This window comes from Panthera onca, chromosome A1 (assembly GCF_046562875.1).
Source record: "Panthera onca isolate mPanOnc1 chromosome A1, mPanOnc1 haplotype 2, whole genome shotgun sequence".
NCBI classification, from domain to species: domain Eukaryota; kingdom Metazoa; phylum Chordata; class Mammalia; order Carnivora; family Felidae; genus Panthera; species Panthera onca.
Window position 1 is genome coordinate 154,030,724 of NC_138339.1, and position 72,089 is coordinate 154,102,812.

A 72,089-nucleotide genomic window follows, 5' to 3' on the forward strand; every position below is an offset into this window, starting at 1 on the left:
AAGTAATTAGAGACCTGATTAAAAAAATGCAGGGAATTATTTTGACTAAACATAAAATATGTACTTTCTGGATAGATAAGTTAAAAAGTAAAGGAAAAAAAAAAAACTTTATTTAAATTCCTCATTAAAAGCAGAGCAAAATTTCTAAAAAAAAAAAAACAAAAAAACTTTGCCCTTTATACCAACTTACTTTCAATACTAAAAATTATTCAATTAAATTTACTTAAATTTATTCCATTCTTAGCCAGCTCTATTTTTTTTATTAGTTCTAGTGTTTCAATTACATATATTATAATTTTCCCCCTTAGAATTCTTTAAACTCTAGTCAAAACTAAAGAGTAAGCAATTATGAATTGTCTTTTATATTAGCATTCTGTACATTGGCAAATTTATAAATACTTCTCATAAGTTCTAGAAACATGGGCTTTTTAATGAAAATTTCTCAGCATGGCATAAAATATATTTACTAATAGTCTCCAAATATTTATTTCCTCTGCAATAAGAAGTGAAAACTAGGTAATCCTATGTTCAATAATTAATGTTGCATTGTCTTACATTTTTTGGAAATGATTTAGCTATGTAATGATTATCCAATATTCAGTTTAACTTGGTAAAACTTCAAGGATTCAGTTTACAAAAAAAAAAATTGAGGAAAACCTTTTAAAAATCACCTAAAACTTTTATCTTGTTCTCAACAATTAGTTTTGCATTACTTATGAAATTTCATCATAATATCTTGTTTTTATTGATGACAATTTTTGGGCAGAGGTAACATAAACTTATTTGACAAATAAACTCAAATAAACAAAAAGTACATGTCTGCATTATATTCAATGTTGATAACTCTAGACATTCCATTTTAATTAAACCCACAAGACTAAATTAGCTTTCATATTGAATATTTTCCCATATCATGTCTTTATTACATAATAGTTTTTATTACATTTCTGAGAATTTTAGGGGTATTTAGTTCATATAACAACTTTATTTTTAAGTGAATTAGATACAGCTGTTTTACAAATTAATTTTTGCAATATCATCTAGATGTAGAAAATACCACACATCTACAACATACACACACACACAAATATATATACATACACACACACATACATGAACATATAGGCAGATGCAGACAGCTCATAGTTTATGTGGCTAAAGGTTTTTATTACTAATGTTTTTGGAGAGAACACATAAGATTTGTATATGTTCGGGCTGCCTGAATGGCTCAGTAAATTAAGCATCTGACTTCAGCTCAAGTCATATCATTGTTCATGGGTTTGAGCACCACATTGGGTTCTTGTTGGGTAGGTAAAGGGAGTGTGTACACTCTCTCTCTCAAAAATAAATAAACATTAAAAACTAGTAATTTCTGACAGGAATATGTGAGTCCACTCTAGTCTTTATTTCCAACTTGTCCAAACATGTCCCATCAATCTAATACCGTAGTGTAGTACTTCTCCATATTTAAAAAAAAAAAAAAAAGTTTTGTAAATGTTCTGATAAGTAAATTTATGGAAGTTGTGGAACATATTTTAGTTTTTAAAAACTTCTTTAACCTTTTGTTATTGTTTTTTGTTTCTTTCATCTTAGTAATTGGGGCTGGTCTAGATAAGAATTCCTGAAGGAATCATGTAGAAGGAATACAAGTTTCTCAAATAGAGCTTTGGTCTCCCAATGTCAATATTTACAAGGCTTGTGAGATAAGGAAGGTTTTTAGGAGTGGTAAAAAGGAATAGGTAAAGTTTGAACTGCCTCTAGAGCTGCATTTCTAGTTTTGCAAAGATTTCTAAGCTGTCAATTTCTGAGTACTGAGTTGCAAACTAAAAGGCCTCATAAATGACATCCACACATTCAACTACACTACCTTCAGTTGCTTAAACGAGAAGGTCTAAAACAATGATTACTATCAGGCTCTGAATATGAGCTTCCAATTTGGCCAACCTTTGTTTAGAGAGCAACTTATAAATTTCTTTTAAATATCTTGCTGCTTTTGAGCCAGAACAAATACAGGCAATCTGGGAGGGCTGACTTATAAGAATATTTAGATATTTTTGTCAGTTTGTCAAGAATCTGATCTATAGCTTCTGAGTGGGGTTTGAGTGGAGAATTATAACTTCAATATTTACCAAAATTTGGAAAGGATTTATTAATTTTAAATTTAGTTTCCCAGGGCACCGGGGTGCCTCAGGTTGGTTGAGTACCAGACTTCAGCTCAGGTCATGATTTTACAGTTCATGAGTTCCAGCCCCACACTGGCCTCTGCTTACAGCTCAGAGGTTAGAGCTTAGGATTCTGTGTCTCCCTGTCTCTCTGCCCTTCCCCCGCTTGTGCTCTGTCTCTCTTTCTCAAAAATGAACTTTATTATTATTATTATTTTAATTTAGTTTCCCTCAGCTGTTTAGGGAATGATGTAGCCGTTTATCAGAAAATCCCTCAGAGTCTCATCATCTCTGGAATGAGCCCCCAGGGGCCTCCCTCCAAAGGTAGATATGGGGCTATCTGTAAGGCCATTAACAGACAGACTTCTGTTTATAGACTGGTAGTCTCTTCAGATTGTAAAGACAACTCAATAGAGGGTTATTAAAATGAGTGTTCAAATACAGGAGCAGTAGGAATTACATCAGTTTTACAATATTTTGTATTAGGTACCTCTTGCACTTTTACTTTTTTTTTTTATTAGCCTTTTGTAATAAATCTTTGTAATGAAGCTATTTTGGAATTTTGAAGAATTCTGGAGGCACCCTTACTTTCAATTGCACTTAACTAATCTTATCTAATTGGAATTTTCCTCATAATGGCCCTTATAATTTCCCTGAGGGCCAGCAATAGTTTGGTAGGACCCTTAGCTGTAAATGGAGTTTAACCCACATTTCTGTCCAGTCATACCTGGTTACAAACGGGATGCAAACCACATTTCTGTCCAGCTCTATTTGGAGGCCCACAGCCCGATGCTTACCAAGCCAGTCACATAGGCGACTTCCTGGTAAGGCTGTAAGTCTGTAGAACTCAGCCAATGAGGAATCAGGGGAGGGACTTGCATACTAGGAGATAAGTTGCCTCCCATAACTGCCCCCAGCGTGTCTGTCCATCAGACATCTGCTCTTACAAGAAAGTTGATTAAAGCCTTGCTTCTCTGCGCTCTGAGTCTCCTCATTCCTACTTTGATTGGGTCAGTGGGCTTATTTATCACAGTAACCAAGTGATGTTACTGTCTCCTGACCAAGAGAAGTCCCTGTGTACACAGTCAACAATTCTCAGAATTTGGGACTGGGGAATGGATTGAACAGGCAGAACTTAATAAATAACGACTGCTGACTGAGTCCAAACAAATGAGGAACTGCAGCCAGCAGTTCTCAATGTGGGATAGGGACAGAAGAGAGGGCCGAGGTTTCCAATCAAATGGAGAATTGTGGACTAACCTTTCAGCAGTTCCTAATGTGGAAATAGTGATTTCAAACAAATGGGGAACTTACTGGAAAGCCATTTAAAGAGGTTGATGCAAAAAGAGCAGAATACTGAGAAGAACGTAATTACCTACAGCCCTCAGAAATGGTGAGGAAAACAACTCAAAAGAGTTCCCAGGCACCATGCCTGTGTTTCCCATTGTCCCCAAATGGAAACACTGTGAGAACTTTCCTTTGGATCCCACCATCACTGACCCAAATCTGTTAAATAACAAAAATTCACTGGAGTTTCACGTCTCTCAGAGATCGAAACTTTCACCAGCCAACCAGAAATTGCCTGGTCAGCATTCCTTAGGTGGTCTGCCTGAGAAGCCTCTGCCATCTCTTGAAGGAAAGCAATCTTGCAATAATCAGTTCACTTTTGCCTAGAATGATTTCCCTGTTCCTGTTCTCTTCTGCCTATAAAAGCCTCTTATTTTGCACAGCTCTTTGGAGCACCTTTCTATCTATTAGATTGAATGCTGTCCAATTTACGAGTCACTGAATAAAGCCAATAAGATCCTTAAAATGTATTCAACTGGGTTTTGCTCTTAATAGAGGAAACAACAAAATTACTCACCACAGTGCACAGGACTACTTTTATTTCTTAGAGTTACGCAAACCTTCTTTATTCCCTCTGGTACATTTTTCCAGAGATAGAAACATCGCAACTTCAGAGCCCATGTGGCTGCTCCTCAGGTTCACTCAGGGCATCCAACAAGGTATTGTTTTTACAGGGGGTGGGGTGGCTCAGTTGGTTAAATGTCCAACTCTTGACTTCTCAGGTCATCATTTCACTGTTCATGAGTTCAGGGCACATATCAGACTCTGTGCTGACAGTGGGGAGCCTGCCTGGATTATCTCTCTCCCTCTCTCTCTGCCCCTTCTCTGCTTGCTCTCTCTCTCTCTCTCAAAATAAAAATAAATAAATAAATAAATAAATAAATAAATAAATAAATAAAACTTAAGAAAAGAATATGGGAGGGATGCCTCGGTGGCTCAGTCAGTTAAGTGTCAGACTTCGGCTCAGGTCATGATTTTGTGATTAGTGAGTTCAAGCCCCATGCTGGGCTCTGTGCTGACAGCTCAGAGCCTGGAGCCTGCTTCAGATTCTGTATCTCCCTCTGTTTCTCTGCCCCTCCTCTGCTCATGTGCACACTCTCTCTCTCTTTCTCTCTCTTAGGTAAACATTTAAAAAATTTTTAAGGAAAAAAAAAGAATATGGGTTTGCAGAAGTCCTGGGGCCACTTCTCAATTCTCTATTAAATCACCCCTTAGACTGTGTATCAAGGATGCATTGGGAGGAAACCCTAACTCTCCTACAGATAACTCCCATCAAGCTATTGATACCACTACTTCTTTAAAACAGCAGTTTTGAATATTCAGATAGGGATCCCCTTGAAACATGGTATGCCTTCTTTCAAAAGGCCCTGGATTTTCCACAATTAAATGATCCTCACTAGGGCTGGCACCATTTGAAATGAGATGAGGTGAGAGAATAAAGGATGTTAGAAAGTGAGGGTGGGAATGACAGGTCATTGTGAAATAGGGAAGAATATGAAACTTAGTTACTGAGAATGGAAGTAAGGATATCCCTCAGCCAGGCTCTTTGCCTCATTTCCTCCTCATCTTATCTCCCCTTAGTCTATGAATCCCATCTCAGCTTATTCTAGAATGTGTCTGCTCTCCAAATGCTTGCAAAAAGAGCTGAGGGTGTTCTTTATGCTATGTCCTTAAAGTGTGATCTGAGGGTCAGCTGTGAATAAGAGTATCCCCTGGGAGGTTTGCAGAAATATAGAATCCCAAGCCTGTCCTAGGACCACCTAAATCAGAATCTGCATGTTAGTAAGATTGCAGAGAATTCATTTGCACATTAAGTGGAAGAAGCCCTTGATGGGGTTCAGTACACACTACCTCAAAATATGGCACTTTGGTGTACTGAATGTTTTGAGATAAAGGAATTTGTGAAATGGCTTTGGAGGAAGGACTTTCTGATCTTCTCCCTGAAGCAGGTCAGAAGATCCTCATGTGGGAGCCCTCCCTATTCCTGGAGGAAAGGGACATCTTTATTTCCAAGAGGGAGGGACCCTGAAATGAATCTGAGGACACAGGCATTATTAAGGTTCCCCCTGTTTATTAAATTTTGTTCATATCTCCACTTGTCCTATTGTATTTCTCCATCACTGTCTACTCTTTATCAAATCTAGCATGACAATCATACTTTGGGGTTTTCACCTCCTTATGAAAGCTCCCATGTCATGTAAAACTTACATCAAAGAAATCTGTCTGCTTTTCTCTAATTAATATATCTTTGTCAGTTTAATTTTCAGACCAAGACAGGGACATGAAAAACGTCCAGGAAACTATTTGTCCCCTACACTCTGTATTACATAAGTCATGCTCCTTACACCTACAGGGTTTTTGACAAGTTAAATTCTTAAGGATTTTTGCTCTCTAAATGTTCTTGTAGCAGTAGAAGCAGCAGGAATTGGGGGTCAGACAAAACTTGGAGTAAATCTCTGGTTCATTTCTACTTGAGCAAATGATTTAACCTGAAGTCTCAAGTACCAGATAGGTAAAAATAAAGATAATGATAATCATGCTGATCTCTGACAAATGTGGAGATGATTAGATGAATTAAGAGCACTTGACTCATAGTAGGAACTTAATAAATATCAGGGTTTTCTCACCAATGAAATAAAAACATACTTGAGAAATAATAGTACATTAAGATGTGAATGACCCACATGTTATTTGTACAAGTTAACTTCTTGGTTTATCTAAAATTTAAACCCGACTTGGGGGACAAAGGGTAGAAAAAAATATGATTTGATGAAAGGCTTCAGATGAGAATTTGAAAAAAAAAAAAAAATACTCAATGTGTTAAATTCCCATATTGGATGGCTGTCATGTAAAAGATCAATCTGTGATCATTCTGACAAAAAAAAAAAAAAAAAAAAAAAAAAAAAAAAAAAAAAAAAACCAACCAGAAAGTTAACCAATTAAAAACAAACAACAAAAAAGAAAAAAAAAATCTGATTATGAAAAGTAGTTTTCTATTTGGCACTCTGGTATAAGTTGTGAAAACTCATCTTTATAACTATTGATCACACATTGTTCTTCAGACCTGTTTGATAGATCATTTGGTGGTTTTGGAATGCTATGTGTTGTGCAGTTCACTCATTAAAACATAGTATTGGAACTGAAACAGTTATAGAAGTCTAAGAAAAGTTATATAAGTTGGGAAGAATAGATTAGATTATTGTCTGGTCTGTTCCAATAGTTCCAGATGCCGTCATTGGCCCCTGATGGCGTGACAGCCAGATGGAGATGTTGGTCTTTCATTCTCACTTAATCCTTTCCTACCCCTCTGTTATCCAGCAGCATTCTCCTCAGTGCCCCCTTCACCTCTTTGTTTCGGAGGGTGTAAATCAGGGGGTTCAGGAGTGGTGTGACAATGTTGTAGAAGAGTGTGAGGAATTTGCTCTGGTCCTGGGAAGAGCTGTTTCCAGGTTGCATGTACATGTAAATGATGTTTCCATAGAAAAGGGAGACCACTGTGAGATGGGAGCCACAGGTGTTAAACGCCCTTTGTCTCCCTGACACTGGCTGAATCTGTAACACAGCCCTTACAATGTAGCTGTAGGACACCAGGATAAACACTAGAGGTGACAGCACAATGCCCACTGCCAGGACAAAGACAGTGCCTTCAATGGCAGCTGTATTGACACAGGCCATCCGAATCAGGGCAGGCATCTCACACAGGAAGTGGTCCACACTGTGGCGCCCACAGCGGGGTAACTGCAGGGTGACTGGGGACATGACCAAGGAGTTAGCCACACCACAGCCCCAGGCCACCAACACTAAGCCCATGCAGAGACGTGGATTCATGATTACCAGGTAGTGCAGGGGCTTGCAGACCGCAACAAACCGGTCATATGCCATGACAGCCAGGAGCAAGCACTCCACACCACCCAGACCCAGAAACAGGAAGAGCTGGATGGCACAGCCTGTGTAACTGATGGTCTTGTCACGGCCATTCAGGTTATAGAGCAGCTGAGGAATGGAGCTGGTGGTGAAACTGAGGTCCAGGAAAGATAGGTGGGTGAGGAAGAAGTACATAGGCGTGTGGAGGTGGGGGTCCAGCCGGGACACCAGGATGATGGTGGTGTTGCCCACAAGGGTCAGGAGGTATGCAATCAAGATGACCACAAAGAGGATCCTCTCGAGATGGGGATGGTCAGAAAACCCCAAAAGGATGAAATTTCCCTGGGTGCTGTCATTGGTCCCATCCATCTCTACTGCACCTGAGAGGAATAGTGATACTAATAATACTTATATCCATTATAAGGGAACACTTACAATGAGCCAAACATTCTTCTGTGCTTCTTTACATTTATTTACTCATTTAACCTCCAACTACAATGATTTGCAGTTGGCATTCTTTTTATTCCTGACTTACAGAAGAGGAAACTGACACAGATATGTGTTAAGCAAATTATCATTTTCTAGAAAGGAGCAGAGCTGGTTTGGAACCCAGGGAATGGAACTGAGAACCTTCTTCCTTTACTGCTGGAACTGATTCTAATTCCAGTGACAGGAAAATGTTCCTAAGTTCCTGCTCAAATCTCAAAGGTCCCAGATGGAGCCCCACAATAACCAATTAATAGTATTTACAATATCTCCACTATATGCAGAATACATTATCCACTCTTTATCCAAAAAGCAAATCTCGGGGCACCTGGGTGGCTCAGTTGGAGAAGTGTCCAACTTCAGCTCAGGTCATGATCTCACGGTTTGTGGGCCCGAGCCCCACATTGGGCTCTGTGCTGACAGCTAAGATCCTGGATCCTGCTTCCCATTCTGTGTATCTCCCTCTCTCTCTCTGCCTCTCTCCCGCTCATACTCTGTCTCTCTCAAAAATAAATAGACATTGAAAAAAAAATTCAAAAGGTAAATCTCATTTATTTCAGTATTATTATTGAGGAAATTTTATAGCACCTGAGTAGATAAATAATGTATGATACAATAGAATATTAGTAAAGCAACATCCACATAAAATTATTCCCTCTCTACCCCTCTCCCTCTCTTTCTCTTGCTCTCTCTCATTTGGGTATGGTATTCAAGAAATAGAGTATTTTTTCTTCCACAGTATTATACAGTGTTTGAGGGGAAAAATCACAATATTATGCAACAAATAATAAAACTTTGATGTGATAATCACATATGTGTGTAGAAACATCTACCAAATTGCAATTCCAAGAATGAATCACATTCAAAGCAAAGCATTTTTGAGAACATAAACCACAACTCTTGCAGATCAATATAGAAGAATAGATTTAAAATATCTTGGGCTATAACTCCAATCTCCCATGTTACAATCCTTTAGCCAACAAGAGACAATTATGAAACCTTGGAATGTTCCTTTACCGTTTTATAGTTTTCTCATCTAAAATTGTAATAATCAAACTATCTTATTTATTTTACAGGTAAGTTTTGGGATTTTTTTAATATGAAAAAAATATAGCAAATATGAAAGTTTATATGTATGTCACATAAAGGTTATGTGTTATACAAATAGGGAATGGGAAAATAAGCCCATGAGAAAAGTCAAGGAAATTATGAAGACAAAAAAAAAAAAAAAAAAAAAAAAGTCTAGTGAGAGGAAACTATCCTTAATATACATCCAGACATACTATGGAAATGCAATAATTAAAACATGATCAATGACGAGGAATTTGGAGTGGGTAGACCATAGATCCTTCATTCATTTTTTTTCATAAAAACTTACCATAAAAACTTATTTAGACTTATTTAAAAAGATAAAACTACTATGTAGGAAAGAATCATAGTTGTTCTCTTTTTTTCCTGATTATCTTAGATCTCACTAAACAAGTTGCAACTATCAAAAGGTATGAAGCAAAATACAAATAAAGTTGATTACATATTTTTAAAAAAATCTATAAGGAATCCTACCACAGAAAATACTAATACAAAGCCTAAGGAATAATGATAATACTAGAGCAATTCAATATGACAGCTGAAAGGCTACCTTGTTTAGTAAATTTTTTTCAAGAAATTGGAGAAAAAACATGTAATGAAAAATAGGCAGTGACTTGAAGAAGTTCACAGGAAAACAAATGATTTACAAAACATGATTTAAAAATATTAAAATCATTCTCACTAATGACTAAGAGTATAACATATAAAGTTATTTACTTTTTAGATTGGTAAGTATTTAAAGATGTGATACATACACAGTTGGGAAAGTATGGGGAAATAAACTCATTAACTTTTGATAGGAATAAATTGGAATATTAACTATGGAACAACCTTTATAAAGATCATTAATTAAAAGTACACATATATCTTGAGGTTGTATATGTAATTTTAACAAAAGAAACACCTATTATAAAATTTAAAATTACATGTTATTTTTCTGACTTATTAATTGTGAATCTAGCAATCTATTTTGCATTTATTAACCCACATTATGTAAATAAAAATCAAGAATCTTTATTATAACATTGATTGAAATGGATAATAGAAAAATATGTTTAAAGTTATTGAAAAGATTAAAAATGACAATTTTATGAACTAGAAACAACTACTAAATGAAAATAAGTATAGGTACATAACTTCACCTGCAATTTTTTTCCAAAACCTAGATTAATTTCAAACTAGTGAAAAGTGAAATATAATGTATAATCAGATTATATGTACCTTGATGCCATTTTTTGGTCACAAACTCTATGTATTATATATTTTTCTATGTATAAAATGTACATTAAAATAGAAACAATATCTGGAAGTATGCACTGAATTGTTGAAAAGACCTACTTCTCAAGAGTATGATGCATTTTAAACAAGGCTTTCATTTGTACATGATTCCTTCTTTATTAAATAATCATCAATAATCATGAATTATGAAATTAGATAGAACACATGCCCATGCATGTATTTAGTATAATATAATATTTAGGAAATTCCCCTATGGTTATTTTTCTGAATTTGTTAATAGGTCTTTTTAACTTTGTCATTCCTCCTTTAGAGAGATCATTGTCCCATCTGACTTAAGAAAATCTGATTTTATTAACAAACTAAAAAAGGCATGATGTAGGAAGAAAGGCAGGAACAAATTTTCAATCATTGTAATGGTGTCAGTGTTTTATAACAAACAACTGCACAACTTCATGGTCCTAAAATTATGTTTTCTGTGAAATAAGAGAACAGTAGAAAGAGGAGCAGAAAATGAGCCATATGCTTATGAAAGGGCATGGGTTTGTCTTTCAAAATAACTTGAGTTCTAATCTCCTGAATTGTTTTCACAACTTTGTTTTTAAGTTTATGTATTTATTTTGAGAGAGAGACAGAGACAGGGAGCTCAGGGGAGGGGCAGAGAGAGAGAGAGGCAGAGAGAGAGGGCAGGCAGAGAGTGAGAATCCCAAGGAGGCTTCTTACTGTCTCCTGAAGCCCAGCAAGGTGCTGGATCTCACCAACCACTAGATCATGACTTGAGTCAAAATCAGGAGTTTGTCGCTAACCTACTGAGCCCCCCACTGCACCTGTGTTCACATCTTCTATGGGGAGGCAAGAATGACTTCACAAAAAGACTTGCAACAATGGAAACTCAGAATAAATGTTATTATGTTACACCATTCCAGCTTCTAACCAGGATGCTGCCTCTTTTTGGTTTTTAATATTTTTTAAGTTTATTTATTTTGAGAAAGAGAGACAGAGGGAGTGAGGAAGGGGCAGGGGGTGGGGCAGAATATCGGAAGCGGGCTTTGTGCAGATACCACAGAGTCCAATGTAGGTCTTGAACTCACAAACCATGAGATCATCACCTGAGCTGAAGTCCGACACTTAACAGACTGAGCCGCCCAGGCACCACTCTTTGCTTGTCTTTAGAATGAGACAGAAGTCACTTGTCCTGCCCCTGGGGCTCTGACAGGGAGGGTCCATGAGGCCAGCTGCTAGCACACACTTCTCTCCATGGAAGAAACAGGTCTCTCATGGGGAATATGGAATATGGTCATTTTCTGAATGGTTCTGGGGATGGGACAAATATTTTCTCCCTTTAATTTCAAACTTTGAAAGGAATAGAATCAGTTTTCTTTTCTCTGTGTAGAGATCATTCTCAGCATATTGGTTCTGCATGAACAACCTCCCCACCTTCCCCACCTCCCAATGCAGTTTTCTCTTCATAACTGCCTTCTATAACCACTGTGAATATCTTCATATTTAACCTAATTGTGCACCTGTTCCTGCACATAGCAAATTTTACCGTATGTTACGTGAATTTGTCATTATTCTCCTGGTGAGGAGAGAGATTGGGCAATATCTATCATTTTATCATTTATACATGGACACAGCTCAAAAGAATAAACAATGAATTGCTTAACATGGCCTTTCAGGTTTGCCTTACCCTGGAGAAGCATTTCCTCTTCATTGAACAAAACCAGAGAAACTTAAAGGCTGTATCAAACTCTGAACTGGAGAGAACTGACCTCTCCCCACACACTAATGATTTGGTCTTTCAGACATAATTTTGTGTGGAATTGGAAATAAAAGAGCAGCTCACCTGCACAAAGGGAACTATTACCTTGTAAAACAACCGCTTAACTTGTGTATTTGGCAGTGTGTGTGTACCAAAGGATAAAATACATTTCTCCCTGTAGGTGCTGGTCAAACACTGGAAATACCATTGCATCCAAATGCACCATTCTATGGCAAAAATGCCCACACTGAAACCATAAGTCAAAGAAATTGTACTTTTTTCAGTTCCTGGAAAGTAGATGGTCATATAATCAAAGATTTTAGTTTATTTACAAAGTATTTTTAAAGATTAAAGAGTTTTAAAAATTTTTAACATTTATTAATTTTTGAGAAACAGACAGAGCATGAATGGGGGAGGGGCAGGGAGAGGAAGACACAGAATCTGAGGAAGCAGTCTCCAGGCTCTGAGCTGTCAGCACAGAGCCCAATGTGGGGCTGGAACTCAAGAAAGGTGAAACCATGACCTGAGCCAAGGTCGGAATCTTAACTGACTGAGCCATCCAGGCATCCATAAAGATTAAAGAGTTTTAAGCTCACAAAAAGTAGCTGCAATGGCAGATGATAGGGACTAGGATTGATGTTTTGATGCAGGAACGGTTCAGACTTATATCTTCCCAAGCAAGGGATGACGTTTCCCCATCTCCCTCCTGGAAGCTGAGAACACCCTTTTCAATGTCTTTTTTTTTTCTCCACCAAAATGAAACTCCCATCTCAGATATCATTTTCTCATGTCTGCCTGAGAAATCTATCTTCCTTGACACCAATTCTAACATTAAAAAAAAGTGAATTTGTATATTGTGTTTCTTCATATTTTGTCTCTTTAGCACTTTTACTTGTTTATCTTTTAAAATGATTTTGTATTGGTAGATTATTGCTCTATTATAGCTAAATAACATGAGTTGTGATGTATGTGCTTATGTGTAGCTTTTCTCTTGGTCTTCTGTCATAATCCATAAATTTTCCAAGAGCAAGGAGGATACTCCTCATTTTATATTTTTGTGTTCCGTTGATTCATCTCATACAGCTTTTTTTTAACAAACCAAAGATAACTGTAGATTTATGAGTCGAGTCCCTAAATCCAGAAATCTACTCACCATCTTTATTTGTGTGCACCAGGTTCCACTAAAAGTCAGAAGTCAGAATGTACAGATCTAGGTGGAGGACCTCCATGGATTTTACAATGCCCTTTCCATGACTACTGAGTTCACATGGGTGTTCTAGCCAGGTGTAATTCCAGATGTGGAGGAAATGAAAGCACCTCTCCTTGGCTTGGCTCATTCCTCTTTAAATGCAATTGACCACAATATTTATGCTGAGGGCAATGATAGTATGATGTAGCTCTCCTGAGGAAAGACTGGGGAGGTATTATAATGGTGGTCTTGATTCATCAACAGCCTTAAGCTCTGGGAAAACTTCTGAGCCCACAGGGGTCATTAGTACATACACTGAGGTGTGCTGTAGATATCTATCACATTGTGTTCAATCTCCCATAAGGTCCAGACAAAAAATGAGTACCATGATAATTTGTCCCTTGTATAAAAAAAGATTTATTACTTCATGTAAGTAAAACTAAAGCCTCAATCCATTGTTGTTTTATAAACATAAATCCTGATGGGCCATTTGCTCCCCTGTTACCAAGAATTTTTATGTGCCTGAAAAACAATTGAGGACTAATCAGTTCCATACTACATGGAATAAGATCATGCTTTTTTTTTTTTCCTTTTTTTCCTCCTTAGCAAAAGAATTTTGACTTTTTTTTTTTACTAAAAAATTTTATGTATGATGACAAAGAACTCTTTGTCTTAGTGAAAAATGTCATAAATGCATTAACTAATATACATTTTATTATTAATTTAAGGAGCTAATAGGGTGAACTATTTTGTTTAATTCATTTATTTACTTATTTATTTTTAGATCTGAAAGGAAGATGTCAGCATATATTAATTTATACCTTATAGTTTCAGAAAAAAAAAACACTAGAGGTAATTTGAGCAGTTATTATGAAATTCTAACTTTATTAGATTGTGGATACATGACCATGTTTTTAATGCCCTTATTGAGGCAAATATGACATCATGAGGTTGGACTTTTTTTAATAATACTAAAGTAAATATATAAATAGAAATTGAATCCATGCAATCAGCCAAGAAATATCAGAGAAAAATCAGACGAGTTTGAATCAACTAGTTAGAGAATTTATCAAAAGGATTATTTGGGTACTTTTGAGTACATATGGTTACAGAGTCAGGGAACAAAGAAGATATTTCATATAAATGAATCAATATAACTTGTAGGTTTCTAGAATGTGCCCATACATATTCAGACCACCTCCATTGTTCCTTCTTCCCTGTTGAACAATTCCACAGAGGGACCCAGTAGCGCACAGAAAATGTGCATGGAGGGGTCCATGCTTGAAGAGCAGACAGGTTTAATAAATCCCAGCATTCCCAATTTCTGTGCCCTTTGGGACACTAAGAGTTGAAATTACAACTCTCAATTTGCTAAGTTCTTTCTAACTCCTAATGCAGCTATTTCACTTCCTATGTCCAACCAGCCCCATATATCTCTCTCCTCCCTTTTTTCTTCATTCAGGACCTTCTTAACATGTTAGAATCATTAGCTTATTTGGTTAACTCACTTGACAAACCAGTCACCTGATTGAGGGGGTGGAGTAGGAAATTATCAAATTAGGTATTTGAATAGATTATCCAGTCTTGTTAAACTGTAAACCTAACTCTGAGAGCTGTAGCTTCAGAAAAACTATAATCTAAGGTTTGTAGTTGACTTTTGAATCATTCTTTATGATTTTAGTCATTCCTTAAAGTGACCTGGGCCAGACAAAAAGTCCAATGTATAATAACAGAGACATGCATGATGGTAAGGAGTGATGGGGAGGAGAGGAGACCCAAGACACCCTTTAGCTGTTGGAGTTGGCTCTTCTGTGAACCTCAGATCAAGAGGGTCTCATAAAGCATGAAAGATTCAATTTAAAAAAAGGTTTTAGTCCATATAATTTTACAGAATTCTCCCCACACCCTTAGTGGGTATGAAAGGTGGCATATGGAGTACATATGAAGTAATGCATAATTCAAAAGTGTTGGCATATTGTCATAGGGAATCAAAGCTACCGGAGGCTCAATAAGACCATACCTGGGAATGGCAAGTCATCATGTTCCTAGAATTTATTACCTTCACAAATTGATCCTTCTTTTCAAATTTTCTGTATAACTAAAAATGGATTCTACTCATTTAGCACTTGACATTAAACTTTATTGGACAGTGATTGTGTACTTATAAATAATAGTAATAATAATAAAATACTAATTAAAATAGTATAATATGTTACATTTCAGAAAACACTTTTAGATCTATGATTTAATGCTTCCCCTGAAAGTCAATCATTTATTATTCAACAAATATGAATTGAGTGATAACCATGTACAAACCAGTATCTGAGGTGCTTGAGATATGTTGGGAATACTGTTATCAATAGACCGATATCCCTCCCTTCAGAGTGCTTACATTCTACCAATAAAAGGCAAAACAAACAAACAAAAATAAACACAATAAATAAGATAACAATATAATAGAATACATTTAGAAATTGTTAACTACAATATTGGAAAAAAAGGCTCCATTGGGCCTGGTAAAGGGGACTGGGAGAGTGGGTTCTGGGTGGACTCCAAGGTGATTCAGACAGTTTAGTTGAACTGAGAAGTTGGATTTGAGCAGGATTAATGAAAAAAATGGGATAAGTAAAGGAGATATGTGGGAAAATGGAACCACAGGTAGAGGGCTCATCTGGGAGAAAGACCCATGGTGGGAAGTGCCTTGTCTGATGTAAACCCAGCCCAGGTGCCAGGATAGAGGGAGGAAGATAAAAACAGAAGCATGTGGAGGGACACAAAATCAGAATCAGGTAAGGAGCTGGTGTTCAGATACTCCAGGGTTTGAAGTTTTGCTGTAAAGATTATCTAAGTTGAATGGAAAGTCATTGCAAAGTACTGTCTTGGGAGCTGAAGGATAACCCAGCTGCAGCATCCATAATGGATGCGCAAAGGGCTGGAGTACAGCTAATGTTAGGAACCAAATGTAGCAACTCAGTGGAAGAGGATGGAAGTTCAGACTAGTTATAGCAGCAGAGTGGTTAGGACTGGCTAAGCTTTGTATATGTTCTGAAGGTAGAACCAAGGGTTTGCTGATGGTTTGGATGAGGGCCAAAGAAATCAAGAGAGAAGTCAACCAGATTCTTGGCTTGAGCGACTGAAAGGATGGTGTTGCTTTCCACTGAGATGGAGAAGTCTGTGTGTATGTGTGCATGCATGCGTACATGCACACTCTCACATTCCTATATGTTTCAGGAGAATAGGAAAAATCTTTAAATAGGATTTAAAGAAGTTTGCTGTTAGTGAACCAGAATTCCATAAAGAACAGAAGAAACCTTTAGGAAGACACACAAAACCTTGCAAAGTTTAGGAAACAAGGGATGAAGGCACACTTAAGTTGGCTTAATGATTGACATAAATCATAGTAAGATGCAAAGTAAGATAACAGCATTAGAGAGAAACAGTGGAAACCAGGATGTTTGCTTTCTCATAGGAACTGGTTATTCTCTGTTCACACCCTGACTATGTGGTGTTGTCCTTCTACCCATTAAGCATAAGTGAATGGGTGTTGGAACCCCCAAGGAGGTGAGATCTCAGAAAAGTGACTCTGTTTCTCCTGATGTCTATGTGGAAGGGTCTCTACTGCTCTGAGTGTATTTTCTCTGCATTGACTCCTGTCATGGATCCTGGCCTTACAGTAACATCAACACTCAGGTGTTACAGTAAGTTGCCAGCTCCTGTTTAATCCCTGATGATGGGGAAGCATGAGCTGAAACCCAAGGCATGAGCCTCTTCTCTACTCAAACCATGCATGGAAGAGGCCTAGGGCATTCATGGTCTATAAAATGTCACCAAGATGGAGATAAGAATACATTAATACCCCCATTTGGAAAGGAGGGATGGAGAGAGGAATTGTTTGCTTATGATCAAATATAAACATACCAAACATGAATGTATATAAATCTTTTTTAATGCAAGGATTCATCAATAAAGTTCATAGAGTCATTTGGTAATAGTTTATGAGATCATACCGTTTCTAAAACTATTATATTTCATGATAGTCCTCCAAATGTAAGAAAAATGTCTGGAAAGAAAAATATTGAAAAATTGCAGAAAGAAAACTATGTTAATAATATTATTGGAAAGTAAGTGAAAGATTTTAGTCAAAGAGATCTCTCTGGAAGAGAAAAATACTTTAAAATTCAAGGTAGAATTAAAGTGGAAGATTAAAATGTTGGCAGATTATTATCAAAATACTGTTAACTAAATTTGCCATTCATTAGTAATTGTTTGGCACTTAAACATTTGAATTTTAGCATTTGCCTCACATTTTATTAGACAGATACAGAGAAATATAACAGCAAAGTTAGCCTTCAATGACTTAAGAATTTTGTTAGGAAAGTAGAGAGTATATTTTAAAGATAAGTGAAATATTATTAGCAGATCATCATCATAATCGTCATCATCATCTTTATATTGTATTTAAGTAGAAAGTTTAATTCAAACCAATCATATCAATCATTATCTTAAATATTTGCCATAGAATTCTAAGATTCATATCATTTTTTCCACATATAGGAACCATATTAAGTAGCTGAGACCTAAAGAGAAAGGTGTTGAGGTCTTAAACTAGTAAATGGCTAAGTCAAAGAACTAGTTGCATCAGAATTCTGAGAAATTCCTATTCTAAAACATGTCTCCAAAGATAAAGGGAAAAATGACAGTCTCAGAGGGGTGTGGTGTGGTAATCAGTTATATCAGAATGAAAGAAATGGATTCCAGAATCCAATTAGTCTCAGTACAAAGAGGATTCAAAGAGTAAATGAATGTAGTCATAGGAAAATTGAATAAAAAGAAATGGTCCTGAATTTGTTAATCTAGAAAAAAATGGAAGGCTGAACAAGAAGAGGTAGAGAGAAAAAAAAAAAAAAAAGAGCAAGAAAGAGAAAAAAGTTAGAGACGGAGACAAACACACAGAAAGAATGAGAGAAGAGAAGGGAAATAAGAAGAGGGAGAAACAGAATTATAGATCTGATGCTGTATTGGACTGTTCTCCAATTTAGGAATTGCCATTTCTAAAAAAAAAAAAAATGACATTTCTTATTCTCAATATATCGAAGACTTGGAACAAAAGGATATAAAAATGAATGTGAAATTATAATGAATGAATAGAAATCTTTGTTTAACACCAGGTCCATTCACTTGAAGAAAGCCTCATCAAGAAAAGCTGTAGCACCACCTGGAAAGACTTGAGGAGATTGCTGCATTTCTAAAATTATTATGCTCTGTAATCCTCCTCCAGATGCAAATATTTCATATTTTCTGTTTTGTCCTCAAGGAAAAATGTCCATAGCAATAAGGATTAAAGTGCTGATCTAAATGGGGACATTTTGGGGCTTAGCATATTTGCATCCTCCCGATTCCACTCCAGGAAAACTTGCTAGGCATAAAATTCTCAGGAACAGAATTTTAGGAATGATCATGTCCAACATTAGAAGCAGAGTAAAGATGACCCCTGGATGCCCAATTTTCTGACTCCACATCTGTCATAGGTGGCAAGGTAAGAGGAATCGTGTCACAGATGAAAAAGTAAGGTCGGAGAATACCAGAGAACAGTTGGTTGAATGTGTAGATGTAAGACCCATTTGTTACATTGTAAAAGGAGATTTCACCTGCTTCATAGTCCAAAAAAATCCCAATGCAGTGAGGCCGTTCCAGGTGGAGGAGAGGTACAGATGGGGAGGCAAGGACCATGTACTCATTTCCTTTCAGCAGCCACATGGCCCAGACTCCGTTCTCAGGAGAGGGTGTGGTCTCCCCCTTTCTCAGCACCGTCTCTCGACAGACACCTACACCCCACTCTGCTCTTTCTCCTACCATGACCTCCCAGTAATGCCTTCCTGAGGAGAAGTTCTGCAAACCCAGGACACAGGGCCATGTATCAAATCGCTCCGGGTTGTTGGGGAGATCCCTCCACAGCTCTCCGTCCTGCACACTGCGCAGATCAGCAGTCAAGAGGAGGCTAGGATGCGCTGTGACAGGGTCCAGCTTGACATCAACTGTGGGAAGAATTTTGTGGGACATATGAAACGTCAGAAAAGACAGGTGAAAACTTAGGAAGCCACAATATTATGGATAATAGTCCATAATACTCCCCATTTCTCTCTCTCTCTATTAACTCCTAGAGAAAGCGAAATAAATATTTTACCTTGCAGGTGGCTGACTATTTTCTTCATCACTCACTTGTGTATTCCTCAGTTACCTCTACATGATTCAGAACTCATTATTGCCTCAATAAAAACATAACCATTGATAATATGACAAACCATGTGCATGACCATTTAGATTCCTTTCATCTAAATTCAGAGCACTTGGGTGTTCTTAGGAAGATCTTCCGCATTTATTTATTTTTTCTCAAAATCCATAGGAAAATTTCATTAATTTGAAATCCACTACTTTCAAAGTTATGTTACTGTGGTAGGCAGAATTCTAAGATGAGCTCCATGACCTTCAGACCCTGGTGCTACTCTCAGGATTATGTTATGTTTTTTCAGAAGAGGAAGATTATCTGAGTGGATCTAATATAATCACACGAACTCTTAAAATGGGGATCTCAGCCTTACAACTGTCAGGACTACATTATGCCTATAAACTGAATAAACTTGGGAGTGGATTCTTCCCCACACTCTTCAGAGAAGACCAGCTTGGCCAACACTTTAATGTTGATCTTGTGAAACCATAAGGAGAAAAATTAGCTGATCCCACATGGATGTCTGATCTGTATAATTATGAGCTAATAAGCATGTGAGGTTTTAAGCAGTTAAGTCTGTGGTAATTTGTTATACACCAATAGAAAACCAATATTGATGCTGTGAAGTCCCAGTCAGATTGATGTGAAGTTTTACTTGTGCATGTGTGAAATCTCAGTGAAGAAGGAAGGATGTAAAATATTCAGTGTCGTGTCTTATAAATATTCAAAATAATAAATTTCATCAACATAGTTTTATTTTTAATATCATAATAACAAATACTATTCCAATGACCACTTCTAGTGATCTTGTGTTGAAACCCAAACCTGAGTTGGTCACATAAATAATACCTCATCTCTGCTAATGCATTTACCCACCCACAGGGTGGCCATTATCATCCCCACATTACAGCTGAGGAGACTCAGAATCAGAGCTTATGTGGTCTCTCCATATTCTAGAAGTCATAAATAACAGACTGAGACATGGTTTTCCATGGAATTGTGCTAGGTGTATGTGATGTATGTTATGTCTTTACACATTATTTCCCAGCCACCACACTTCCTTGCTCCATTTATAAGACAATAAATCTGTGACATGGTTTTTAATATGGTCTGTCTCCAATTCTTTCCCCAACACTTCTCTGTTAGATTCAATTGCTCATCATGATATAACAACACTGTAATCAAACTGTCCGTGTCCATCTCCTCAGTGACCTCCACACTGATGAGTTCACCTTAAATTACTTCTCTGTAGCATTAATGCTGTTGAGAATACCCTTGTTCTGAAAAACCTCCTTTCTCTTTCCCAAAGACAGCCATCATCATGCTTTCCTTCCCTCTTTTCTCCTCACTCGTTCTTGATCCCCTTTCCTGTTTTCTCCTCTTCTCCATCACTGCCATTGGAAAAACCAGTGGTCTCAGGACCTGGACCTCTTCTTTCTGACTCAGCACACAATAGTTCTTGGGCTGGTTGGCTCACTGATTTAATTTAATTCCATTCAAATGCTTACTGACTCCAAATGCATATCTCTACCTTAGACCTTTCTCCTGAAACTCCATATTTGCAAAATCATTTGCTTACCTGACATGAAACTTTTGATATTTAATACTCATCACAAGATTGATATGCTCAAAACCCAACTCCCCTCCTTCTGCCTCACCTGCCCTTTTAACCATCAATATAAATGGCAACTTCCTTACACCAGCTCTAGAGATTTAAATCTTTGGGTCATTTCGGACTTTTCTCTTTCTCTGACAACTCACATCTAATCCAACAGCAGATTTTGCCAGCTCTACCTTCAAAATATGCCAAGATTCTGTACACACCTCAGCACCTCCAACAGTACCACTCCGATCCAATCCACAATCATCTCTAATGGAATTATTGCAAAGGCTCCTAATTGCTTTTCCCACCTAAAGCCTTGCCCCTTTGCATTTATTCTCAGTGAAGCATACAGAGTGAGCCTCTCAAAACATTAATATAATCATGCTATTCCTCCATTCACAGCTTTTTATTGACTTCCTGTTTACTCAAAGGTAAAGCATCCTGCTCACAGTGACCTGCCCATACCACCCTGTGCTAATTGGTCTTGTCTTGGCCTCTCTGACTCTCCCCTTGTTAATTCTTCCCCAGCTACAAAGACCTCATAGTTACTGAAACACATCTTCTATATTTCTGTCTCAGGCATGGGCACTCATCATTTCTATTGCCTGGAATGTTTTCTTTCAGATTAGATATCTGCTGAGTTATCCCTGAAGGGGCCCTCCTTTATTGTCAAATTCAAGTTTAGATGCCCTACCCCACGAACTTCTGGCTACCCTTACCTTATATTCTGTATAATGTTCTAACATTCTGTGTATTTTGCATAATTTAAGTAAATATTTACAACACAAAGTTATGGATTTGTAAGATTTTTTGTTATTGTTCAATAATATATTTCAATACTTAGAGTAGTGAGTGGCATAAATTCATTTTATTGAATTGATTCATTAATTATTTAATTCAGTAAAAGAAATGGGAATATTATGACACTGACTATGAGAGTTTAATAAATTGTAACAATTCATGCAGTTGGTATATATTAATTTTCCCATCATTAAGCAGGAGCAGGACTGGTAATATGGGTTTTCTCAATATGGGTCAAAGCTGTCTCCCTGTAAGTAGTGAAACCAGTATTTAGCCACAGTTTGTTTTCATTGCTGCATATAACGTGAATTTTAAAAAATAAATACAGTGGTACCTGGGTGGCTCAGTCAGTTGAGTGTCCGACTTTGACTTAGGTCATGATCTCATAATTTGTGAGTTCGAGCCCTGCATCAGGCTCTGTGCTGACAGCTCAGAGCCTGGAGCCTGTTTCAGATTCTGTGTTTCCCTGTCTCTCTGCACTTCCCCTGTTCGTGCTCTCTCTCTCTCTCAAAAATAAAAATAAGCATAAAAAAAACACAAAATAAAAAATAAATACAAATATTGAATCTATATTGTTTTAAAGAACAGAATAATCAAATCTAACAGACAAATTTATGTCACCACAGTTATTCATACACAAAAGTAATTGATTGAATATCATTGGCTCCTCCTCAGGTGACAGATAATAAATCAAATCCCGGGGCGCCTGGGTGTCTCAATCAGTTGAGCGTCAGACTGCGGCTCAGGTCATGATCTTGCGGTCCATGAGTTCCAGCCCTACATCGGGCTCTGTGCTGACAGCTCAGAGCCTCGAGCCTGTTTCAGATTCTGTGTCTCCTTCTCTCTGACCCTCCCCCATTCATTTTCTGTCTCTCTCTGTCTCAAAAATAAATAAACGTTAAAAAAATTAAAAAAAATTAAATCTCTTATTTGATGTACCTTAAGGCTTTTATATTGGTTATTTTTCTGCTTTCAAATATCATTCATTTAGTTTTCCAAACAATAATACATTTTTCAGCATTTTATAAACAGGGAAATGAATATTCATTGGAACTAATTTTACTCAAATCACAGTTAATAAACTAAGAACCACACTTTCAAGTCTATATTGTTCTAACTAAATGTAGCTAAAATGTGTGTTAGTACCTCTGATATTTTTTATAATTATACACATATCCCAGTTTTCTTTCTTCTGAACAAAGTGTTCTTTCCCACCCACCCTTATAACTTGGCATGGCCATGTGATTCACTTTACTTAATAAAATCTTTAGGGAAGCCAGTGTTCCACTGTAGTGTGGTTGCCTTTACGAGCAGTGCCCAAATCACCATAACCGTGCCCTTTCCCAAAGCTACCAGCAACAGAAAGGAGGTTGGGCTCTTTCTGCATGGCTCCCAGAGGGAGATGAGGTGAAACAAAAGCCTTCACAATCCAGAAAGAAACCAATGACATGATTTAAGAATAGCCCTTTACTGATTTTAGTCAGTAAACTTTGGGTTCTGTTTGTTTCTGCAGACTGACTTCTGCAGTAACACATTACAAAAACAGCCAAACCCTGGGCTCCATAGTTCTCCAAGCTCAAAGATGCAGCCTACCTTGGAACTTTCTCAACATTTCCCTCATCCCAGGGATGTGACACATTGTCTTCAGCTCCATGGGGATGTTCTCCAGTTCCAGCTGCATGACATCCTTACTTCTGAGAAGGACACAGAACCAATAATTCTCAGTAGGACTTATCAACCACCTTCCTTGTCATCTCCAAACCCATTCCCTGATTCAGAAAGTAAACATACCTGCTCAGTGCTTCTCTCACACCCTGAAAGTAAAAGAGAAATACAAGCAGGTGTGAGTCAGCCCTCTGAACTGCTTTTGACAGATTGGAAACAAACTATGAACATCTCTTTAGGAATGATCAGAAATAATTAACTATGAAGACGAAAATAGAGGAGACATGAATCTCTCTTAACCAAATCCAAAACTTGGCTGTTGACTTTTCTCATGAATTTTAACATAATAGAATCAGTTTGCCTCTATTTGAATAGAATCAGACTACACAAAGTTTAGGTTAACTCCTATGATATCAACCAACTTAATTATTTTTTGAATTGATAATTCTGACATTTGGATATTTTAATAGAGAAATACATTCTGGTAACTAATGTGGATGAAATGAAGGTAAAAATAGACCATAAATGTCTCCAGAATTCATTTGAGGGATGATGAAAGGTATAGACAAAAAATATTACTCTCAATGTCTCTGTAAGAAAACCCTAAATTCCTCACTCGTTGAACCAACCTACCATAGCTACGAACTCATATGGAAGTAGGTTTACTAACTGGATAAAAAAGAAAGTCATTAATTAATAGCAACATTTTATCTCAAAGGAGATTATTTAAATAAATCACCTGCCTTAAATTTTCCTTTTCCCTCTAAAAAATACTCACGTGGTAGATAATTTTCAGAAGGCATAAACGCAGGGAAATAATTACTTTTTATGGGACTGGCAGGCTTTGGGGAGTGAGAGGGTAAAATGCCGCTTACTGGTACTGAGGAAGAAAGGCAAAGGTGGATATAACAATCAACATAAATAATTTTAGAATATATTCTCCCTAAGATTTGTACTATAAATCATTTTAACAACTTTTGGTGCTAATAAATGCTAGTTTTAAATTGTGTGTTTTGTGGGGCACCTGGGTAGCTCAGTCGGTTAAGTTTCCAACTTCAGCTCAAGTCATGATTTCACGGTTGGTGAATTCAAGCCCCTCATCTGGCTCTGTGCTGACAGCTCAGAACCTGGAGACTGCTTCAGATTCTGTCTCCCTCTCTGTACCCCTCCCCAACTTGTGCTCTCTCTCTTTCAAAAATAAATAAATGTAAAAAAAAGTAATGGTGTGTTTTGAGATATAGTAAGATAAGATGATGAATATTATTATTGAAAATGTTGGGGCGCCTGGATGGCGCAGTCGGTTAAGCGTCCGACTTCAGCCAGGTCACGATCTCGCGGTCCGTGAGTTCGAGCCCCGCGTCAGGCTCTGGGCTGATGGCTCGGAGCCTGGAGCCTGTTTCCGATTCTGTGTCTCCCTCTCTCTCTGCCCCTCCCCTGTTCATGCTCTGTCTCTCTCTGTCCCAAAAATAAAAATAAAAAAATAAAAAAATAAAAAAAAAAAACGTTGAAAATGTTAAGGGCACCTGAGTGGCTCAGTCGGTTGGGCATCTGACTTTAACTCAGGTCATGATCTCACAGCTTGTGTTTTTGAGCCCTGTGTCGAGCTCTGTGCTGACAGCTCATAGCCTGGAGCCTGCTTTGGATTCTGTGTCTCCCTCTATCTCTCTGCCCCTCCCATGCTCACACTCTGTCCCTCACACAAAAATGAATAAACATTAAAAATATATATAAAAATTAGAAAAAAGGAAAATGTTAAACTTTCTGTGTATATTTACTGTCTGAAATTCAGAAAATTAATTCCTTTCTCATACTTAGTTTGCTCACAAGGAAATGACCATAGTAATAATAATAATAATAATAATAATAATAAATTTTGTGTAGATACAGATATATTGAAGACAAAATGAATTAAATTAGACAAAATAAATAAAAATGCATTGTAAGTTCATTCATTCAATGACCTCCCCCAACTATGTAACCAGTGCTGTTTATTCATTGTACTTGTAAACATTATATAGATAGTTAATATGAATATTTATTTCATGGTACTTTCAGTGTCTGGAACTAACTCAGACAAGGTGGAATCTGTGGGTCAGTGGCTAAGGGATGATATGAATTACTTAGTTCAGAATATCCTGATGAGTCACTGGGGATGAGACAGAATGAGATATGCCCAGAAATCTTTGACTGCAGTAGATTCTATCATGATAATATGCGTACATTAACAACAATGACTTTCTCAGTTCACTTGGGATTTTGATGACCTCCTGGAGGGTTAAGAACAAATATTTTTTCTTGTTATTTGTGTCTCTGCTGTATAATCCCTACTGATTATAAGGAAACTGCACAAAACCTACTGAATCCCTCTTCACTTTGCCTGGAATAGGCATGCAATATGGACAAGGAAATTAGTGTTTGCCATAAGATTTAACAGGAAAACTTCAAGCTGAAGAAGTTAAACCATCATTCATATTTTCAGCTCTGACATTGAAATGGATTACCAAAGACTTTTGGAATTGGCCATCACTGAAATACAGCATATCATCATTGACAGATTGACTGTGAAGTTTTAAGAAGTGTTTTTCATGAAGCCCCTGGGTGGCTCACAGTTAAATGTCTGACTTAGGCTCAGATCATGATCTCAAGGTTCATGAGTTTGAGCCTGGCATTGGGGTCTGTGCTGACAGCTCAGAGCCTGGAGCCTGCTACAGATTCTGTGTCTCCCTCTTTCTGCCCCTCCCCTGTTCTCTCTCTCTCTCTCTGTCTCTCTCTCTCAAAAAAAAAAAAAAAGGTAATGTTAAAAAATTTAAAAAGAAGTGTTTTGCAGGAAACATAGCATAGATTGTCCATTTTCTGGTTAACCTTATAGGTAAGATACCGAATTAATTTTACTTTTTAAAAAATACTTAAACTTTTCTCTCTACTATGACTATTTTATAGAATTGTGTAGGGTCCGTTCTCATTCTGATGCTAGGACTTCGAATTAAGGTGTCTCACACATACATTCTAGAGTGTCCTTTTGCTAAAAAGCATGAATGACTATGTGACTTGTCTCTGAAAGCGGCTATTTGTCCCTGTGGTCTGGCACTTGAGCCTCCCTGTGCCGGAGGCGCCCAGGCTTACCTCCAGCAGCCCCAGAGCTGGGCGTTGGAACCTCTCCTCCAGCTCCTCAGCCAGCTCCTTCAGAGCCCTGCTTTGCTGCCCCAGAAGGTTCTTGCTGTGCCGCAGTTTCTGCAGGGTGGCTCGCTCCTCCTCCTCCATCCTCCGCAGCTGGAGCTGCTCCTCATGGGCCAGGAAGCCACGATACTTCTCAAACTCCAGCCTGAAGCGCTGCCTCTGCATCTCCACTTTTTCCTGGAGTGACACAGGGGATCAGAGCATCAGCAGTGGGGGCACAGCGTCTGGCTTCCCCATACAGGTATGGGACAGTGAGGCTGGAGGCAATGTCTGTGAATGAATGGGCTGCATTTTAACAACATGCAAGAACCAGAGGCCACTAGAATTTGAGAAGACAGTTGGATTTGGGTTCCCATTTTGCCATGGAGTTGGGTGCAAGGCACTTTTATAGGCAAGTTTTGGTGCCACATTTTAAATATGGGGAGAGGCACCTGGGTGGCTGAGTTGATTGAGCATCCCACTCTTGATTTCGGCTCAGGTCAGGATCTCGTACTTCATGAGTTCAAGCCCTGTGTGCTCTGTGCTGACAGCATGAAGCCTACTTGCAATTCTCTCTCTTCCCCTCCCCCACTCACTCTGTCTCTCTCAAAATAAACTTTATTTAAAAAAATAATAAAATAAAATATGGAGAGAGGCACCTGCATGGCTCAGTCAGTTGAGCCTCTAACTCTTAATATTGTCTCAGGTCATGATCTCAGGGTGATGTGATTGAGCTTGCTGAGCATGAGGCCTGCTTAAGATTCTCTCTCTCTCTCTCTCTCTCTCTCTCTGGGCACCTGGGTGGCTCAGTCTGTTAAGTGTCTAACTTCGGCTCAGGTCGTGATCTCACGGTTCATGAAGTGGAGCCCTGCGTCAGGCTCTGTGCTGACAGCTCAGAACCTGGGGCCTGCTTCAGATTCTGTGTCTCCCCCCTCTCTGCCACTCCCCCTACTCATACTCTGTCTTTGTCACTCAAAAATGAGTAAATGTTAAAAAAAATTAAAAAAAGAAAAAGATTCTCTCTCTCTCCCTCTGTCCCTCTCCCCTGATTGTGCCTTCTCTCTAAGATAAAATAAAACATAAATAAAATATGGGGAAACAGGTGTATGGTATGGGAATTAAAATTGGATATCTATTAAACTGCTGAGCAGAATGACTAGCAAGGAATAGTTGCACAATGAAGTTAAAATACATTATTATACTATACATAAAATACATTATAGATTATTACACTAGAGGGACATCTGGGTGGCTTAGTTCCTTAAGCACTGGGGTCAGCTCAGGTCATGATCTCAAAGTTGGTGGGCTCAGGCCCTATGTCTGGCTCTGTGCTGACAGTGCAGAGCCTGCTTGGGATTCCCTGTCTCCTTCTCTCTCTGCCCCGCCCCCCCCACTTGCACTCTCTCTCAAAATAAATAAATAAACTTTAAAAAAAAGAGCCTGATTTAAAAAAAAAATAGTCACTAGAATGAGAACAGGGTGGAAATAACTTATGAAAAGAGCTTACAGAGACCTAGATTTGTAAATGTGAAAAAGAGTCTAGAGAGTAGAGATGTGAATATTACTTAGTAATATCGTAATTGTGAAACCTAAGGCTAACATTCTCTGTATAGCCCAAAAGTAAATAAATGATTGTCAGGCCATTTACTGCAGAGTTGACTTCAGGAAATTAATACTGATTTCCACCCAAATCTCACATCTACATTTTTTAAATAGACCTAAGGAATATACTTTGTTGCAGCATTATTATACACAGAGACATAAATTTTATTCTCTTCATACTGATATGTGTAAAACTAGCTTTAAACTGAGTATAGGAGGCAAGTTAACCTCCCAGTCTCTCATTTTGGATTCCCAGGCTCATTGCTAAACATTATAATGCCTTGGTTTGATTAAAGGGCATAAGCTATCACTTTTTATTTTATTTTTTTAATTATCATTATTATGTTAGAGACAGAGAGCACAAGTTGGGGAGCAGAGCAGAGAGAGAGGGAGGGAGAGAGACTTGGATTATTAGCCCAAAAAGAACAAAAATTATCATTAAGTATTTAACTACATGTAACTACATACATTAACTATATATTGCATAGCAAGAGAAAAAGATAAGACTCAACACAGAAGAAAAATGTAGCCTAAATGGTCCTTATGGAAATATCTGTCTGAGGATAGTGTATAAAACAAAAATTTTAAGAAAAGAGTAAGGAAAGAATTAGAAAAATATAGGAGCACCTAATGGCTCAGTCCATAGGTGAAAGAGCCTTTGACTCTTGATTTCACTCAGCTCAAGTCATGATCTCACAATTTGTGAGTTCAAGCCCCACGTTGGGCTCATCACCATGCTGACAGTACAGAGCTTGCTTGAGATTCTCTCTCTACCTCTCTTTCTGCCCCTCCCCCACTGTGGTGTGCATTCATGTGCTTGCTCTTTCTCTCTCTCTCTCTCAAAATAAATAAACTTAAAAATATAATTAGAAAAATTATAGAATATGATCACAGAATAAGGGTTATTTGGAGACAGAAAAATAATAGAAATACTCTATAAAATAAATCCTATATATGTTATATATTATTTACATATAACTTCTATGTATAGTTTCTCAATCTTGACCCTAATGATATCTTACCAGATTATTCTTTATTATGAGTTTCACATTATTTTTTTTTTTTTTAAATGAGGCGCCTGAGTGGCTCAGTCAGTTAAGCATCCGACTTCAGCTCAGGTCATGATCTCAAGGTTAGTAGGTTTGAGACCTGCATAGGTTCCGTGCTGACAGCTCACAGCCTGCGACCTGCTTCATATTCTGTGTCTCCCTCTTTCTCTGCCCATCCCCCACTCACGATGTATCTCTCTCTCAAAAATAAACATTAAACTTATTTTTTTTTTAAATTATGAGTTTCCATGGGCTGTCCTGTGCTTTGTATGGTGTTTAGCAGCATGCTTGCCCTTCACGCATGAAATTCCAGTAGCGAGCCCACTGCCCCCCCCCCCCCCCCGGCCGAATTGTGAGAACCAAAAATACATATATTGTAAAATATCCTTTAGAGGGCAAAATCACCGCAGATTGAAATCACTGTGTGTGGTATGTGTGTATGTGTGTGTGTGTGTGTATGAAGAGTTAAGTGAAAAAACTGATTAACTGTAAAAAAAAAAGGACATATATATGAATTACTGAAAAGAGGTGAAAGTTCACATTATCTTCCTATCTGTAAGATGATCACTATTAGCTATATTTCATATCTATCAATGCTGCGAAGTATTTATTATGCCATTCATCCTATATACATATATATATACATATATATATATATATATACATATATATATATATATACACATATACACACACAAATACATATATTTTAAACTAGTGATGATAGTATGAGACTCTTTTCTAGGTATTAGGAATAGAGCAGTAAATTATAGTAAGATTAAGATCAGTAAAACTCTCTATTTACAATTTGGATTGGGGTACTATTAATAGAGATAAAAAGAACACACATACCTGATGTAATTTGCGGGGATGGGATGACCCAGGATGACACTGAGATGTTTCCCAAGAGCAAGTATATAAATGGAACAAAAGTAGTGGAGCAGGGAAAATGGTTGAACAGTAATTTAATGACCCAAACTTGGATCTTTTGGAAAAGCAAGCCTCCTGAAGTTCCAAGAATCTCTTACCTTCCAAATGATAGTTTTCTTCCCCACATTGACCTCCTGAGTCAAGGCCTCCTCCATCTTCTTTCTTACCATTTCCAGGGCCCTCTGGAGCTTTACCTGTTTGGAAAGATACACTGAACCCATTGTATATGCCCTATTTCAGTACCTGGCATCAACTAGGTTAACCAGGAAATACAAAGATCAATTAAAACAGGCTTTAGTGAGCACATAAAAATGTTTAACCTCATTAAGGATTAAGTAAAATATAAATATATTTTTAAGTATTAATGCCAGGTATAATTAAATGTTTATCTAAATATATGTTCATTGCAGCATAATTTAAAATAGTAGGACTCTCTTTCCTTTGGGCTGTGGACATACCATCCATATTGCAGAAGATCTTGAAGCTTAGGGGCCACATGAGCCACAGCCATGGCTGCACTGGGAAGCACAGAAGCACCCAGGAGGCCAGGGTAATGCTGGCCTCTTGAATCACCATAGTTATCAGCCAACCTCCACAAATATTGCCCAGGTTACTTTGGAAAAGGTGGTATGAGACATTACCACTTAAAGAGGAACCAGAGTGTCTGCCCTACTGTTAGCCTTGATAAATAGTGGACACGTCCGTGAGCAGACACCGGGAAATGCTGTGAGAAACAAGACTGGAGCTGCCCCTATCATTGAGGTGGTATGATCCGGCTACTACAAAGTTTGGGGAAACAGAAAGGTCCCAATACAGTCTGTTGTGGAGAAGGTCAAATTCCTCAGCAGAAGAGCTGAGAAGAAGATTAAGGGTGTGGTGATGGGGTGTAGGGAGGTTGCATCCTGGTAGCTTGAAATGCTAACAAGTGCTTTTCAAAATAAATAAATTAAGTAAGTAATAAAATAAAATGAAATAAAATAAACAAAATAGTAGAATTGTAACTTCAAGTGTCAACAATAAGAGAGTGAGAAAAATATATTTTATATTAACATGATGGAACTAAAATAGTGTGTTGCAAAATACTGAATGACAAGAAATATTCACAACTATAAAATAAATTGAAATAAGTGTATTTTATATAATACACCACCAATTTGGGGGAAAAAAAAGTACTTGCAATGGATATATAAAAATTAGTTAGCATCAAATGTTCAGTAGACAAAATTGCATCTTAATTAGTGCTTGGTTGAAAGTGTATACCTTTTTTTTAAATAATCTGATTTAACATTTACTTATTTTGAGAGAGACAGACAGAGTGAGCAGGAGAGGGACAGACAGAGAGGGGGAGAAAGGATCCAAAGCAGGCTCCGCACTGACAGTAGAGAGCCCAATGTGGGGCTTGAGCTCATGAACTGTGAGATCATGACCTGAGCTGAAGTTGGATGCTCAACTGACTAAGCCACCCAGGCACCCCAAAAGTGATGTTATTCCTTGTATCTATATATTTAAACTTCTTAAAATTATTTATTGATTTATAATAAGAAAATTGTTTATTATTATTTGGTCAACTGAAACCTTGCGAATTACTAATGCTTAAATGAAAAGAAGATAGAGAATGTCATAAATCTTATGAGGAATTAACAAAAAAAAACCAGAAACTATATCTCCTTTCAACCACTGCTAGAAATAAACACATACATTTTATCTACAGAGAACACCCATAAAGATACGCAATATGCATATTTTTAAATTTGTCCCAAGTCATTCAATAAATCTTAGGAAAAATGGGGGGGGGGGACTCTTTCTAAAGCCATTTAATAAGTCTTAAACAACAACTGACTTTAAAAAGAGACTTCTATAATCTTATCCATAGCGCTCTACATAAACTAGCAGTAGAATTTATGGAAACGTTTGACAAGATGGGGGAAGTGACATTGGTTTTAGTGTTTGCAAGAAATAGAACTGTGACACTGAGAGGAAAGCTCCTTTGGGCAGAAGAAACTGTGAGCAAAAGCAAGGAGGGGAAAAAGATGTGGCCTGTTTGGGGACCACAGTGATCAGGCTGGTTTTGTTGGACCTCATGGTTGGTTAAGACAAGAACTGTGGAAACAGAAGTTGGGGCCCTAGAAAGTCTTGACTGACAGGTGAAGGAGTTTAAAACATATTTATCTGGCATTTAATTAAGGACTACTGAAATATAAGGAACTTCTTGGGACATATTACATGCAATCAAGTTAGATTGAGGTAACTTCTGGATAAAAAGAAAGCAGGGACAACATGCTTCAAAAGTGTAGGTAGGAATTAGCTGGCACCTGAATTTTGTAGATGACAACAACAAAAAACAAACAAACAAACAAACAAACCAACAAACAAACAAAAAACTAAGAGATATTTCTAGGTATGTCAACAAGGAAGTTGAGGTAAGAAATGTCTCAAAACCTTAATTTAAAACAAAGTTAAGGGGCACCTGAATGGGTCAATCGGTTAATCATTCAACTTTGGCTCAGGTCAAGATCTCAGGTTCCTGAGTTTGAGCCCTGAGTCAGCTCTGTGCTGACAGCTCAGAGCCAGGAGCCTGTTTCCGATTCTCTGTCTCCCTGTCTCTCTGCCCCTGCCCTGCTCATGCTCTGTCTGTCTCTCTCTCAAAAATAAACATTAAAAAAAATTTAAAAAGTAAAACAAAATTAAAATAATAACATTATTATTATTTTAGAAATTCAATGTTTGCAAATTATTTCATTGTGATAGTATTCAGTTAGACATGTCAGTAGATTAAAGATGACTTTGATCTCCTTTGTGGTAGTAGCTGTTCCAGATGTTGGGAATTTAAACATGATCAGATGGGGTGCCTGGGTGACTCAGTCAGTTAGGCATCCGACTTCAGCTCAGATCATGATCTCACTGTTTGTAAGTTTGAGCTCTCCATCAGGGCTCTGAGCTGACAGCACAGATCCTCCAGGCTCCAGCACAGAGCCTGGAGCTGTTTCAGATCCTCTGTCCCCTCTCTCTCTCTCTCTGCCCCTCCTCTGCTCTCTCTCTCTCTCTCAGTCCCTCCCTCAAAAATAAATAAGCATTAAAAAAAAAAAGACATAATCAAGATATGTCAAAGAACTCTTGAAAAGCAACAGTAGGGAAAATTCTATTAGAGTTTCACAGATGCCACTTTGAGGGCCAAATACTCCAATACGAGTCCTGTCTGCATTAAGGATGCTCACATCATCAGCTGCCAAATAGGTGTTGAATAGAGACTGGCCTGTGTGCTTACCTACTGGACTCTTACTTCAGGGTACACATGCATCTGCAGGGTACACATGCATCCAAGTGATCAGAGCTGTGTACTCACAGACACTATTCTTAACACGTGTCCAAACCCCGGCATTGTTTTGGTGACAATATTAATCAACATAGAAGCATTATGAAAAACCAAGGCATTATGCAACTGGGAGTTATTAAGAAGTATTTAAAATAAAGACACACACCTGTAGCCAAGAACCAATTGGATAACACAACCCTCCACACCAGAGGTCTTGCTGTTGGAACCAGAATGTCAGCATCAGCAAGAATAAAACCAAGAGAAGGGGCACCTGGGCGGCTCAGTCAGTTGAGCATCCAACTCTTGACTTGGCTCAGGTCATGATCTGAAGGCCTATGGGTTTGAGCCCCACTAGGGGCTCTGCACTAAGCCTGGTTGGGATTCTCTCCCTTTCTCTCTGCCCTCTCCCCTGCTCTCTCTCTCAAAATAAATAAATAAACTTAAAAAAAAAAAAAAAGATGAAACTAAAAAGCTAGGGAAGGCTTCATGGGAAAAAGGACAGTCTAAAATAAGGGTGCATTTGAACTCCTGAATAGAGGTCCCAAAAGGGGGTTACTATAAGGCAAGGAGACCGAACTTGAATGTGGGCTGTGAGAGACAGGATGTGGGAAGGGAACAGATCAGGATGGTATCATGTGGGTTTGTCCCTAGGGTTTGTCACTAACACCCGTGGCTCAGTCCGCTCGGATGTCTGGGCCGCATTTGCAGACTCGCAGTGGGGGCCTCTCCACGTGTGCTTTGCAGGGTGCGCACAGGGACTCTCACCTGGTAACACCGAGCTGCCTCTTGCAGAGGCATGGTGTGGTGACTCCTGTGTTCAGCAGTGGTGTCACAGACCCAGCACAGTGCCTCCTGGTCCACTTCGCAGAAGAGGGTCAGTTCCTCGCAGTGCTGCGCACACAGGCGCACTCCCACCGGCCCCGCGCCGAGCCCCAGCTGCCGCACGCTGTCCACCAGGCTGGCCAGCTGCCGGTTGGGCCGAAAGCTCTCCAGCCCAAAGGGGCCCCGGCACTGCGGGCAGGCATAGAGGCCGCCCTGCGCGCTGTCAGACTTCTCACAGAACTCCGAGATGCACCTGAGGCAGAAGCTGTGGCCACAGGCCACGCTGACCGGATCCTGAAGGAAATCCAGACACACCGGGCACCTAGCCTCCTCGCGCAACCGCTCCCCAGGTGCCCCAGAGGCCATGGCAGGCTGGAAGTCGCCTGGCCCCGCTGATAGCAGCGCTCTCTTCCCCAGCTGCGCACGCTATCTGGGCCAGTGCTCTGGCACAGAAGGGAGGGACTCTACAGCGTCAGAAGATGCAGGCCCAGGAAGGGTTTTATCCACTGGCTCAGCTCCAAGAGTCCAAACCAGCCACTCCCTGGGAAAAGTCATAGCTCAGACAACCCTCAGTTACAAGGATAAAATTAACATTTTAACATAGTGTTTAATAATGTTAACCCTGGCCTCCTGGGAAACTGAACATTTCTAACGGAATCCCTCACACTGTACCTTAACGGAGCCCCTAATCTCATGTTTTCACTGTCAGTGCATTTGGAGAATGGCTGAGCTCCTGCCTTTCGTTACTTTCTGAACTATTCCATGGTCTCCTTATCCTTATAAGACATAATAAGTTCTTAAAATATGTTCCAAACTTTAATTTGTCTACTCCCATTTAATTAGCTCATGATAAAGAAATGAGTAGGGGAACCTGGGTGGCTCAGTCTGGTAAGCACCTGACTCTTGATTTACGCTGACGTCTTGATCTCTGTGTTTGTGAGTTGGAACAGTGGGTGGCGCTCTGCCCTCCCAGCACAGAGACTGTTTGGTATTCTCTCTCCCCACTCTGTCCCTCCCCACTCTCTCTTTCATTCTTTCCCAAAATAAATAAATTAAAAAACAAAAACAAAAACAAAAACAAAAACAAAAAAAATGAAATGAGTAGATGAAGTAGGCTGCTGTGCAGATGTTGCAAATGTGTGTAGGATAATGATAGGTGTATAGACCAGCAATGATTCAGAACGTAAGTATCTGGCATAGTTCAATGAGGGTCCCATAAGGACTGCATACTTGTTATTACTGTTGCAAAACTGTAGGCTGAGGCTTTCCTCAGAAGGAATAATTCAAGCAGAGTCCATCAGTGCTGCTCCTTCACCTCTGAGATGGGGAGACTGAGAAAGAGGCATAAGGAGCAAGATAATTTGAAGACAGGATATGATGCCACTCAGGATAAGCATGGTGAGGCCATTAGGTCATCTGGAAGGTGGCAAATACAGGGAGTGTCTGTCACTGTGCAACATGTAATTTCCATTCTGTGGAGTTTGGAGTGATGGTGGGTATGCCTGGACCTAATTATCTGGTCTCCCTCAGCACACGTGTGTCAGTAGTCAGAGTCTCAGACACAAGTGTAAGAGAAAGATATAACCGGCATCTCTCAAGGAGCCTTAAGACACGTCATGAGTACTCAGGCAATTACAAAGAACTAACTAGGAGAAAGGATGTTCACCCATGCACAAGAAGATAATAGAAGACTCTGAACTAGCCTGCATGGTTGGGCTGTAGCCCTCAGGGAGTCTCTGAGCTAACAACTGAGGTGTGAGTACAAGCAGAAAGCAGGAAGGGAAGCCACACACAGAGGACACAGGGTGCACAGAACTGAACTGTATGGGAGGGAGCAACATACACCACCTGACAGCCATCCAGGCAGGCTGGTATGTGGGACCAGATGACGATGAGTGGCTGCCGATAAGGTCCCAGTGAGAGGCTGGGACACATGACTCAGGTATTTGGGGCTGATGTGAGGTTTGTGTGTCCTTATTCTAAGGATAAGTTCTTAGCCTGAAGTTTTGGTGGTGGGCAGGGTCTGAAAGGTTTATCTATCCAGAGTATCGGTGGATAAAAAAAAAAAAAAAAAAAAAAAAAAAAAAGATTCTTTGAGAACAAACAGATGCAGGTATGAGCTGAACAACAGAGATGTGGAGTTAGAAAAGAAAGCAAAAAACAGAGGGCTTCTCACTAGAAAAGCAGACCCTGGCCCAGGCTGAATGAGCTGGTTATTTTTAAGAGCACCAGTTAGGGAAATTCTATTTTCTAGCTAACGAGGTTTAGATGAAGCCAAGTCCACATTTCTGTGCCAAACTTCCTCTAAAATATGAGGACATTGTTAGTGCCACTCATACAGGACTGTTCAGAGGATCAAATGAATTCATAGATACCACACATTCAGGTCACTCTCTGGCAGTAAGTATATTTAATTCAAGAAATAGCAAAATAGCAAAGGGGTGCGTGGGTGGCTCAGTCAGTTGAACATCCGACTTTTGGTTTTATCTCAGGTTGTGATCTCATGGTTTCCTGGGTTCAAGCCCCTCATCGTGCTCTGTGCTGGAAGCATAGAGCCTGCTTGAGATTCTGTCTCTCTCTGTCTCTGTCTCTGTCTCTCTCTCTCTCTCTCTCTCCTCTCTCTGCCCCTCCCTCACTAATGCACATTCTTTCTTTCTCAAGGTGAATGAATAAACCTAAAGAAAAAAAGAGAAAAGAAAAGTAGCAACATAAATGGAAGAAGCCTGGTGAGACACTTTAAGCACATTGAAATAAGGAGGTTGTTTGTTGTTGTTGTTGTTGTTGTTTTTGCAAAAGGTGGGAGGTTCTGGTTTTTTTCAATGCTGTGTCCCCTGGTACCTTGAAGAGTGATTGGCACATTTGGACACTCAGTAAATACTAATTGAATAAATAATAAATGAATGAACAGAATCAGTACAGTTTATCTTAGAAGATAATGGATGAGGGAATTTCAAAGATGAAAATATTATGTCAAAAGTGAGTTCCAGGGTGCCTGGGTGGCTCAGTCGGCTGGGTCTCTGACTCTTGATTTTGTCTCATGTTATGATCAAACCATGAGTCGGGATGAATGTGGAGCCTACTTGAGATTGTCTCTCTCTCTCTCTCTCTCCCTCCTGCCCCTCTCTCCCAGTTGTGCTCTGTCTCTAAAAATGAATAAAACGAAAAAAAAAAATTAAAAAGTGAGTTCTATATTTTTCTAAAGTTTACAAATATTAGTTTGTCTGTTTTATTTATATTCCTGAGACTCTCAGTGATGCTAGAAACTTTTGCATTTTATTGGGAGACACAATAAAACAATATATTTGCTCAAATGTATGGATGAATTTGTAACACAGCTCACTTGCGTGTAGATTTCCTAATTCTTAGGAGGCTTAGAGAAGCTTGCTGGCTTCCAGTTTAAGAATCACAGTGGTTTTCAGAAGGGTGAGGCATAGTAAGTGAATTGATGTCAGATGGCATTTCTTCCCACTGATTCTAGGCTAGCAGCGTTTAAGATCTGTTTTGTCTCCAGACTTGTTAGCCTAGGAATGAGGTCTGTGCCTTCATTGCTGTTAGAAAAACACATTCCCTTGTACAGATAAATTGTGGACTGGATTATAATTTGATTTCATTGTAATTAAAATGCTATGTGAAGGGACTCCCTGAGCACTGTCTTATTTAATAGGGTTGGTCTAACTTAAATTTGTATTTTCTCATGATCTTTCTTCTAAGGTGAATAAAACACCTCTGTGTGTTGATACAACCATATTTTGGTGAACTCCTCTCTTACTTTGGGCTCTTTTTCAGGTTGCATAGCTCCAAATGCCCTCCCCAAACCTCACTAATATTCCTTCTCTAATTCTCTCCATTTGTGTCCTGCCATCTCTAACAATATGGGGTCCTCCACCTTTTTAGTATTCCTCCCTAATCACCTTTCCTAACTTCTTAGGCATAAAAGAAGGCTCTCTCAGGCATCCATATTTTCTCCCCCAGCTTGAGTTCTATGTCCTTTCACCAGGACTCTCAGCCCTCCCTGGTCATACCATTTGCCTCAGTTCTGGGGATTCACTATCTCCTGGACCCAAGCTCATCCTACTCCACAGGAAAAAAAAAAAGTGCAAACCTCAAAAGCAACAGCCACTGACACAGCACATTACTTCCTGTTTGTGGCTTTTAAAAGGATCTTGGTTGGTTTTCATTCAGCAGTTACACCCTGCATTTTTGTGGTTCCTTTTTCCCCAGAGACCACATTGGTGAGTCATTGAGCTAACATTTTCAAATGTCTTCTATGGACACAGCCTCAGTTTTCCTAGTTAGGTAAGAGGAACCTGCATCCAGTGTGCCTCCGTGTTTTCATGGAAGGAATCCAAAAAGAAAAGTTGAAGTAGAGAAGTTTCCTCATGACTATAAGGGAGAACCAAGGGTACAGTGGGCAAATGCCACCACTTGGCCAGTTTCACACACACATGAGCTCTGTCTGTGCTTGTTGACAGATAAAGACTTATGTAGTAATGTTATATATATTTTTGTTAATGTTTATGACTTTTATTTTTGGGGGGGGGGGTAGTGAGCAGGGGAGGGGCAGAGAAAGGGAGACAGAGGATCCAAATCAGGGTCTGTTGCAGGGCTCAAACCCATGAACTATGAGATCATGACCTGAGCTGAATTCAGATGCTTAACAGACTGAGCCACCCAGGTGCCCCAGTAAATTTATATTTAAAAAGTGACTTACATTATAATTTTCTTGTAATTAATTTGATGTATTGAAGGACAAAAATGTATCCTGTTCATATTTTTATTCCAAAGTCCCTTCACTCTGGGTTTGCCCAGAGTAAGGGCCCCATGCAGCTTCTGGAATAAAATAACAAATACAATGTCCCAGGTGAGATATGCAATCTTTCTCTGAAAGAAATGTTGTAAACCCCATCCATATATTAGGAGATATCTGAGATGGGAACACATGCAGGGAGTGGAAGCAGACCCTGTCTTAACTGTTCTTCTATGTCTAATGTTTGATGATGATGCTAGGGTCCTCTGCAGGCCTGTGCAGATATGACACTCCTCTTCCGTAGACAGGGTTAGAAACGTGGAGCCAGGTATTGGGATCAAATGCAGAGCTAATTAAGAGGGCACCTGCGTGGCTCAGTCGGTAAAGCACCTGACTGTTGATTTGGGCTCAGGTCATGATCTCTCACGGTTCATGAGTTCAAGCCCTGCATCAGACTCTGCACTGACAGTGTGGAGCCTGTCTCTGTCTCTGTCTCTTTTTTAAAAATAAATAAACATTAAAAAAATTAAGAGGAAGGACTCAGAGTTACATCCAGCTATAAGAGAGAACTGGCACATGGACAAAATAACAAGGTGATGGCACATGTTACCAGGTGTTTGTAGGATGGACAAGCAGGACAACCAGAATGAAGATACCATGTATGTGTAAGCATGTGGAGAAAGGGGTCTGAAAAAGTTCATAAAGTAACTACTACTGGAACACAGTGTCCAGGAAGACCTGGAACTGTCAGCTTGCCTTTGTACTTCTGGTGGAATCAGGCCAGAATAAACACAAGTGCAAAATCCAGGGAGGTATGAAGCAACATTGGGTGTCTTGGAACTTCCTGTAGTTTGATGTGGCTCCTGTTCAGACTGGGACTGAGGCAAGACCAGCTGATGACCAGTGTTGCATGCTATGCAAATATGTTTAGATTTTTATTTGTGGGTAATGGTTACTGATGACAGATTTATACCCAGCCCTCGCTGTTGTCTTTTTTAGTGGTTTGGGTGTCGAAGCCCTATGGGTCACTGTGAATTAGTACTGATGACAGATTTATGCCCAGCCCCTGCTGTTGTCTTTCCTAGTGGTTTGGGTGTTGGAGCCCTATGGGTCACTGTGAATTAGAGGCTTTGCCTGTCCTCAGGGATGCTCCAGTGTGGCTGGAGACATGGGGGGAAATGGTACACATATGTTTCTCCAAAATTGTAGAGGCAGCCTGGACTCAATTGTATTTATATAGATTCCATTAATCTGTATCCAATAGACCTTCTAGACCTCCCTGGCCACACCAAGCAAGGCCCATGAAAGACTCTTCAATGAGTGCAATGTTATCCCAACCCCTTAGTCTATCTCCATTCTACATGAGAAAAGGCACTGAGGCATTTCCTCATTTATATGTAGATTTTCACACACTCACAATTAATGGTCTAGTATGGAATCCAGTGTTTCATATAATGCTATTGTTCTAAATCATTTTGTTACAAACATATGCATTGTCACTTAGTACTCACATGATATGCCCTATGCTAAGAATGCCTGAATTCAACAGTCTTCTACAAACCCATTATAGCATAGGGAGAAAAAAATGAGACATAAAAGAGAATTTTTTCCAGCTTCCTATAAGATTTAAAAGAGAAGATAACATAGTTTTAATTAGTGGCAGGGTGAGAGAGAAATCAGGAAGAATTCATGGTGATATTTGAAGAGGGTTTCCCAAGAGTGGAAATAGCAGGACACAAAGCACTTAATTTAAAAAAAATTACCAAGTTTAGCCTCATTTTTTTAAAAAATAAGTGAACGTTTTCTGAAAGTATAAGTAAAGAAGTGTAATGTTCATATGAAACCTTTCATGAACTGAAATAGCATAAAAAAAACTTACACAGAAACATTTTTGAAGATTCCCAGACCCACAAAATAATCTTAGGCTTGTCTGATAGGGATGCATCTTGCTGACAAACTCACAAAACTAAATAGAGATAAAACACAGAGGCTCACAAAGTTCAAAGCTATGGTGGCTTGATGCTGAGTATAGTTCCTGGGGAAGGAGCTTGGTGGGGCCACTCTTGTGCACAGGGTGCATGCTACCTCTGTAATGGCTCCCCAAAAAAACAAACAATGAATGTGATTTTTGCTTTTCACCATTTTTTGTAAAAGTGAAAATCCTCCTCAGATTTCTTTTGGTTAGCAAAAGCAGATGTATGTCTCTCATAAAAGCCAAATGTAGAAATTCACACTTTGAAAAAGCAGGGAATACCTGTAATATCCGGTTTGGGCCTCTTAAAAGTAAAATTTAAAAAAAAATCAGAAACAATTCAAAGTAGTTTCTCTGAAAAGCAGATCTTCCTAGATGAATGTCTTGGTATCAGCCCCAGGAGCTATATCTGCACATTCTTCCTAGTTCCCTGAGGAGGGCTTTTTTAACCACCCATCCCCTCAGATGCCACCTCACCACTTCTGTGGTAGAAATTCTTTTTTACTGCAGATATAAGTTTCTTCCTCATTTTTGTCTCTGGGTAGCTCCTGCATTAGCCAGCAGGATAACAAACCTTCTATCATTAGTATAATGAGCATTTACTCATTTCCTTTGGTATCCTTTGAGCTTGATTCCACTAATATTGCTGGTACAATTCTCAGAATTGCCCTAAGAGCAGAACATTACTATGGATTTGAAGCTGAAATAGATCTGCATTCAAATATTGGTGCTCTGACCCTGGTGAGTGGCATTTTGTTATGCAAATACCCCTCTGGTGACCCTGGTGAGTTATGCAAGCCTCTCTGACTGTCTTTGTGGGTGAAATGGGTCCTTACACAAGCCTTATATGGGTTTTTGTGCTTGGAGGGCCTGGCATCTAATACACACTCAACAAGTCTTGTCTAAAACCCTCACTCCCCAGTCATATAATACACCTGAGAGAAAGTAAGGAAAGTGCAAATCTTTGGGGACATAATCTGTTCAGTTCCATGCAGGGGTAATTGTTCTGAATTTCCTTGTCTCTATAGTCTGTTCAACATGGAGATGTTCAGAAGCCAACGTTTTCTTCATCATTATGTGCTGGAAGGTTTATCAAGATAATAACACATTATCTGCTCATTTTAAAACATGGCTGTCTTGAAAAGAATAATTATTGACGTCTGTACTGGCTTTTGGCTGGTTGCTTCAGTTATTTCATCAGCTTTTTTCAGTTACTTGAATCTAGAGAGTAGCTGTAAATTATTAAAAAAAACACATTGCCCAAGTTTGTCCTTGGATATTAGGGATTTCTAAAAAATACAACATCATCAATCACTGTATTGCAAATATAGCACAAAGCATCCCTTATACCTATAATGGACTAACCACATTATATGAATATGTACAGAATGCAACAAGCAATGAGATATAATGTTTGGATAATTCTCATTGTTATTTTACAAAAAAAAAAGTTAAACAGATTTGAAAATAACTCTGTAAATAATTTAAATTGATGGACTGAGAATTCTGTCTCCATCCTTCATTCTTCAAGCCCCTATAAAAGATAAACAATGTTACGGGATTAGAATGGGATTTTAGGGAGGTGGTGACTCCACTTTGGAAATAAAGTTCTGTGATGAATGCATTCTGGAAAATCCCCCTCATTTCTGTAGTTCTACAAAGGCAGTATCATACTGATAAAGTTGAATTTAGATGTTGTCAGAAAACTATGCCCCTAATTTAATTAAAAAAAAAAAAAAACTTTTGTCTATGATATCATAGAATCACATTTTTCAAAACACTTGGATATCTATTCTCTCTATTCAATAATTGTTTCCCTGTATAATACCTAGGCAAGTGATGATATTTCCTGAGTTTGAACAATATCAACCCTGAGTTTTAGAATGTCCTTGTTTTTATTGAATGAAAATATATTTTGCTAAAGGCACTATCTGTTAATGGTATCTCTACTTTTAAGATGAAATAGAGTCATTTTAACTTCTCTTATAAAACTATTTAATACCTCCTATAAAATCATCCATGTTTATATTCTTCAAATCAGATGAGATACTCCCACTTCTTTTTCATTCCATAATTGTAAAACCTCACAACTTTCATCATTGAGCACATACCATATTGTCTAGGAGTTTCTCAAGAATACCCTCAAAAGTAAAGGCAGTGGGTTCCAGGAAGGCTGCAAATGAAGCTGTCTGTCTCCATGGTTAAATGTGAGTCGTCTATTGATTTACACATACTTGCCTCTCCTTCCTTATTTTGTAAACAAGTATATTTCATAAGACAAGGCTCTATCACTCTATACCTAGAGAAGCAGGAAAGAACTCTGTTCCAACATGGCCTCTATATCCAGACATTCTAGTTGGAATTTATGGTTTCGTAGTGTCCTTGAGCTCAGTTACCTTGATTGAATCACTTATTTCTAGGCCTTAGCTTTCTTACTTGTAGATTGGTGCCCAATATGTAGACCTATTGTTAATGTGAGATGAAGTAATACATATAAAGCACCATGACTCAAATTAAACAAATGGTCAAGAAATATTGGTTCTATTATATAATAAAAGAATGATTATTTTTCATTTTACATTGAAATTACGTTGTTAATACAATGGAATATTATCAATTTTTTTTAATTTGAAAGGATTTTTGAAACATTTGAAAGGATTTTTAGTAACATTTGGTTAGTTCTAAGCATCCGTTTTTATCTATATCTGTATGAATATATATTGGTTACTATTTAATATCTATAATTTTCACATAATCCTTCATATCAAAGTGATAATTACTGAATTTCAAATTTCTCTGTGCATTGATAAACAAATCAATCATATGTCAATGAAAAAAACTCTAAAATATCAACTTTACTGGGAAATATAAAAGAGGAATTTTAAAATGTTATTCTGGATGAAACTTTGAATATTTAAAATTATCTGTAAATTTGTTTTGATAGAAATGGATATTTATTTTTAAGGCAACAATATTGTTAATTAATATGCAATAAACTTTAGTTAAAATAAGCTTATAATTTTTGAAATAAGAAATTAATAACAGAATTCTTCCTGCACTATGAAATAAAATACAGAGCAAATGGCCATCATAAACATTTGTTAGGATAGATTGTGTATTGCACTATCAGAAGCCATGATGCTTCTGGGAAATAAAAGCTACTGGATAGAATACCCAAGATAACTGAGGGCCAGCAGTAGTGAGGGAAAGATGACCCAGTGAAGGAGAGAAACAGAAAGAGACCTCAAAAATTAAGTTATTGGGGTGCCTGGGCGGCTCAATTGGTTAAGTCTGACTTCAGCTGGGGTCATGATCTCATGGTTCCTGAGCTCAAGCCCTGCATCCGGCTCTGTGCTGACAGCTCAGAGCTCGGAGCCTGTTTCAGATTTTGTGGCTCCCTCTCTCTCTGCTCCTCCTCCTCTCGTGGTCTGTCTCTCTCTCAAAAATAAATAAAACATTAAAAAAAATTAAATTAAGTTCTTAAGGTACACATTTGTAGGTTTTTAAGTGTTTATGTCATTAATATCATTTGAAACCTACAAATGTACACCATAGCTTGCAATTTATATATTTCATGATATGTTTTTAATTCTCATTATCCACCTTAGTCATAGAGGCGATGTCTATCCACCTGTGCTCTAATATCTTCTCTTGACAGAGAAGAGACACCCACGTTGTCACAACATGCTTAAATGATAGAAAGAAGCTTCCTGGTGCCCCCTATCTCCCATGGTTCGCTCTCACTAGGCAGCCAGGCTGATTTGTGAAGCCTGACACTTTCTGGTAGTAGATATATATATATATATATATATATATATATATATATATATATATTGCTCATGTTCCATGCGCCCTCTGGCTGGCTGTCCCTCATGCATTGGCAGTGATGATCTTTGTAGGAATGGACACTCTTCCATCTCCATGAGTAGAGCCGTGGCTGAGGTGTATAGATAAAAGTACTAGTGAAAACTGTCAAAGTATATATCTGCTTTGAAGACTCTATCATGTCTTTTTTTCTTTTTTCTGCAAACATACAGGAATTAAAAATCTGGATTTGAGATTAGATATGAAAAGCCCAGGGGTGACTGGGTGGCTGAGTGTGTTAAGCGTCTTACTTGTGACCTTGGCTCAGGTCTTGATCCTCAAGGTTGTAGGTTTGAGTCCTGCATTGGGCTCCATGCACAGCATGGAGCTTACTTAAGAAAGGCAGGGGATGGGGGGGATATGAAAAACCCACCTCACTTAAGACTATGTCGTTTATAAATGGTGCTTAACTTTGTTTTCCCAAATTTAATAGCACTATAAAACAGCTATTATGGAAATTAGTTGTAAAAGTAGTGTCAAAAATGCCAAGATATACAGACTATATAAAATTAGCTATAAAAACAGCCAAGATATAGGCTATACAGTACTGACCCAACTGTATTACCCATATGTAGAACACACACACACACACACACACACACACACAAAGTTTGGAAGGTAAGACATCAGGTAGATAACTCTGGAAGACAGTACTATAAAGCCAACCCCCAAGTAACCTGGATATTCTTCATAATATTTTATTACCTGTGAGCACCATAGCTTCTGATAGTATGGTATACAACACATCCGAAGGAGCATCCCAAGGCAATTTGCTATGCATTTTATTTCACCACAGTTTCTCATTTAAAATTATTTTTACTGTAATTTACTACATATTAAGAAAGATGTTGACTTAAAAATAAACATCCATATATGTGCATCACACCAAAATAAATTTACTGATACTTTTGTCTACATCTATTTCCAAGTTTTCTGAAAACTATACACATGAATCATATTATTTAAAAAAAAGTTATATTGGGGCACCTGGGTGGCTCATTCAGTTGAGCATCCAACTTATGCTTAGGTCATGATCTCACAGTTCATGAGTTCTAGCCCTGCATGGGGCTCTGTGCTGACTGCTCGGACCCTGGAGCCTGCTTCAGATTCTGTCCCCTTTTCTCTCTGCCCCTCCCCCACTTGCTCTCTCTCTCTCTCTCTCTCTCTCTCAAAAATAAATAATATTAAAACAAATTAAAAATTAAAAATATATATTAATTAAATAACATATCAATGCATCAGATTATAATGCCTTTCATACACTTGGATTTATGTGTGTGTGTGTGTGTGTGTGTGTGTTGCTTGTTATTGTTTTATTTTAGTTTTTGTTTAGTGTTTTTTTTTTTACTTTGTATGACTTTATATTTTGTATTAATTTATTTAAATTCAAGTTAGGCAACATACAGTATACTATTGGCTTCAGGAGTAGAATTCAGCGATTCATCACTTACGTATAAAACCCAGTGCTCATCCCAGCAAGTACCCTCCTTAATACCCATTAACCATTTAACCCATCCCCCCCCAACCTCCCCTCCAAGAACCCTCTCAGATTGTTCTCTGTATTTAAGAGTCTTTTATGATTTACCTCCCTTTCTGTTTTTATCTTATTTTTCCTTCCCTTCCCCTATTTTCATCTGTTGTGTTTCTTAAATTCCACATACAAGTGAAATCATATAATATCTGTCTTTCTCTGACTTATTTCGCTTAGCATGATACACTCTAGTTACACCCACATTGTTGCAAATGGCAAGATGTCATTCTTTTTGATCACCAACTCATATTCCATTGTATATATTTGGCACATCTTTTGTTTTGTTTTTAGTCTTGCTATGCCACAGGCAGATTGAAAACCTTTTCCGTTCCAATTCCATCTTCCAAAACCCAAACTAAGACAACCTCTCAGACAAACTCAGATACTGCATTTTTTTTTGTTGTTGTTGTTAAACTGACAGAGTCACATTTAGATTAAGCTTGGGTACTGACTGCTTTTGTTGCATGAATTAATTACATTTCAATCATAAATTATGTTTTTGCTTTTCATTTAGTTGTAATTGCAATTAAAATATGATGGCAAAATGCCACTCAACAAAAAGTGACTGTCAAATGTCCAATTCTCAGGATAGGTGATTCACCATTTGCCTGCTTGCAATATGTTAGCAAAGAATTCTTGTTTGATTCAATTTTTGAGACAAATTCTAATTAAAAAAAAACTCCAAAAGAATGTAAAAATTCATCTATCCTGAATGTATTATAGATATCCAAGCCTCAGTGGGCAGAGTTGAATCTCAGAAGATTCATTCCGTTGTTTGCTAACTTGATCAACAAATTACAGAAAAATATCTGGGGACCAGGATTCTCAGAAGGGTCAGGTCCCCAAGATACCCAGTTATTGAGAGGAAAAGCCTGCTTCACCCAGCATCAAACCCCAGCAGAGGACATGGCAAATTCCAACTTGCAGGAGGAAAGCCCACATTTGGGTATGAGGAGGGCAAGGCAGGTTGTGGAGCAGTGGCTCATTAGGGCTCTCCACGTTGGGAAGAAAGACAGGTAAGGGAGGTTCATGTAGACAGGCACAAAGGTTTTCAGATGGAAATCAACATGGTGTATGTTTTAGTGTCACGTGACATAAACGCTATTGTAGTGTTTGCTTTGGTTGTTGATGTTGAATTCTAAAATTATAGACTTCAATAAATTATTCCTCACTACCAAGGCAGTTGGAGCCTTTGCTGATGTAAAAACTAAGTAAATGATTTTACCTCAATTGCCTAGCATATAAATCTGTAGTAACAGAAAGTAATCAAGAAAGAATTCTTAGGGAGTCAAAGGCCATTTAGTTGGTCCTAGGCAAGATTGCAATAATAACATTTTTAAAATTATTTTTTAACGTTTATTTATTTTTGAAAGAGAGAGAGTGTGAGCAGGGGACAGGCAGAGAAAGAGGGAGACTCAGAATCCAAAGCAGGCTCCAAGCTATGAGCTGAGCTCTCAGCACAGAGCCTGGTGTGAGGATCAAACTCATAAGCTGTGAGATCATGACTTGAGCGGAAGTCAGATGCTTAACTGACTGAGCCACTCAGGCGCCCCACAACAATAACATTTTTTAATGTTTATTTTCATATAGTTTCAAAAAGAGCTACGGAATTACATCTAAGCTTATACTGGCTGCTAAAGTGGACTCAGCATTTTGGGAGGCAGACCTTTTCATTTTTATTTGTTTTATTTTATATTTTTAAATATTTTTTACTTCAGTATAATTAAGGTACTTCTAGCATTTGAATCTTGAATTGATGTCCTAAGCTCCCAGAATGGCTTAGAGAAGGTGTCATGGAATTGGTGATATCTGAGCAGACTGAAAGGATATAAGCCACTTAGAAATATACAGGTATAATGTCCCAAAAAACTGAATGTGTTGAATAGAAAGGGAGTCAAGACTTATGCTATTTGGGGCACCTAGGTGGCTCAGTCAGTTGAGCATCACACTCTTGATTTGATCTCAGGTCATGATCCCAGTCGTGAGATTGAACCCTGTGTTGGGTTCTGCACTTAGTGTGCAGACTGATTGGTATTCTCTCCCTCCCTCTGCCCCTCTCCCTGGTTCATGCTCTCTCAAAAAAAAAAAAAAAAAAAAGACCCATGTTGTTTGAACAATACTGAGGGAGCTGGAATTCTGGAAGCAGAATGGGAAAAAGTATACAAAGAGATTGCAGAGGAGATGGGAGGAGACAAGTAGGGTCTCATACACTGTGAAGTCTTTGGCTTTTCTTTCTTAGGCTTTAAGTAATCATATATTGTATAGTTCAAGATGTATAAGACACATCCAGTATTGTGTCTGATAACAAGTGCATAGATTTTGTTACAGTATCATTTTCATTCTATATGAATTTTTCCTGGTCAAATGAAGATAATCTTCCTAAAGATTTTGCTCAAGTATGTAAGGAGGAAACAGAAGACAGCAAAACTAGTAAACTAAAACAACACTGAATTGACAGAACAATTGATTCCTGATGTGTGGATAAATCGGTTGGCCACGTTATTTTATTCACTTGTCAGGAATGATTCACAGGACCATATGTTCCCATGACACTCTGGAGGCTGAGTGCCACTGTTGGCTTTGAGCGGAGGAGTGACACACTCTGCACTGTGTTTCAAAGTCTCATTCTGGCTGCTTTATTGAGAATTTCCTGAACCAGGGCAGATGGATACAGAGGGCTGTAAGGAGACTATCAAAGAATCCAGGTGAGAAGAAGTGGCCCTCTTATTTGGAGTAAGTCGTAGGAAACAGACACAGAGGAACAAAAGGAGGTTGGGGAATTTAGTGGTCTGAGCATTTGGATATTCCCATTGGAGGATTTTAGTGTTCTCTTCAGAACTTTGCCAAAGGCATAGATAGACAAGGAAGTGTTGAAAGTTCGAAAAGAGAAAAACACATATGAAACAGTCACTGAGGAGAATGGAAGAGTAAATAGATGCAGGAAGTGTGCACTCATTGTTCCATGGCACTAGAGACACACTGGAGTTATTGGTTATGAATTTTGAAATAGCAACATTATGTGTTGTCTCTCATTTCCTTTATTGCATGGAAGCTCATGTATGGCAGGTGGATGTTGCCTTTAACCAGGACTAGCCCTGACAATGAAGAAAAGGAAAGTAAAGAAAAGTGACACGTTAAATGAATATAACAAAGAGTGATTACAGTGGCTGAGCATTGTATCCACCTGGGCAAGAAAGGACAACAGTGGACATGCAGGTTAGCTCAGCACAAAGCTTTACACGCACGTGCACACACACACAAACACACACACACACACACATGCACGTGCACACAGAGAGACAGAGAGAGACAGAGAGAGCAAGGCATCCATAAATACTCTTTGTGAGGAGAATGGATAAATTTCCCCAAGATGTCATAGGAGATATGCTTTGTCTGACTTCTTTATCAGACAAAACCCATAGGTGAGAAAAGAAAACCATTGCTTCCATATGTACCTGTTTTAAAAACATTAAAACATTAAAAATTTTAATTTTTTAAAATTAAATGTTTTAAAAACATTAAAACATTAAAACATTAAAACATTAAAAACATTTAAAACATTAAAAAATGTTGTTGTTGCTATTCTTAGTTTCCAAGTTTGATGTCCATCAGAGATTTTTTTCATTTTGTTTTGTTATTGTAGTTTTATTATTATTGTTGTTATTTTTTTTAATCTTTGGACCAGAGACTTCTAAATTTCAGAAAACACAATGCATGGAATTTGCTGAGGTTCTTTCCAAGATCTATCATCCACGTTCAACTTGTGATATGAAAAATATTTTTGCATAAAATCAAGATGAAATTATGCATTTTTCCCAACAAAGTGTTGTATATAAAGTTCTGAACTACTTTTAATCATCTCTGAAGCTCTAAACATCAATAGCTGCAAATATTTGCATGATTTGTGTAAAGTGGTTTTCCAAAATATTTTCCCTTCCACAGGTAATGATGCCTCTAAATGTGTCCAGTGTCACTGAGTTTCAGCTTTTAGGATTCCAGAACCTTCTTGAATGGCAGACACTACTCTTTGCCATCTTCTTGTTCATCTACTTTCTCACAGTAACAGGGAATGTTGTCATTATTACAGTGGTGAGCCAGGACCAGCGACTCCACTTGCCTATGTACATATTTCTCAAACACCTCTCCTTTCTGGAGATCTGCTATACATTCACTATTGTGCCCCTTCTCCTAGCCAACCTGTTCTCCCATGGACAAGTCATCTCCTTCTCCACCTGTATGGCACAGCTTTACTTCTTTGTGTTCTTTGGAGCTACTGAGTGTTTTCTTCTGGCCATGATGGCCTATGACCGATATCTGGCCATCTACAGCCCACTCCACTACTCTTCCCTGATGAGTCCTGAGATCTGCACCAAGTTAGTGGCAATCTCCTGGTTGACAGGTGTTGGCACAGGGCTTCTGCCCTCCCTAATGATTTCCAAGTTGGATTTCTGTGGGCCTAACCGGATCAATCATTTCTTCTGTGACCTCCCTCCCCTCATGCAGCTCTCATGTTCCAGTGTGTATATCACCAGGATGGTCATCTTTATTCTGTCAATTGCAGTGTTGTGCATTTGCTTTTTTCTCACACTTGTATCCTATGTTTTCATTGTGTCCACCATATTGAGAATTCCTTCAGGCTCTGGCCGGAAGAAGACCTTTTCCACATGTGGCTCCCATTTGGCTGTTGTCACTATCTACTATGGCACCATGATTTCCATGTATGTCTGCCCCAATGACCACCTGTCACCTGAAATCAACAAGATTATTTCTGTCTTCTACACTGTGGTCACTCCACTTCTGAACCCTATTATCTACAGCTTGAGGAATCAAGAATTCAAAGAGGCTGTTAGAAAAGTCATGAGAAAAAAGTGTGATATCTATGGAGGAAAAGTGAAGGGCAGTTTCTTTATTAGGTAAGGAAAATTAGCACAGAACATGCCATAGATTAAGTTTGGGAATACATGAGTGAAAGGTTCAGAGACTTCAAACTTGAATGTCACCCTTGCCACTATGTTAAATTCCACAAGCCATAATGAAAGTTTTTTCATGGCCCCTTGCCAACAATTGCTCAGAAAATAAATTGCCTCTATCAAATCGTTTTGGGGGGAATTTTGTCCTTTGACATGTTCTTTCATCTTCTAATGAGAATCTAATTGTACAGTTCCAGGACATGATGATTTCAAACATTACTTTCGGATTTTTCAGTAATATTCCTCATGAATGCAGCATGTTATACATCTTTTAAGCATTGTTAGGAGATTGGCCTTATAAATTCAGTTCCTGGTGCTATTGGTGCTTCTTAAATGTTTGTGGAATGGGACTTGTGGGTGGTTCAGTGGGTTAAGCATCTGACTCTTGATTTCAGCTCAGGTCTTTATCTCAGTGTCATGAGTTAAAGCCCCACATTCAGCCTGCACCTATTTAATAAAATATATTTATTGGAATAAATGAATGAAGGTATATAATGATCATTGACTTAAATCATCTCCTAGTGAAAGAACAAAGAAAGAATTTTGAGGTGCCAAAGATTTATTTACAGTAACTTAGACTTTACATATTTTTTGTGTTTAATAAAATTCTATGAAAGGAAGGAAGGAAGGGAAGGAGGAAGACAGAGGGAGGGAGGCATAGGTGGAGGCAGAGGGACAGGTGGAGAGGGGAGGAGGAGAGAAAGACAAAATAAAGAGAGACAGAGAGAGAAGAAAGAAAGAAACAAAGAGACAAAGGAAGCAAGCATACAAGCAAGCAGGGAGAGAGGGAAAAAAAGGAAGGAAAGGGAAAGGAAAAGAAGGGAAGAGAGGTCAACGTTTCTTTTTTGTTTGTTTATTCATTTTGAGAGTTGGGGAAGGGAAGAGAGAGAGAGAGAGAGAGGGAAAGATAATCCCAGGTAGGTTGTGTACTGTCACCACAGAGCCTGACGGGGGTGGGAGGGCTCCATCTCAAGAACTGTGAGGTCATGACCTGAGCTGAAATCAAGAGTCAGATGCTTAATCCACTGAGAAACCCAGGTGCCCCCAAAATTTCTTTTATTCAGCCAATATTTAGAAGACCTCTAGTAATCCTGCCTACTATTTCATTCATTAATTCCACAAATATGTTCAAGGACTCTATCTAGCCAATCCCCTGCTTCAGCCTGAATTCCCCTGGGACATAATGGTAAAGAAATGGCCAAGGAAAGTTTTGCCTTAGTGGAGCCTTTACTTTTGAAGGAGAGAGAGATGTAATGACTTATAAAAGGAATAATTGACATAACTATTTGTGATGTTTGCTGTGAAACAAAGTGTAAGATAATGCATCTACATGGAACAATAAGGTCTGAATCAGCATAGAGGGTTAGGAGAAGTTTCTAAGTTTATATTGTACTTTAACCTACACTTTAAGGGTGAGGAGAAAAGAATGGAAGTAGTAGCTCAGGCAAATGAATGTCAGGAGAAGAAGCCTGCAGACTTGAGGATGGAAGGAGATAAGTTTGTAGAGAAAGGCAAGAGCTAGTCCCTGTAGGTCATTAAAAGCCCTATTAGGGTTTTTAGATTTTACACCAAGAAAATGATTATCAAAGGGTATCAAATAGGATATGACATTATATATTTTACATTTGCAAATCTCAATGCCATTTAGAGAAAAGAGTGAAAGAAATCAAGAATTGTTGGAGCCATAGCAGTAGTCCACATGAGAGAGGAGCTTGGCTTGATTTTAGGTTTGATTATGCAACTCAGCACAGGAAAATCCTCCCAGATGGTGAGGTTAGGAGTGAAAATTCTGGACTCATTCACTAATTTCTCGCAGTGGGGCCATTTTGAGGTCTCTTCACAGATTCATATGTTCCACATCTACCCCCAAGCTTTAAGAGTAAGTGTACTTTGACCCTTTAATCATGAAATTTCTTCTCACCGCATGTTTTTCATTCTTTTTACCCTCTTTCTTCCAGCCTTCATTTCTTCTTCTCCCAGAATTTGACCTGTGAGGACTGTTGTTAGTCGTTATCAGATCCAACTGTTTCAAATGTTGAATAAAAGGAAAAGGAGGCATTGGAATCTGAGATAGAACAGGAAATGGGTGATATAGGAAGGGAATTATCATTGTTCTGGGCTTTTGGATGGAATATCAAGAAACAAACAAATATCTTACCTTTCAGATGTCCATCACTGATCAATATATTATGTGCCTTATATTTAAGCAGACTTCTGTTATCTAGCCAAAAGCTTCTTCTAATTTTAAACTTGATAGGTACCTGGCTCTGTGTATGTCTTTCCAAAAGATTATTGACCATATATGAGAGATTTCAAAACTTGATGCCAAGTGGACGTTTGGATGCCTGAAACTGGAGCTCAGAGGAGTAGCCTGAATGAAAGCCAAAATTTGGAGGTTTTTTAAAAACATATAGATCATATTTGAAAATGATAGAGCATGGAGGAATTGCAAATCACAAATTTTAAGTGGAGTAGAAGTACCTAAAGGTGAACCAAGAAGGAACAGCCATAGAGATGGAAAGATATTTGTAAGGTGGCTGTGTAGACTCTTTTTTTTTAATTTTTTTTTTAAGTTTATTTATTTTTGAGACAAAGAGAGACAGAGCATGAACAGGGGAGGGTCAGAGAGAGAGGGAGACATAGAATCTGAAACAGGCTCCAGGCTCTGAGCTGTCAGCACAGAGCCCGACGCGGGGCTCAAACTCACGGACCGGGAGATCATGACCTGAGCCGAAGTCGGACGCCCAACCGACTGAGCCACCCAGGCGCCCCTGTGTAGACTCTTCTAAGGGAAGAAAATGTTTTGGAAGGAGGAGGTGGTGAGCATAGAAGGTAAGGATTAAGAGGTTACATGGAAGTTCCCAACTCAGAAGTTGCTGTTGTTCCTGGAAATGGAAGCTTCTTTTCACTGGGAGTAGATTGCAAGGAAAGGAAGGCAATTGTGTGTATGCAAACAATTACCCTGAGAAGTGAAACTATGAAAGACTGAGATAAAAGTGTCTATATTGGAGGGATCACTGCAATTTTGCAAGATGTAAGATTTTAACATCTGAGTAGGTTTGAACACTTCTAGTAAGAATCCATTAGTGAGCAAAAGTTTGAAGAATGGACATAGAGGTAATAACTGACAGTCCAAAGTTGAAAAGAGAACAATTTGAGGCAAATGTTATTCAAATCAACATTCAATAGGAAAAAAAAATATTTACTGTGAAAGGCTGAAGGGAGAGGATATTGCAATCTGATGGGCATTCTAAGAAATAGTTGGGACTTGTACACACTCTCACCTGAGGACTTACATGGCTTGTGTTTCTGAGATAAGGTCAATTGCTCTCCTTTAGGATTGAAGAAAGTGGCAATGGCATTCCAAATTCATTTTTTAATTTTTTTTATGTTTATTCATTTTTGAAAGACAGAGAGAGAGACAGAGCACAAGCAGGTGTGGGGTGGAGAGAGAGGGGGAACACAGAATCTGAAGCAGGCTCCAAGCTGTCAGCACAAAGCCTGACGCGGGGCTCGAACTCACCAACTGTGAGATCATGACCTGAGCCAAAGTCAGACGCTCAACTAACTGAGCCACCCAGGTGCCCCACCAAATTCATTTTTTTTAATGGAATTGATAGGTGTCTGAAGACAGGTGAAATTGGGTGCAAAAGGAGTGCCTGGTTGAAATAGGATAACACTGATATATTGTGAAACTAAGCTGCTGGTCTTGCCCACAGCTTTAAGACCACTCAGCTATCAGGTGGTATCTCATCATGGTTTTGATTTGTATTTCCCTGATGATAAGTTATGCTGAGCATCTGTCCATGTGTCTGTGGGTCATCTGATGTCTCCTTTGGAAAAGTGTTTATTCATGTCTTCTACCCATTTATTAACTGATGAAGGGATAAAGAAGATGTGTGATATATATATATATATATATATATATATATATATATATATATACACACACACACACACAGTGATCAAAAATAATGAAATATTGCATTCTCAACAACATGGATGGAACTAGAGTGTATCGTGCTAAGTGAAATAAGTCAGTCAGAGAATTACAACTATATGATTTCACTCATATGTAGAATTTGAGAAACTCAACACATGAATGTAAGGGAAAGTAAGGAAAGATAAGATAAAAACAGAGATGGAGGCAAACCATAAGAGAGTCTTAAATACACAGAACAAAAGGAGGGTTGCTAGAGGTGGGTGGGTGGGTGGGTTAAATGGGTGATGGGTATTAAGGAGAGCACTTGTTGGGATGAGCACTGGGTATTATAGGTAAGAGATGGATCACTGGCTTCTACTCCTGAAACCAATACTGCACTGTGTTGACTAACTTGAATTTAAATAAATTAATTTTTTTTTTTTAAAAAAGACCACTCAGCTGTTAGTGCTCAGGCTCATACAGTGAAAGACAGTGTTCATTTTGGGTTGAGACAGGTCTGTGGATAGAGTTGGGAATAAATGCAAGGACAGAATGCACTTTTGAGTCTCAGACTGTTAAGAAGACATATCAACATATAGTAGGGAAGTGAAGCAAATAATGACTAGAATTCCAGAGTTAAAAAAAAAGCAGGGTTGTTTTATAGAACTGTGTTATTTATTATAGGACTATTTGTGTTATATGGATTGATAGGAAGAGACACATGAAAGTTTACTGGCTTAAAATAGTAATTTAAGATAAGATTTAGTTTTAGGTGACAACAAAGCCAAAAGTATGGCTATAAGAATAAGTGAGAGAAATTGGATCATGAGAAGAAAGATGGATTGGGCACATGGCTGGGGACAAGAATTCCAGCAGGAAGAAAAACTATGGTTCTTGTAGTCAGTAGTTTATCATATAGTCAGTAGTTGAGGGAGTAGTCAGTAGTTTAGTAAATCATCTCAATGAGGGGGGAATTTATTCAATATCTTTTTATCATGAAACTTAAAAAATATGTATATACGTATATGTGTGTATGTATCTATCTGTGTGTGTGTGTGTGTGTGTGTGTGTGTGTGTGTGTGTGTTTATTTTATTTTTGGGAGAGAGAGAGAGAGAGCTTGAACAAGGGATGGACAGAAAGGGAGGGTGATAGAGGATCCAAAGGGGTCCCACACTGACAGCAGTGAGCCATGAGACCACAACCTGAGCCAAAGTCAAACCCTTAACCAACTAAGCCACTCAGGTGCCCCAAGTGTGTTAACAGGGAGAGAAATATCCCAAGGACAAGGAGTTTATCATGTCCACAGACTGACCCTGAAAAACAGAGAAGGGGAAAAGTTTAGCAGTTCCAGTTAAGAAAATTAGTGTTTGGTTTCCATTCAGGCAAGGAGGTGGATAAGATTCATGAAATGATAGCTGAAAGAGACATGAGTTCCAAAGGCAGGGCTTCACTGTGGTGAATCTCGGGCTGTCAGTTTTCTGAGACATCTCGTGATGTGAATCCATCACCATTCTCTAAAGGCTGGCATATTCCAACCTTGCATTCCTTGCATGGAATATGCCAGGTGGAACATGTCAGAGTCTCCATCTTTGATGGAAGTACATTTAACATGTTTTAAATTAAACACAATTTGATTCTCAGTTTCTTTTAAGAGGGACTCTAGGCCATTGTGTTGTGGCATTAAAAGAGCCAATGTTACATGTGTTGTTGATTATTTACTTTTTTTCTATGTTGTTCAAAAACTATGATACACTGAAGGGTAATATGCTTGAAGGAATCATCTCAGAAATTAGAAATGTTTTTGTTATAGCATGGGCCAGGAAAACTACATGGAGCTGTTAATGAAGTTCATCCCTGCTAACTGCAAATAAATTTCTGTAATTAAACATTTTACCAATAGAAACAAACAATATATCATTTTCCTAATTGTTGTTTAATCAGGTGGTTGATTGTCACAGACTTTGAATCAGGAGTTCTCTCCTGTCCAGTAAGAGAGTGGACAGAGAATTGAATATGAGAGAGGCTAATGTCTGGGAGGAGGCAAAAGCCCTGAACAGGGGTTTCATCTCTGTATTTATTGAGCTCACAAGATATTAGCCACGTGGTAAACATGAAGAAAACAAGATCTTACACGTGTGAATGTGGAGAAAACAATCAGACAGTAATCTTTAACTTGTATGTGTAAGAAGCAAAGGGTCTGGGGGGCAAGTGGAGTTTATGATCAAAGTACAATAGTATTTTGGCGTTAAATGGAAAGTAATTTCCTTCAGGTGATAGAACAAGTTACTCGTGATTCCATCACAATATCTTGCTAGCTAACCTTAGGCACTTTAACCCTGTGGTGGCGGTTTTCTTCCTTAAGCTTTTTTCTAACCCATTTACATAAGTAGAACCTATTTCCACACAGTTGATCTTTCTATTAAATGTACAAAATAAAAAAATAACATTCAGTATGATGTAGACATCAATTTTTGTTAAATATACCATTTTACCAACACTATAATGATTTTAAAGAACATTGAAATTGACATTCAATTGTTTCTATCTCTAGCAAACACAGAACTAAAAGTGATTTTGACTCCCAATGGCTCCAGCTAGACCTTGACCCATGTCTTTTTTTTTAACATTTATTTTTGAAAGACAGAGAGAGGCAGAGCATGAGCAGGGGAGGGGGAGAGAGAGAGGGAGATACAGAATCCAAAGCAGGCTCCAGGCTCTTAGCTGTTTCTTAGCACAGAGCCTGATGCAGGGCTCAAACTCATGAACTGAGAGACCATGAACTGAGCTGAAGTTGGACGCTCAACCAACTGAGCCACCCAGGAGCCCCTATCCTGACCCATTTCTATGTGATAATGTGACTTATATGTTTTCTTTAAGATTAATTACCCCTGAATATGTCTTTTGAAAACAAGGATTATGACTTTATCTCTGGTTTTAACTCATCATCCTACTCACAACAGGTAGGAAATGAATGGACACAGATGTAGGACCAGACAGAAGTAAGAGAGACAAGTTACTGTTGACCCCATACCAGCCCACAGTGTCTTTTGATTGACCCATTGTCCTATAACATCTGTCATATCTGTCAATGGAGTTGGGCTGATTAGATTATCATTTCATTTAGTGCATAGTATTAACAATGAATACTTATTACACAACATAGTGGTCAAAAGGACATGTGAATTAGATATTCATTTCTTCAAATTCTAGCTCTTCCACACATGTGGAGCATGACATGTCATATACCATTTAATCAATGTCACCTTTAAGTAACTCAGATTTTAAAACAAGGAAAATAATATTCACCCCATAATAGTTTTCTATGTAAATTCCTTCAGGGAGCTCTGCATATATTACATTATCTATTGTAATATTGGATTGTCTGTGGAGTGGATATATTGATATTCAATACAGGTTCCCAATTAAGGCCACAATACCTACCTGCTGACGATGACTCACACCCGCATTTTCTATGGGATGTACACTGGGCTGCTGAATCTGATTTTATGCCCCTTTCAGGGCAATTCTGTAGCCACTGACTAGATACAAAGACCTTCCCTTTTCCCCCAGTTTTCCATGGCATGCCCAGGGCCTCAGGTATAGCCATACTGTGGGGAAGCTTCACCCTTGTCTTATGCCTGCCTCCCTCATTTGCTACGGATGTATCTCCTAACAGGGATTCCAACCATCCTAATGCCCCAGGTACTCACTCAATACCTACCCTTAAGAAGCCATGTTAAAAGCAAGCATAGTGATACATATATCAATTTCAGTTGATGTGAAACAAGGAGGGAATGGACGGAGGTTACAACACATAGGACTTCACACAATGTGGGAAGATAGTTTTGCTACCATAATATAATACTCATGCAATCACATTTATATTGTAATCTCAAAACTGGGTTCACATCTTGGTGGCCATCAAGCCAAAAGACATAATCAAGCCTAAGAATGGAAAATGAAGGATTGTACTTTCAAAAGATAAGGAAAACACCGGGGATATTTCGCAAAGCACTATCTCCATGAACAACAAAATCAGAATTTTTTTTCAAGTTATTTATTTATTTTGAGAGATAAAGAGAGAGAATCCCAAGCAGGCTCTGCATTGTCAGTGCAAAGCCCAATGCAGTAATCAAACTCACAAATAATGAGATTATGGCCTGAACCAAAGTTGGATGCTTAACCAACCAAGCCACCCAGATGCCCCCAAAATTGGGAAAGTTTTAAGCTCAGTGTGCATGTATATTCATAAAGGGGGTTGGCAAAGGAGAATGAAATGTGAATTTGGGCAAAAAATATCCTAAGTTGACAGAGTCCCAGTCCTAGTTCACAAGGGCCAACAAGGGTAGGCATCCTCAGTTCTCTGGCTCCAAATCAGTTCCTTGTCTAAGTGCTCAAGTGGTCTAAATCCTGTTAAACAACTCAAGAATATGGGGGGGAGGAATGTATTAAGTAGGTGATAGGGATTGAGGAGAGAACTTGTGATTAGCACTGGGTGTTGTATGACAGTATTGCATCACCACATTCTATACCTGAGACAAATATTACATGTGAACTAACTGGAATTTAAATAAAAACTTTTGGGAGGCACCTGGGAGGCTCATTCAGTTGTTTCCAGCTCTGGACTGTGGCTCAGGTTAAACCCATGATCTCACGATTCGTGGGTTCAAGCCCCACATTGAGCTCTGTGCTGACAGTGTGGAGTCTGCTTGGGATTCTCTCTCTCCATCTGTGTCCCTCCTCCACTGTGTTCTCTGTTTCTGTCTATCAAAATAAATAAATATACTTAAAAAAAAAAGTTTGTTTTTTTAAAAACAAAATGTGCATTAGGTCAATCTTTACTTTCAAAACAGCACTGGGAGTTTTACCACTGATTTATTCTATGATATGGTTAGACTATCTCCTGGCCTAGTAGTGGCTATTTGTTTTTACATTTGTTTTTTCTTTTAAAATTGTTACAGAACCAGGCTGGAACGTTGGCGGAAAAACCAAGCAGCACTCGGAGATCTTGATGGATCAGAGATTTATTTAACACCGGCAGGCTCAGAGGAGACCATTTCTCCAAAGTCTGAACGCCGAATGGAAGTGGGGAGGGTAATTTATAGTCATCAGCTTCCATATCTGTGGGGGTTTTTGTGCACACAGCAAACAAAGGAAGAAGAACCCGGAGGAGGGGTCTGTAAACTAGAGACCAGAGTTTGTTTTATCCCCATTTTATCCCTATCTTTGGCATACTTTATTCACTTCTCCAACATTCCCCCCTTTGATGCCTTTAAAAAATACTTTTAGTAAGCATCACCCTTCAGTTTTACAGGTTGGTACTCTCTGAAGGCTAAGATACATGCAGTAGTTTGGTAAGCAACAGTGTTTTCAATAAAACATACCACAGCATTAAGTATACAGGGGCTGATGGATACAAGTAAAATTATGGAGAGGAGGGGCCCTGCCAGGACAGGAAGCCAGGATGCCCAATCTGTGAGATCCCATCCTTTCCATTGATTGATACTTTCCTGTTGTCTATGTTGAATTCTTTCCTTGAGTTCCTTAACCTTAGTTGTAATTATTCCTGACTGGTTTATGAAATAGGAACATTCCTCCCCCAGAAAGATGCAAGTCCCTCCTTTTCCTGAAGTGAGGAGGTCAAGGGCTTGCCTATTTTGGAGGGTCACTGCCACCAGAGAGTTTATTTGGCTTTGTAAGGTTACCAGCTAATCTGCCACCTGTTCCATGTCTTCATTTAGCTCTTGAGATAGTCTATGGTATAGTCCTATAGATGAACCTACGCCCCCTATTCCAGTTCCTATTCCTGTCACAATTCCTGCTCCTATCAGAATGGGTAGCAGGATTGCTCGTTTACTCCAGGACTTGGGGCTAAAGTCTGTTAGGAGCTGATCTTCAGTGTATATGGATATCTCTGGGGTTAGGAAGATGAAATAACATATCTGAGTCCAGCTGGCTTCTAATCATCAGTAGGCTGAATTAGAACACAGATAGAACACCCCAGGGGTTAAACATAGGTTTGCATTCCTCTTTAAGTTTATATTTCTTCCGCATAGAGAGGTACCATTCATACCTTCAGGGACTGTACAGATTAGATTGTTGGCATTTGTGAGATGGACCCCAGTGGCCAGGGGTCCAATTAAGACAGAGGTGTTGGTTTTGAGATTTTCAGGAGGTTCCCAGGTCAAAGGTATAGTAGTGGCTAAGTAAGCCATTTGCCTGAGGGGCAAGCACATCTGGTAGGTTTGGGTGTGAGTATCTGTTTTATGGAGGATTTGTAGAGTTGTGTTGGCCCAACACTGAAGTGGAGAATTGGTAAGCATCTGATTGAGGGCTGAAAGTTTCAAACCCTGGTAGGCTGCCTGGGGAGTGGTCGCCTTTATGGCTTGTATTTCCCTGTCCTGGGTATCCTTTATAAACTTTTGAAGGGCCCTGTCATGCGCCCCTCCCACTCCTGAGATTGCCCATTCAGGAAGGTAAGTGTAGCAAGCTCGATTCCATCTCTGGAGCCCTTTGTTGTGACATGGGTTATTTTGAGTTATCGCTATGGTCCAATACTTAGTCCTTGGGGCACTGGGTGACTGACAGATAGTTGGTGTTTTTCCATAATAGCAATTTTTGTGGAAGGAGGTGAAGGAGCTGAACGCCCTTAACCCCCATATTGTCATATAACAATCCTGGGGGCAAAATGGGTAAGAGGCAGTTGTGAGGGTGAGAGAGGTTACCATAATATACAGGCAATACTTAATAATCTTCCCATCCAGAAGAGGTATGTGAGACCCAGCATGCATCTTTTGTCTCATGTCCAGCTTGTTGGTGTAGTCTCTGTCAGCCCAAAAGTAAGAAGTAAGATCAGGACTATGATGCCAGCAAGGGGCAAGGGCTGGCAGAGTTGCAGCCAAACCCCTGGGCTTGGTCAACATGTTGATTCCTAAAGCTTCTGCTGTGCGCAGGCCAACCAGCTTCTGGTGTGTGGCTGGGGTAGGGCTGAAGATCTCAGGGGCCAGTGTCTTTTTGAGGATCAACTTAAGCGTGTTGACTGGATCTGGAGCACTTTGCCAGGTTGAGGGTTCCTCTGAGTTGGCCTTCTTAACTCTGGAGTCCTGGATCCATGTGGTGATACCTGAAACTGAATCATCTATTTGGTTGTGAGTCTGTAAAGTCCACCTCCAAGTCTTCGAAAGGGGCGGGATTCTGGTAACTGTCAGATCAGGTTTAGGGAAAACATGGTTTGCATATTTAGAGATCCATCCTGTTTTCCAGTTGTTTAAATAATCATATGCCCATGAGGTCTTATTATTATCCCCATAGAATAACAAGCACAGAAGATTGCCTATACATAAAATACTGTGACATTTTTTTCTGAAGTTTACCTCAAGTTGTCTAGTTTAGGCAAATGACAAACATTTAAAGACAATCATAACTAGAACTTAACATACGTAACGGTGTATTGTTGAAACATAGTTGTTCTCTCTAAAAAACCCTCCTTTCCAGAGATAGCCAAATTGAGACTAATACATTTGTAGAACAAATCCAGTCTTAACAAATCTGGCTTAATTATTTACAAAAGCTCAGCAAGAATAGCGATTGATTAAAGTTTGCTTTGCTGGAACATTTTATAAGGAATCTCCAGGTTGAACTTTTAGTAGCCTCTCCAGGCCAAAAGCCAAGCCAAATACTTGCCATCAGACAGGCCTGCAATAACTGTAGAATTGGGCAAATTCCTCTTCATGTGTTCCACAAGATATCCTGAGGTCCCTGCACCTGCCAGGAAGTGACCTTCTTTACTCACCTGGTGAGGCTACTGGGAACTCTGTAAGCAAGGCACCAGACCAACATTTCCAAGAGGCTTTATGGCACCATGTTTAATAAGGCCAACCCTAATTCCTTAAAGCTGTCTGGTCATATCTGAGTCTATGAATGTCACCCTCAAATATGACATTCCAGCCAAAGCCTTAGTAAAATAACCAGTATTTCCAATGGTGACCTGTTACAAGATGAACAGATTCTTAGTGAACTTATGCAAACAATTGTAATTGCCATAAAAGAAAGAGTATTCATTGAGAGTTTTTGAGTTTCAGGGGAATTATGTAGAGAGAAAATATAAATGCTTTAGTTTACAAATGAATACTTTATGACATTTTTGTATATCATAGATATCTTAAGAGAAAGTTTCCTTACCTGGAAGAAGAAACATTAGAGAACCAGCAATAGTTTCAACAAGAATCACAAAACTATAATCTTCCTCAGTTCATTTAATCCCATGTGCCTAATTCTTGTTCAATTTGAATGCAGCTTTTCAGTTCTGGAAATTCTTACCCATTTTAGTATTAATCTTAAAGGTGTTGAATATGTGTATTTGTACTCAAAGTCCTTTTTATAAATATCCTTGAAGGACAAACATGTTTTGTGAGAGAATAAGAATGATTATAAATGGCAAAATCTCAGAAATGGACATCGGTAAAGATCTGATGAGAGTTCATTATGTTGCAGTTGACAAATAAATCTGGTTATTTCTGTGACACATAACATTTCAAGTAATCAGAATATTAAGTGATGACATTATATCAAAACATTAAAACTTTAGGAATTGCATATATTTGGGCAGTTACAGCATTTACCTGTGCAATACAACCTAAGGTTTACAATTGTATGACAGTGCCTGTCCAAGTAATTTAGCATCCCAAATAAAAGGGCCTAATTGGTCAAGAAGACTTCATTTACCATTTAAATCCTGAGAAGTTTGTTAAAACCTCAGAAGTCCTAAGTGCATCCTAAATAGGATTATAGATCATTACAAATCTTAAAATTTTATTTATTCAACCAAAGTGGCAATGAAAGATCCCAAAGATGAATGTATAGCATTATACAGTTGTTATCAAAACCTAGCTCCTTTAACGTTGAGAAGTTTTAACTAAGTAATCAAAGACCTGAAAAAGATGTAACCTAAAACTTTGACTTTCCCAGAGGATAAACCTTTGTTTGCATTGTCTTATCAAAAGCAGATCAACAGTTCAAGAAAACTTTGTGATTTGAGCAGAGAGAAAAGCAGAATTTCAACCTTATACCAGTGTACTTTAAAAATTCCATTCATCTCTTGGGGCGCCTGGGTGGCTCAGTCGGTTGGGCGTCTGACTTTGGCTCAGGTCACGATCTCATGGTCCATGAGTTCGAGCCCCGCGTCGGGCTCTGGGCTGATGGCTCAGAGCCTGGACCCTGCTTCTGGTTCTGTGTCTCCCTCTCTCTGCCCCTCCCCCGTTCTTGCTCTGTCTCAAAAATAAATAAACGTTAAAGACCATTTAAAAAAATAAAAAAATAAAAATTCCATTCATCTCAACCTTCTACAACTTTCTTTTGCTTTCAAATTTTATCCCAAAGCCATTTCTTTCCAAATATCCAGTCTCATTTAGGACAAAATTACTTTCTTCTACCCTCAACAAAACTGTATTTCCATTCCTTATATCTTTCTTATATACCTCCTACTTTCCTACATACAGGATTGCTTTCTTTATTTTCCTCAGTCTTAATTAAACTTAGCAAAATTTTAACTCTTAGGAAACCTTAGTCTCCAATTGAGAACTTAGCAGCCGACTGAGAGGTGTTTACATCAGAATTTTTTAGATGGTAAATTCATGAACCAATTAAGTACAAAGCATGTTTTCCAATAGGTCCAAATAGCCTTAGTTTCTCAGCAATAAGAAGTTAAAAACACAAACCTATGTTCAATAATCAAAGCTTTAGCATCCCATCCTATTTGGAAAGTTTCAGGTTACCAAGGACCTTGAAAGTTATCTTAACAATTACCCATGAAAACTTTGAGACAGACAAAATTAACTATCATTAACAAATTGCAACAGAGATAACATGAGCTTATTTGACCTTTGCTGATAACTTTAAAGACAGGTCCAGTAAACTTAAATTAGTTTAAACATTCAGTGTTTCACCTGTGTCCACCTAAAAGTCCATGAATTTTTCCCCATTGTCAATTTTCATTTTGGGGCACCAGTGGAGATATCTGAAATGGGTGGTCCAAGGGATGTGCACTTTGCTCCTTGACTTGGAGGGTGGGAGGAGGAACCAATGGTGCCTGAGACACTGAGGATGGTATAGGACCACACCCAAGTTTGTGCAGAAACATGAGGGGGAGGGGAAGGTTGAAGCAGCAACTGCTTGGGAATATTCCTTAAAGTCCCTGTCCCGAGGTAGACTAACCACAGTTGGCTCCAATTATAGCTGTTAACCTGGGAAATTAGGGAGAATCCCTCACATCTATTAGGCAGAGGAACAGGGAGAGAGAATCACCGTCCCCTTTTAGTCTGATTTTATCTCGGCTAGACCACTAAGGTCCCCTTCTCCAGGTTCCTCCTGATATCGTCTGGGTTTTTGGGACTCTCCCTGGTTGGAAACCTATTCTTTTCAATGTCCTTTCCCCTTGCAGTAGGTTCATTGGCCTCTTGCTAAGGAGGTTCTAGGCCTCCCCCCTTTTGGTGGCTAGACCTTCCCTGTCCTTTTGTAATGGCTTTTCTGTGTCTCTGGAGCAAACAGGGTGTAAGCCTCACATAGTGTCTTATAATAATCCCTGGGGGGATCCCCTTGCTGCTGGGCATATTCATGGGCTTCTCAGCCTCTGCTCTGATCCCCCAGAAAGCCTCTTGGTACCAGCAGATGTGGACCAGCATCTGGAGAGACTCTGTGCCTTGCTGAGGGTGCAATCTGGCTGCTGGTCCTTGTGTGGAAGGGTTCTCCCGGCCTGGAAGGGGAGGAGAAATTGGTAGTGGCAGTGGCAAGACAGACAGGGGAGGATTTTCAATCTCAGGGGAGGGGGGAAGGGAGCCTAATGAGTCCTTAGGAGACAGAACACTAGGGGAGGGGTGCTTCAATTTTTTGGCTCCCTGGGTGAGTCTCTGGATAAAGCGGCTAAAACCTTTGCCTGGCTCTGCTTGTTATGGGTGAATTGCACCCAAGGCGGAGGATTTTGGGCAATTTCAAGCCAGGAGTTGATGCATGAGAATTGATCAGGGTGACCTTGGTCTCTGGAGACAATATGCCAGATGCAGCAGATCATCGGACATCCAAGGTTCCCCCAGAGGGCCCCCCCACACCAAAAGTGGGCCATTACAACTCACACAAGGTAATTGCTATTGTGTATATATATATATATACATATATATATATATATACATATACATATATATACATATATATGTATATATATATATATGTATATATATGTATATGTATATATATATATATATGTATATATATGTGTATATATATATATATATATATAATTTCCCTTTAGGCTAACCCATGGGTCTTTTGGAGCCATACTAGTACCTAGAAGAGATGTTATTAAGGTTGGGGACCATGTATTGTTTTACAGTATATCTCATAACATGGACGTTTTCTTGAGATTGGCAGGTGACTTAACAGCTTTTAAGTCCTGACACATGCCCATCAATTTTGCAGCTGTGGCTTCTAAGATATTCCTTAGCAACAGCCTTTACCTCATGTGCACACTAAATGACATAAGACATGGACGAAAGAAAAACAAAGACAATCTCTGGAAGCAAATATGTTAGTAACCAAAGAGTACTCTACCAAACTTAACCAAAGAGTCAATAGTCCCAAGGAAATAGTTCCACAAATATTTTCTGTTAATCTGTAGGGAATAAGTTTAAGAATTCTCTACACTTCCACCAATGGGTTAATAAAGTTTAGGAGGGGAAGCCACTACAGGTCAAAAGCTCCCAGGGCTAGTCATTAAGTAAAACAAAGCATAGGGCAGAAAGCCAGTCCAGGGAAAAAGAGCCCCAGGTTAGCTAGAAAGAAAAATACCTTGTTCACCGTGAGGTAAAATGCCCCATTTATCTTAGTCCCTAGAAAAGTTAAGACAACAGACAGAGTGTCTGCAGTAAATGGCCTTCTGCTTGGCACCTGAGATGTTGATCTGTCTTGACCCTTACTCCCTATATTGCATCCCTTCAAAACCCCTTTTATTCTCACACACATAAATTAATTATTGCTGTTTTATTGCTTCTTTCTGCCGCTCCATCATGTATATAAGCCTTCTGATCCTAATAAGTACAATGAAAGCACCCTTACTCAGGGCTCTTGTCTCCTCCAGGACATTAGTCTCTCTAGTTTTTATTCCTGTGTCTGCTCTCTTGCTGGACAAGAGAACTCTAGACTCAAAGTCTGTGACATTAATCTAAATTTAGAAAGAGAGAAAAAGGACTCTCCCCACTCTTGCTCCACTGTACTCTTCTACTGATTCCAGGAGGCTTACATGGTAAGAAAATCTTACCTTATGACGGCTGTTTTTCAGATTTCCTGAGGATCTCTCAGTTGCAACAGTGTCCCCAGGGTTGAGCGGTGTCCAGCTAAAGTATCCAGCCAATTGGACCAACTATTGGGAAGGAAGAGTTTTCTCTGTGTTTAAGGCCTTTCTAGCTGGATTTAGCATCAAATTGACATGAAACAGATTAATTGGAGAAAATCAAATTTAATAATGCACGTATAGGGAATCCATACAGACATTGAAATTGTAGAGACTGTGAGGCAACATGATGCTTGTATGAGCTAAAGAGAAAAATGGAGGTCTGAGGATACAAATGGGAGGAAGACTATTATTAGGAAGATGAGAGGAGGTGTTTGGAAAACAAAGGTTATCAATTATGCCTGTAATTTACTTAGGGAAAGAGGAATTCCTCTTCCTACAGGCAGGCAACTGAGGTGGAGGTGAAGAGCTTTTCCTGGATCTGCTGGGGTTTAACTACTTTTATTTTATTTATTTTATTTTTATTTTTTAATGTTTATTTATTTTTGAGAGAGACAGAGACACAATGCCAGTGGGTAAGGGGCAGAGAGAGAGGAAGACACAGAATCCGAAGTAGGCTCCAGGCTCTGGGCTGTCAGCACAGAGCCCAACGACAGCCAACCCGGGAGCTGTGAGATCATGATTTGAGCCGAAGTCGGATGCTCAACAGACTGAGCCATCCAGACGCCCCTCTGGGGTTTAACTACTTTTAAATCAAAATAATGTTTATGCCAAAGTGGCCCATCTTGGGAGGAGTGGTCCCTGCCTTTGGCCTCTGAACCAGGAAACCACTACCTTACTCCCTCATTAAAGGAAGCAGATGCCACAGAATTATAGGAATATTCTACAAAATTTCCCCTGTAAGTGTAGTTTGGCTCACTCAGCCTGCACTCAGGATCCTCTTTTTTGCCTATCTCTACAGAGGTTATGAAAACTCTATTCCTTACAGTTTGAGATGATCATTTGTCTGAATTTTTCCACATTTATATTATTCTTTATTTTTTCCTGCAGTTGGCCACCCTTCAAGATATTATCTACTAAATGTGGTGCAAATATTTTCCTACTTTCATTTTGTTTATGATGATTTTCATTACAAGATTTTAATTTTTATGTAACACCCAGTCTTCCATATTTGCCCTTTACAGTGTCTGGGATCCCCTTCTTGATTAGAAAGCAAACCCAACACAAGACTAATTTAATTTTACTTCTTATATTACAGATGCATGATTTTTCCCCTGTTGAAGATTTTATAGGTGAACAGGCAGTAACAGATGGTGCTTCAGCATTTCTAGAGGAGTACTCCCTATTTTATAATATTTAATATAAAGCTACAGTGATCAGGATAGTGTGATATAGGTATAAATATAGGTACAGAGATCAATGAGACAGAGTACTGTGTCCAGAAATAGACCCATATCTATCTATCTATCTATATCTATATCTATATCTATATCTATATCTATATCTATATCTAATTTAATGGGAAAGGATAGTCTTCTCAATAAATTGTGTTAGTACAACTGGATAACCAAATTAAAAAAAAAAAAGAATTTGTATATATCTCACACCATTTTCACAACTTAATTTCAAACAGATTATTACTTAAATGTAAACCTCAAAACTACAAAATTACTATTAGAAATCATAGAAGATGGGGTGCCTGGCTGGCTCAGTCAGAGAAGCATGTGACTCTTAATCTCAGGGTCATGAGTTCGAACCCCATGTTGTCTATAGAGATTACTTAAATAAATAAACTTAAAAAAAAAGGAAACTATAGAAAAAATCATTGAGACCTTGGTTATGCAAGCACTTTTTAGATAGACACATAAGATATGAACCCCTAAAGAATAAGAAAGACAAAAGAAGATTATACTTACTGAAAGATAAAATTTCTGATTTCAGAATGGTTCTGCTAAGAGCATAAAAAGACAAACCACAGACTGGGAGAAAATATTTGCAAATCCCATAACAGAATAAGAATTTATGCCTAGAATATATAAATAATGCTTACAATTCAATAAGAGGAAAAACTCAATTGTAAAGATGGACAAAAGATTTGAATAAACACTTCAGTAAAGAAGAGATAGGAAGGAAAATATGCACGTTATAAATTTGCAACATTAGATTACAGCTCCAAGCCAAGGTGGTCATGGACTCTGAATTCACCTCCTCCAGGGAACAGACCAAAGTATACCTATTTATAGAGCAAGTCTTCCAGAAGAGGAACTGAGGGCTAAATAAAAAGCTTCTATAAAAGCAAAGAGGATGGCCAAAAAGAATAGCAAAAGAGATAAAGACATGATAATAAAGAGAATCCCCACCCCTTACACTGTAAACAGTAGTGGGGAAGGACAGTACTGAGGGACAGGGAATGGATTCCTCTGTCCTTAAGCACAGGGGGAAAATGTGGTTCAAAGGAGCAACTAGGATATAAAAGAGAAAACACTAGAAGTCCACCTAACTGTGGAGGAACTGCAGGAATGCTCTCCAGGGCAGAAGGACTGGAAAACCAAGTACACACCATCCTTGGTTAAGCTGGGACACAGGAAAAAAAAAAAAAGCCTTTGTTTGAAAGGGCCAAAGAGCTGCCAGAATGCTCTCTCCCTGACCACCTTAAATGTCCAAACTGGAACAGGATCCACTGTGAGCTTGTGACCTCAGAGACCCAAGGCGAGCTTGTGACCTCAGCAAATCCAAAGTCTGAAAACTCACACCAGCCCTTGCCAGGTTGAGACATAAAAAAATAAACCACATTTTTTTCTTGTCTTATTTCATTAAATGTTTTTTTGGTTTTGTTTTTCTTTCTTTTCTTCCCTTTTTTTCTTCTTTTCTTATTCTTTTTTTAATATTTAACTCTTTTTTTAAGCTTATTTATTTATTTTGAGAAAGAGTGAGTGGACGAGGGGCAGAGAGAGAGGGGGATAGAGAATCACAAGCAGCCTCCACACTGTCAACACAGAGCCCAACACAGGGCTCAAACTCATGAACTATGAGATCAACACCTGAGCTGAAACCAAGAGTTGGACTTAACTGGTTTGAGCCACTCAGGAGTCCCTGCTGCTTCTTTTTTTTTTTTTTTTTTTCTTCTCTTTTTTTTTCTTTTTTCTTCTTTCTTTGTTATCTTACCATTTTCTTTATTAAAAGCCATAATTTAAAAGAGCAACTAGTATATAAATAGCTAATGGACACAGTCTGTACTTCCCCTTTACCTTACAAGGACAGAGCAGTGCAAAATGAGTGCCCTAATTGCCCTGGTGCCTCAGTGAGTCCTGGGCCAATAGCCCACACAGCCCCAGCTGTCCCAAAAAGGAGGCCTCTGGGTAGTACAGAATGGGACATGCTTCGTTAGCATTCACTATAGGCCCACCCTTAGTACCAAGATGAAATAAGAATGAATCACACAAAAACACTGCAGGCCCACACTACTTTCGTTTCAGATGGCTTGCTAGGGCAAAGCCCTGTGCAGAGTGCAGCAAAACATCTAAGTTGATGTGTGTTTCAGATCCAGCCACTGTTTCAATGTGCCCCCAACCCAGAGCACCCCAAGAACCCCAGTCCCATACGTGTATCAGTTTTAGCCACCCTGGCAGCTTCCCTCGTGTGTGGAGCACCCCAGAGTACTCCCACCCTTGCTAGCCTCAGTCAGTTCCAGCTGCCCAGCCAGGGAATCCACTGTGCTGAAAACCATGGGATACACAGGTGTGCCCCCAATTCAATGTAAGCAGTCTTGACAGGACATATTTTGTGTACAGAGCCCAGGAACCACATTGGCCCATGCCCACTATAATGTTAGCTGTCTTGCCAGGACACCCTCTGAATAGAGCACCCCAGGATCTCTAAAACTGTACTCTTCCACAACTTCAGCCACCCTATCAGGGTACTCACTGTACATACAGTCCAGGAATATCCCAGTTTACATCCATTTATACTTTATCTTGCTAAGGTGTCATGTGTGTGTAGAGCCCTAGGTCCCCTTGCTTTGCACTCACTTTATTTTCAACTACCCTTCTAGAGCACCTTCTCACAGAGAGCTTAGAGACTTCTTGGCCCACACACTGAATCAGCTCCACGTACCGCACTAAGGCAGTCACTGCACAGAGTGCCTTAGGACACCCATTTCAGCTTCAGCTATCCTACTAAGGTGCGTAGAAACTAAGGACACCTTGGCCTAGATCCAATTCAGTTGTAGCTGTCCTGACAAGGTGCCCTCTATGTGGAAAGCCCCAGGACCCCTGGCACAAACCAGCCCCTGCTCCAACAAGGCACCAAGTCACCAAGCACACTCAGTCTACATAAGGAAAAACCATACACAAAACCATCACTTCAAGTTTAGTAGCTGTTCTGCCTAATCCATAAACAAACACAGAAATTCATACCTACTCTGAAGAAAGAAATATGCTAAAAAAGAAAGAATAATGAAAAAAAATCTTTAAAAAAGGACTAAATGAAATGAAGATAATA

At 38.8% G+C, this 72,089-nt stretch overlaps 3 protein-coding genes across 3 annotated transcripts; 1 reads left to right on the forward strand and 2 right to left on the reverse strand.

Moving 5' to 3' along the window:
* Positions 1–6,797: 6,797 nt before the first annotated feature.
* LOC132681768 (olfactory receptor 2W3) lies at positions 6,798–7,742 on the reverse strand. Its single transcript, XM_078443130.2, has one exon. The coding sequence runs from the start codon at positions 7,740–7,742 to the stop codon at positions 6,798–6,800; it is 945 nt and encodes a 314-aa protein (XP_078299256.1).
* A 7,546-nt stretch (positions 7,743–15,288) lies between these two features.
* Positions 15,289–34,741, reverse strand: TRIM58 (tripartite motif containing 58). Its single transcript, XM_060636552.3, has 6 exons — positions 34,246–34,741; positions 30,266–30,361; positions 26,554–26,784; positions 23,557–23,579; positions 23,359–23,459; positions 15,289–19,170 (listed from the first exon to the last, which is right to left on the reverse strand). The coding sequence occupies exons 1-6, from the start codon at positions 34,666–34,668 to the stop codon at positions 18,581–18,583; spliced, it is 1,464 nt and encodes a 487-aa protein (XP_060492535.1). The 5' UTR covers positions 34,669–34,741; the 3' UTR covers positions 15,289–18,580.
* A 15,620-nt stretch (positions 34,742–50,361) lies between these two features.
* OR11L1 (olfactory receptor family 11 subfamily L member 1) lies at positions 50,362–51,333 on the forward strand. The gene has a single exon (XM_060634179.1). It carries the CDS (start codon positions 50,362–50,364, stop codon positions 51,331–51,333), a length of 972 nt encoding a protein of 323 aa, XP_060490162.1.
* Positions 51,334–72,089: the final 20,756 nt, after the last annotated feature.

What these genes read in the sequence shown, in the direction of transcription:
- LOC132681768 (XM_078443130.2), bottom strand. Translation starts at nt 7,742, where the DNA reads ATGGATGGGACCAATGACAGCACCCAGGGAAATTTCATCCTTTTGGGG.
- TRIM58 (XM_060636552.3), bottom strand. Translation starts at nt 34,668, where the DNA reads ATGGCCTCTGGGGCACCTGGGGAGCGGTTGCGCGAGGAGGCTAGGTGC. An exon ending in AGGCAGCTCGGTGTTACCAG is followed by an intron (nt 30,362 to 34,245) that starts GTGAGAGTCCCT and finishes CTTTCCAAACAG; the next exon opens with GTAAAGCTCCAGAGGGCCCT. An exon ending in AGAAAACTATCATTTGGAAG is followed by an intron (nt 26,785 to 30,265) that starts GTAAGAGATTCT and finishes GTGTCACTCCAG; the next exon opens with GAAAAAGTGGAGATGCAGAG.
- OR11L1 (XM_060634179.1), top strand. Translation starts at nt 50,362, where the DNA reads ATGATGCCTCTAAATGTGTCCAGTGTCACTGAGTTTCAGCTTTTAGGA.